We start from the raw sequence: 72,089 nt of genomic DNA, 5'->3' as shown, positions 1-72,089 counted from the left end.
TATCTCCTGATTATTTTTCTCAGGTTTCAGCCTCAGCCCCAGAAATCATTGCTTTCGTTGAGGAGAAGTCTGCCGAAGACCCCCTGGTCAAGGGCGTCCCTGAGGACAAGAACCCATTCAAGGAGAAGGGAGGCTGCATTATCACGTAGCAGCGGCCCCGGGGTCACCAGGGACCGCTTTAACATCTGCTTTTGTATGAAAGTTTATTTGTACTTTCTGAATTGTTTAACATCCACTAGTTTATTTTAGTACATTTAAGAGGACCCCCTCATGTCATTCAATACCTTTTATGATATGATGTTTTCTGTCTGTTTTTAAAATAAATTCATTAGCAATCTAGGCAAGTGTCTTACTGGTTCCAATTTCCGTATCCTCAGTCTATAAATGGACTTTAAAGGGATCGTTCACCCCAAAATGAAAATTCTGTCATCATTTACTCATTATCAGGTCTTGTTAAACCAGTATGACTTATGTTTTGTCTTTTTGTGCAACGGTAACTTCCTCCTGAGTGATTTGCATCTGAAGAAGGTATTTAAAAAAGCGTGTGTTGTCTTGCATTAGCGCTCTCTGTATGCGTAAAGCTCTGCAGGAAGATTGAATCAGTTGCTGGTGTGTGTCATTGGCTGCTGTGATAATGGGATTTGGGTGTCAGGTCTCTCTGTCCCGCTGAAGAGCAGCTGCTTCCAGAACCTTAAGCTCATTCTCTGATCCTCATCTTGAGCTTTTCATCCTGTAAGCTCCTTTTCCACTGCCCCTCTCTCTCTCTCTCTTTCTCTCTCTCCTATTTAAATACTGAGCTGGTAATTTGGATGAACTGTAGCTCTTGTGTGTGAGCAAAAACACAACAACAAGGTACTTTATTTTGATTTTGAATGGGTTTCACTGGGTTTAGACGGCACATCTGAAGCTCTTCTATAATGAGAGGTAATGGTACCTTAGATTTTGAAGCCCAAAAGAGCACATCATAAAAGTACTCTAAACGTCTCCAGGGGGTTAAAGGAGTAGTTCACTTTTTAAAAAAAAAAACTTTTGCTGATAATTGACTCACCCCCATGTCATCTAAGATGTCCACGTCTTTCTTTCTTCAGTCGAAAAGAAATTAAGGTTTTTGATGAAAACATTCCAGGATTTTTCTCCATATAATGGACTTCAATGGGAACCAAACAGTTCAAGGTCCAAAGGTCAGTTTCAGTGAAAACTGTTCAAAGGGCTTTAAATGATTCCAGACGATGAATAAGGGTCTTATCAAGCGAAATGATCACTCATTTAAAAAAAAAAAAAAAAAGTTTAAGTTTTATAAGCACAAATGCTCGCCTTGCCTTGCTATGTTCTGTGTGACTCTCCTGTTCGAACTCGTTCATCAAAATGAACGAGTCAATTCATTCATTTCGTTCGTTGAATGAACCAAATGACTCGAAAAAAGATTAGTTCATTTTGATGAATGAGTTCGAACAGGAGAGTCATGAACCCGCATCACAGAACAGAGCAAGGTGAACATTGAGCTTATAAAACTTAAACTTTGGGGTTTTCTTTGTTGTTTTTTTGTTTTTTAAATGAGCGAACGTTTGGCTTGATAAGACCCTTATTCATTGTCTGTTGTCGTTTAAAGCCTTTTGAAGCTGCACTGAAACTGTCTTTTGGACCTTGAACTGTTTGGTTCCCATTGAAGTCCATTATATGGAGCTTGTTTTGTTTTGGGAACCAAACAAAACAAGAATTTTTAAAGCTTTTTTTTTTTTTTTACAAAAATGCATGGCTTTGCTTCAGAAGGCCTTTATTAACCCCCTGGATGGATGCACTTTAAAATCCGTGTTGCCATTCACTCCCATTATAAAGCTTGGAAGAGCCAGGATATGTTTTAATATAACTCTGATTGTGGTTGAGGGTGAATACATTTTGGGATACTTTTTCATTTTTTGGTCAACTAACCCTTTCAGTGGATTGCATGTGCACTTTTACTTCAACTCTTCAAAGCATAATTTAAAAAAACTTTGATTGCGTATAATATTAATGCCATAAAAGTGACATCTTTCATTTAAAAAAAAGTGCAACAATGTCAAATTAAGTTTTATTTTAAAGTACATTTTAATTGGTTTGTCTGCTTTAAAGAATTGCACTGTTTTGATGTGTCTATTTTCATACATATTAAGTAAATATATTTTAAATATACTGAATTATTATTAACATCATTATAAATTAGTACATATTTAAAATACACAACGTACAAGTTTAGCATACTCACCGGATATGTAACCCATTGAGCAAGATTTTGACAGATTTGTGAACAATATTTGAGAGAAATACCCCAGTTTTTTCCACTACATTCATTATGTCATAGACTACGGAAGCCCTGAAAAAAAAGTCGAAATGTTTCGAAATTTAAGTCTCTGTTATGATAACGTAAAACGCTTTGAGTGTAGACCTAGTAGACATATGAAAGCACTTTAGAAAGGCCTCTTTCATTCATTGATAAAGCTGGATATCTCCATCCTCTCCGTCTGAAAAGTGTTTTCCAGGTTGGTTTTCTTATAGGCTAAAGTCTATTCCGGCGCAGTATATTTTATAACGTCCTATAATGGTAGGCTAATGCTGGTAGATTGGCACCTGTTGAATTTCCTTTTGTTGAAACAAAACACAAATGCACATACACATACACACAGTGTGAAACACTCGCTATGCCACATGAATGCCTGTGTGTGCGGCAATTTGAAACAATGGCAAGCACACACCGCAGCTTCTACGGAAGACTGTAATCTTTGTAATCTGGTACTCTCGAAATGTTTCGACTTTAATCTCGAAATGTTCCGACTTTATTCTCGAAATGTTTCGACTTTAATCTCGAAATGTTCCGACTTTAATCTCGAAATGTTCTGACTTTAATCTCGAAATGTTTCGACTTTAATCTCGAAATGTTTCGACTTTAATCTCGAAATGTTTCGACTTTAATCTCGAAATGTTTCGACTTTAATCTCGAAATGTTTCGACTTTAATCTCGAAATGTTTCGACTTTAATCTCGAAATGTTTCGACTTTATTCTCGAAATGTTCCGACTTTAATCTCGAAATGTTTCGACTTTATTCTCGAAATGTTTCGACTTTAATCTCGAAATGTTCCGACTTTAATCTCGAAATGTTCCGACTTTAATCTCGAAATGTTTCGACTTTAATCTCGAAATGTTTCGACTTTAATCTCGAAATGTTTCGACTTTAATCTCGAAATGTTTCGACTTTAATCTCGTAATGTTTCGACTTTAATCTCGTAATGTTTCGACTTTATTCTCGAAATGTTTCGACTTTATTCTCGAAATGTTTCGACTTTATTCTCGAAATGTTTCGACTTTATTCTCGAAATGTTTCGACTTTATTCTCGAAATGTTTCGACTTTATTCTCGAAATGTTTCGACTTTATTCTCGAAATGTTTCGACTTTAATCTCGAAATGTTTCGACTTTAATCTCGAAATGTTTCGACTTTAATCTCGAAATGTTTCGACTGTAATCTCGAAATGTTTCGACTGTAATCTCGAAATGTTTCGACTGTAATCTCGAAATGTTTCGACTGTAATCTCGAAATGTTTCGACTTTAATCTCGAAATGTTTCGACTTTATTCTCGAAATGTTTCGACTTTATTCTCGAAATGTTTCGACTTTAATCTCGAAATGTTCCGACTTTAATCTCGAAATGTTCCGACTTTAATCTCGAAATGTTCCGACTTTAATCTCGAAATGTTCCGACTTTAATCTCGAAATGTTTCGACTTTAATCTCGAAATGTTTCAACTTTAATCTCGAAATGCAAGATTTTTTATTTAATTTTTCCAGATTTTTTCAAACTTTTTCTATTCTTTTACATTGCGGTTCAGGGCTTCCGTAGTAGACAGTTGTCTACAATTTAACACAAATTAGCTCTGTGATAGGTTCTAGCTTATTTTTTTATTCATTTATTCTGGTTGCGATCCACACTTTTATTATGTCTCTGCAGTATTACTGGAACTCCCTCTCAAATTTTCACCATAAGTGAATCAAAATGCACCGTGAGAATCCTGAAGGGATGTAAAAAAAGAAAGAAAAGCTCCTCATGTAAAACTCCTTCGGAAATCCTTACACTGGAATACTGTTCATTGCATAATTGAGTTCGAAATTCTCATGCTTATTTATAATTGAACACTGTGTGACCTAATTACTTCATCCCCATAATCCCTTGAGGAGCCTAAAATCTGAGGATAATATTTTACTCCAAATTCCTAAAACTGGTTTAAAGAGTCGTGGGAAAAGAGCTTTTGCACATTATAGCCAAATTACATAAGTGTACAGTATAACTTTTACCTTGTCTTAAAAGATAATTCAAAAAATAAAGTCGTAATATATATATATATATATATCTTTAAAACAGTCTTTAAAAGGGGGGGGGGGGGAATGAATACTTTTGCAAAGCTCAACAGTGTGCTAAAATGTACTGCTTTTTCAGAAGGGACTTTACCATAAAAAAAAATATATACAAATATTTAATATTAATATATTTATATTAAAATATTCAATGATTCATTAAGATTTTTTATTTTAAAAAAGTGCCAAGAAAGGAATACTTAGGGAAAGGCAGATATAGATGTCTATTAGTTATTTTACAATAATATTAATATTTACGCTGTTGCATTCATGTAAAAATCAAGCAGTCTGACTTGCAATTTAATTAGGGCTGGCAAATCTTATCGACAAATGCCTGTCATAAAGTCATATAGATAAACACGGCGCAGGTACAAAGATGTTTTTTTCACAATTTAGTCTTATCTTAATTACCTTATATGGTCACGATACGCAAAGAATCCATTTCCACACTGTTGCTTAATTTAACAAGATGAAAACTCAAAGACATAAAGATAAAGCATGTGCTGAAGTTTTCTATATCATAAAGTTAATGAATCACCTGTGCTGATTTAAGGTGCTTATAGTGATCGATTTTTCAGGCAACAATAATGTTGTTTTAGTGTTTATAGGCATAGAAACATTTAATATTCAGCGGTTTGATCTGTATGACGCAGGCGCACGACTTCTCACAAATCCATTTTTGTAGTTTACACATAAGATAACGGTCATGTTTTCAAAAACTTGCACTTTGAAACCCTTTTTTAAAAGTTTGTGTTTTCAGACTGCCAAAACACTGTTGACGTGTAAATAAATCCCCAAAACACATAAAAGATCTTCCGTTTTTAAACGGCCCCTCAGTTAGATTTCATTGTTCTCAGTTCAGTTTCCTGCATTCTGAAAAAAAATGCTGGGTTGTTTCAACCCAAATTTGGGTCAAATATGGACAAACCCAAATGTTGGGTTAAAAATTGTGTTTATAAAATGTAACCCAATGGCTGGATTCATCCATATATGACCCAAATTTGGGTTGAAACAACCCAGCATTTTATAGAGTGTGTTTTCTTCTGTTGCCATGGTTTTTGATTTGCTCTTAATTATCTTGTTTAGCCTCTAGTGATTCCATGCTGGGTTGTTTCTGTAAACCAATTGTTGGGTTGATTGTGCTGGGTCAAAATGCTGGGTTGTTTGGGGCACTGTAAACACATTATTGGGTTTCTCATGCTGGGTCACATGATTTGTAAGGGGGTATTTCACAAATAAACAGCTGGTTGGGTTATTTTGACCCAGCAACTGGTTTAGTCTCTGCGGAACTTTCTAGATTCTTCACTTCTGACTCAAAGAGGACGTCACTCGGAGCTGGCAGTGTTTTATGGTAAGTTAATATGAATGTTTACCAATATTTTAATAATTTCATTGTTTGATATGGAAGTGTGATGGGTAACATTTGTATTCTGTAAAACATTGAATTGTAACTAGCCGGTTCGGTGTTTTTTTGTTTTGTTTTTTTTTTTTGGACAAAATGCTGCATTAGTTTTAAACCCACTATATCAGGAGCCTTAATGAAATATGCAGTTTAATATGGTCATATATGGTCAATTTTGCCCACTGGTTGGGTAAAATGAATGACACAACAACATGGGTTAAATGGAAAGACCCAGCACTTGGGTCAAACCAACCCAGAGCGTGTTCGGTCCTATAGTGACCCACACTGTAAAAAAAAATATTGATGCTTTAACTTAAAGTAAGTAACCTGGTTACCTTAAAATTTTAAGTTCATTGAACTTGAAAAAGTGAGTTAATACAATGAAGGAGAATGATTTAATCATCAGAAACTCAAAAATTATATGTTATCTGAACTAAATAAATTATTTAAGTTCATTTGACAAAAGAAAAAATGTTGTGATTACTACACTGTACAAATATTGTTGGTTTAACCTAAAAAAGTAAGTAACCTGGGTTGCCTTAATTTTAAGTTGATTGAACTGGAAAAAGTGAGTTAATACAATGAAGGAGATTGATTTAATCATCAGAAACTCAAAATACTAACTTATCTCAACTAAATAAATTATTATAAAGTTGATTTGACGAAAGAAAATATGTTGTGATAACAAATCTTGAAAATATTTTTTACAGTGCAGCGGCGTGGTTAAGGTTGGGTTATTTTTTAACCCTGCATTTTTTTAGAGTGTGTATACAGAGATTGTATATATTTGTTTGAAACCAGAGCGTGACGATTTAACTGTACTGACACTATTGGACGACAACTGAAGTGAGCTGGACGATGACCACATTTTTCTACAGAGGTGCCACTTTAATTGGGCATAACACTTTTTATTCACAAATTTGCTCCCAATTATTATTTTTGAGTAGGCTATAGTGAGGAATGATTTCAAAAGAAAACCAACTTTCATGATATCTTTTTCCTCAGATGTAGGATGTATATGTTTTCATCATGTGTATTCAAAACTATTTAATATGTAATATTTCAAGTCATACAATAAACCCACTATTATTGCACTTTTCTGAGCCATTTTTTTTTAAATGACAACTACACATTAAAACACTGATGACATCATTACTGGTATATATGGACAAAAGCAGAACTGATATATTTCTGAAACTATGTTTTTAATGTTATTTGAAATACATTATGATAAATACTTTTCTTGTTACTTATAAGTGCAACATTTCAGCTGTAAATAAATGAAAAATGTTATAGCTCGATTATGTTCATTACCTATAAATCTGATTGAGACTTAACTGTAAAAAAATATTTTCAAGATTTGTTATCACAACATATTTTCTTTTGTCAAAGCAACTTTATTATAATTTATTTAGTTGAGAACTTATTATTTTGAGTTTCTGATGATTAAATCAATCTCCTTCATTGTATTAACTCACTTTTTCCAGTTCTATCAACTTAAAATTTTAAGGCAACCAGGTTACTTACTTTTTTTTAAGTTAAACCAACAACATTTTTTTACAGTGTAGTAATCACAACATTTTTTCTTTTGTCAAATCAACTTAAATAATTTATTTAGTTCAGATAACATATACCATATAATTTTGAGTTTCTTATGATTAAATCATTCTTTTTCCAGTTCAATGAACTTAAAATTTTAAGGTAAACAGGTTACTTACTTTTTTAAGTTAAACCATCAATATTTTTTTACAGTGTGTGACATAACAGCAATTCCTTTTCATCTATTCATCTGTAACATTTTCTTTTGTTTTTGAGTGTGCCTGCGTAATAGAAGAAAACATGTGCTTAATAATAATTGGTGCAAATACTTAATGGGATCATTGATTCTGAAACAAAGTGAACATTCATTGTCACTAACATAAATGTAAAGAGGATTGCTTTGGATCTGTATGTGGACTAAAGCTTGTTATTTAATATTACCACTCTTGGTAATATTATCACTTGTGAATCGTGGTCCGTTTTGTATGATGGCCTACTTAAATGTTGCATCATAACCTAAATAGCTGAGACCTTTGCTCCTGGCTCGCATATAAAAGAACACTTTCAGCGAATGTCCTTGAGGAAGACTATATTCTCATGTTCTTTCCTTCTCACTCTGAGCTCCTTTAGCCTTCCTGTTGGCAATAGTTTAAGGCAAACTCAAGATTTCAGTAGATCTCTTTACATCTAAGGCTTTTTTCAGTTTTTCAGGATGTGGCTGCTGGTTTTCTTGGTGTGCGTCCTGATTTGGGCTGGTGGGGCGTACTGGTACCTGTTCATCAAGCCCGGTGCGTTCTCAGTGGAGTCCGTGAGGCCTCCGGGACCTATGGAGCTGGACCAGAGAAAGAGAGACAAAGTGCTGAAACAAGGTGAATAACCAGACATGCTAAAGGCTTCTCTGCCCTGAGAACGACCTCGCTGTTCTGATAATACGCTGCATTTTAAAAGCGATTCGCAAGCTCATTTAGCCTAAGGTAATCTTCAAATGTAACATATGAGCACTGAATGCATTTAAGCTTCTAAACATCATAAGCATCCAGTTATCTCAGGAATATAGAAACAAAGTGAAGTGTTAATAGTTTATCTTATCTTTTAATCTGTTTGTATTATTCCAAGCAAAATGGCTTAGTTAGATATTTTTTTAAAGCACATCATCAGAAATGTACGGAGCTTCAAAGGGACCTTTGCAAAAGTAAAAACAAACAAACAGACTTGTCTTTCTCGTGTGCACGCGATAGTCTTTATGGGCTCTAAGTTGCCAGATGAAGGGGAAGTTAATGTTTTTGATGAAAGATTACGAGGGCATGATGAACTCTAAATTGTATATCATATGAATCCAAATCTGAATAACTTTTAAATAACTGTAAGAGTGCTTATTATGGAATATACTTAAGTGTGAGCTGAATGTAACGTTTTTGAACACTGCATGTCATTTATTTACATATGTTTGCAATAACACATGAAGATCCAGTTTATATAAATGAACACACTACAAGTGTGCCTCGGCTGTCTGTTTGTTAACACATCAAAATAAGTGCACTTTTTTGACTAAAGCATGAAAAAAAAAAACTACTTTAATTGGACCTTAAAGGGATAGATCACTTTGAAATTGAATTGTTGGTATATGTTTTATCTTCGAGGGCATCCAAGAATTAGGGGTCTTTGTTTCCGCAGTAGTTTCAGTTTTGATGTTTTTAGGTCAAACCGTTCTTGTCTGTCAGTCATATAACGGAGGTCTATGGTCACCACCTCAAAGAGCAAGTCCAGATTATATGTGATTTAATGACTCGTAAATGTCATTTACGAGTCATTAACTCATGTTTAATTTGGACTTCTCTGTGCATGCTCTTTGAGGTGGTGACCATAGACCTCCATTATATGACTGACAGAGAAGAACGGTTTGACCTAAAAATATCAAAATTGAAACTACTGCGGAAACAAAGACACCTACGTCTTGGATACCCTTGAGGTAAGCTAAAACATACCAAAAATTAATTGTGCTTTTGTTTGTGCCAAAGAAGTGTTTGAGTTAGTAAATTATGACATATTTCCTTTTGACAAATAAAAGGTCTCTTTAATACATATGACATGTGTGATATCCTGTTTTACCTTAAAAAAGTATTATCAGATAATATAAACTGACACAGAATGTAAAGACTGTTTAAGATAATCTAATTATGTAACATTGATAATGCTATTATAAAACAATTAACATGCATGTGTGTCGATGGCTTTACCCTTATCTTAATTTGATTATCCAATTGTGATAACACTTGTAGTTCTCAGACAAACTCTTATTTTAAGTGTTTAGGGCTTATAAAGATAATACTGTATTCGGTCATGTTAACCCCTTATCGGGCCTCTTCACCCACTGGGAGATGAGAGTTAAGCCAGATCAGGATTGGACTATTAATTTCCTGTATCAGTCACTGTGGTTCATGTTCTTGGTGCAGTAAAGTGTTACATAAGATATGAACACTGTTGCTTTCAAGTTTCTTTTTGTTGTTGGTGTGACGAGTGAGTACAGTAGTCTAAATGTGCTGGGCTCTGTAGTACATGAATAGAAGGACAGATAATGAATAACAAACTTGAAATGCATCAGCGAATTATAAAATGCAAGTTTATATTAAATAATTTGGTCACATATTGACAAAGAAAATAATTGATGTTTTAACATTCTCAATGTCACTTTAATGTGTAGGCTAATAACTTACATAACTTACTGGCTAGTGCAGTTAAGTAAGTATACATTTATTTGATAAATTAGTCAAAATTAAATGTTATAATGGTATATTGTTGTTTATTGTTGTTATTAACAGTAATTTATTTCATTATTTTTGGAGATGGGTAGGATTAGGGGTGGGGTTAGGGATCAGGGGGTGGTGATGAGTAGGATTAGGGGTGGGGTTAGGGATCAGGGGGCGGAGATTGGTAGTATTAGGGGTGGGGTTAGGGATCAGTGGGCGGAGATGGGTGGGGTTAGGGATCAAGGGGCGGAGATGAGTAGGATTAGGGGTGGGGTTAGGGATCAGTGGGCGGAGATGAGTAGGATTAGGGGTGGGGTTAGGGATCAGTGGGCGGAGATGGGTGGGGTTAGGGATCAAGGGGCGGAGATGAGTAGGATTAGGGGTGGGGTTTGGGATCAGGGCCGGAGATGGGTAGGATTAGGGGTGGGGTTAGGGATCAGGGCCGGAGATGGGTAGGATTAGGGGTGGGGTAAGGGATCAGGGGGCGGAGATGAGTAGGATTAGGGGTGGGGTTAAGGATCAGGTGTGGAGATGGGTAGGATTAGGGGTGGGGTTAAGGATCAGGAGTGGGGATGGGTAGGATTAGGGGTGGGGTTAGGGATCAGTGGGCGGAGATCGGTGGGGTTAGGGATCAAGGGGCGGAGATGAGTAGGATTGGGGTGGGGTTAGGGAAAAGGGGGCGGAAATGTGTAGGATTAGGGGTGGGGTTAGGGAACAAGGGGCGGAGATGGGAAGGATTAGGGGTCTGGTTAGGGATCAGGGGGCGGAGATGGGAAGGATTAGGGGTCTGGTTAGGGATCAGGGGGCGGAGATGGGAAGGATTAGGGGTCTGGTTAGGGATCGGGGGCGAAGATGGGTAGGATTAGGTATATGTAAGGTGGGAGGGATTGTATCTGGATCCAACTCCTCCCCCTGGATTTCGTTTTCTGCAGTGAGGACCATCTCGGGTTAAGAGGCATTTTTGGTTGACTACATACTGTACATGTATGTTTACTTACTGCATGTATTTTTAGGATTCACCAAGGAGAAGATTCCAAAGGATCTTGATGCAATCATAATCGGCAGTGGGATCGGAGGAATGACGGCTGCAGCCACAATGGCCAAATCAGGGAAGAAAGTCCTGGTTCTGGAGCAGCACGACGTGGCGGGAGGCTGCTGTCACACTTTCACTGAGAAGGGCTTTGAGTTTGATGTTGGTATGGACCATCCCTTACTTCCATAGTGATTTTTAAAAAGATACTTTAATAAAGATTTTAGGTTCTGAACCAACACAACCAGCTTCGACCTCAATCACAACATAGTGATGTATATATAATTAAATAAATGTCTTTTATTATTAAGTATCACACATCACATAGTGTAGTGATGGTTTTCTCCCTTTGGGGATTATGTGCAACAAACTTCCGCATTCTGTAAAACGGGTTGCATCGCCTCCGGTTCAGGTCTTTTGAATGGATTGTGTTCTATGGTTTTATTAAAGCCACACTAAGTATGATTTTTTTTACCTTAAAATAATGTTTCCAAAATCGTTTCAGTGGTTCATTAAGTCATAACAGGGTAAAATGCACTTATCTGCTATAACCACGCTATGTAAGATTGCAGGACCAGGTCGCGTTTCTGTAGTTCTAATGAGACGTAAGTAAACTACAAATTTAACTTGCTTTACGTCAAGCGTTATAATAGGCATTATTTATTTTTTGTCGCAATACATCATACTTTCATGAAATCATGCAACATACTCTAGCTTGTCTGTGGACATCGTTCACTCTAAAGCCGGAGCTGGATAAACAGCGAGCGTGCGTGCGACAGTCGGCAGCGGTAGGATAAATTATTTTCGACAGCGGTAATGAACAATTCCGCTTCCAACCTGTAGGGGGACTGCCGAGGAAAAGTTACTTGGTGTTGCTTTAAGTGAAAAGCTGTTTTACTCTAGATCTAGATGCCTTCATAGAAGCTACCAAATTGAGCATTAAGCGATGTCCATCGCAGAGTGATCATTAAAAGGTTTTACTTTCTCATCACCAACATTTTTACATCCAGGATTGTGTTGGTTATGTGAAAGCAATGTTTTGTGAATAATATCATAAGATGTTTCAAGAACTTTTTTTTTTCCATGTAAAAGGACTTCACTACTTCGGTCAGCTGCATGAAAACGCGATGCTTAAGGTCGCTTTCGATCAAATCACTGAGGGTCAGATGGAGTTTGTGGAGCTAAAGCAGCATTTCGACAGTATTGTGATTGAAGACGGAGAGAAGCAGAGAGAATACTCCATCTTGAGTGGCAAGACTGAGATGGAGCGCAACCTGAAGAAGCAGTTTCCAGACGATGTCAAAGCTATTGAGGAGTTCTTTAAGGTCATGAAGGTAAAGCGTCCATCATCTCACGTTTCTAAAGGCAAGCTCACACTTTTAAAAAAACTTTTGCTGATAATTTACTCACCCCCATGTCATCCAAGATATCCATATTTTTCTTTCTTCAGTTGAAAAGAAATTAAGGTCTTAGATGAAAACAAACATTCCAGGATTTTTCTCCATATAATGGACTTCAATGGGCACCAAACGGTTCAAGGTCCAAAAGACAGTTTTTAGTGCAGCTTCAAATGGCTTTAAATGACACCAGACGATGAATAAGGGTCTTATCTAGCGAAACGATCGCTCATTTAAAAAAATGAGTCGAAAAAAGATTTTTTTGATGAAAAAGTTCAAACAGGAGAGTCACGAACGTGCATCACAGAACAGAGCAAGCAAGGCGAGCAATTGTGCTTATAAAACTTAAACTTTTTTATTAATTTTTTTAAAGGACCGATGGTTTCGCTTGATAAGACCCTTATTCATCGTCTGGTGTCGTTTAAAGCCCTTTTTTAAGCTGCACTGAAACTCTCATTTGGACCTTGAACCGTTTGGTTCCCAATGAAGTCCATTATGGAGAAAAATCCTGGAATGATTTCATCAAAAACCTTAATTTCTTTTCGACTGAAGAAAGAAAGACATGGACATCTTGGATGACATGGGGGTGAGTAAATTATCAGCAAAAGTTTTTTTTTTTAAAAGTGAACTACTCCTTTAAGAGGCAGTCCCAACCAGCAGCAAAAAAAAACAACAACAACTATTTCTCATAAATTCATGTGAGAATTACATTAGAGATTTCTGCTGCGGTCACGCCATGTTGTAATTACCATAATGACATTCTACTCTGAGCTTTTTGGAATTATATGTTTCAATCACAACACAATCAACGCCACTAAATCTGCTGTGGTCATGTGGTATAAATCGGAGCTCTCCGAAAATTCCCAATTTACAAGTTGGCATTCCGTGAGGTCGTGAACATTTTTACAAGTTGTAATCTCGTAATCCTGGTTGTTACAACATGGCGTAAGCGTGCCTTTTGATTACGAATTTGTTTTCGTTTATACCGTCTCACTGTGATTGAATCCACCTTATCGTTGCATCACACACACTATAAGATCACATGGGAATAATGTCAAACAGTTTTAAAATATTGCAGCATCTGTGATTGCTTGAGACTGGCACTGGAAATTCCAAAAAAAAAAGAAGAAAAATGAGAAAAAAAGTCGTAATTTTATTCCGTGGCAGAAGCAAGCTTCAATATTTTTGGGAATTGAAACTCGATTCCATTTCTGGAATGGGACATTTGTTATATAAAAAAGAAAAAATTCGATTCCTCTTTGATTCCTGTGTGTGCAGACTTTAAACCATTCAAGCACAAGAAGAACCGCGCGCTGTTTTCTGCGATGCACACTCGCAGAAAGCCGCCTCTCATTCTGATGAAGAGTTCTTTATCGCTTCTTTTTGTTCTTGAATGTACAAATACACACAAAAATGTCAAAATATCCTGTTATATATAAGTGAACGTAAACAGTTGACAAAGAAACTGAAAAAACACAGTATACTGGATCTGTGCAGTTATTAAAGTGACGGCGGCATAATTTTCCGCCTATCATCTCTATAATATTGTTAATCAATAAAGTGTATTAACATATTAGGAAGTAGAATTATATAATTAGGAAGCAGAATTGGAGTAGCTAAAATTCAAACGATCCTGTATGTCTCAGACCAGCGATTTGGCCGCGATCCAGGGGTTTTAGACCTCGGAAATCTGTCTGTGAATTGCCTCAAGCCAAGCCTGGGCCTCTGCCAGCTTTTGCAATGACCGGATGAATTGAAAATCCTACAATGTGCTTACATCCCAGTTGGACAATAGTTACGTCACCTTATTCCAATTCCTGATAATAGGGTTTATTATGCACCATGTACTAAGTTGATCTTTTTTTTTTTTCTTTGTTCTTGTCTGAACCTGTCTAGAGTGATCCATCTACATTCTCCATCATAAAAGAAAAAAGTCAAATAAAACAAAGAGTAGTTCACTTTAAAAAAAAAAAAACTTTTGTTGATAATTTACTCACCCCCATGTCATTCGAGAAATCCATGTCTTTCTTTCTTCAGTCGAAAAGAAATTAAGGTTTTTGATTAAAACATTCCAGGATTTTCTCCATATAATGGACTTCAATGGGAACCAAACCGTTTAAGTTCCAAAAGACAGTTTCAGTGCAAACTGCAAACTGATCAAAGGGCTTTAAACGATTCCAGACGATGAATAAGGGTCTAATCAAGCGAAACGATCGCTCATTTTGAAAATAAATAAAATAGTTTAAGTTTTATAAGCACAAATGCTCGCCTTGCTCTGTTCTGTGATGCGTGTTCATGACTCTCCTGTTCATCAAAATTAACAAATCTTTTTTCGAGTCATTTGGTTCATTCAACGAACGAAATGAACAAATTGATTTTGAAAAAAGATTGGTTCATTTTGATGAACGAGTTCAAAAAAAGAGTCACGAACGTGCATCACAGAGAACAAAGCTAAAACTTAAACTTTTTTATTTTTTTTTTAAATGAGTGATCGTTTCGCTTGATAAGACCCTTATTCATTGTCTGGTGTCATTTAAAGCCCTTTGAACAGTTTGTACTGAAAGTGTCTTTTGGACCTTGAACCGTTTGGTTCCCATTGAAGTCCATTATATGGAGAAAAATCCTGGAATGTTTTCATCAAAAACCTTAATTTCTTTTCGACTGAAGAAAGAAAGAAATGGACATCTTGGATGACATGGGGGTGAGTAAATTATCAGCAATAGTTTTTTTAAAGTGAACTACTCCTTTAAGTTAATTGTTCCTGTCTTCTCCTCTGTATTGTCCAGATCACAGCGAGGCAGGTTCCTCTTCTAGGCATCATAAAGCTGATTCCACAGTGGCTGGCTCTCTTTCTGATCAAAAGTGGCATCGCTGACTTCTGCTCGTCCATCTTCCGCCTCTCAGAATCCAGCGCCACAGAGTTCAACAACAGACTGACAACAAACAAGGACTTGCAAATGGTCTTCTCATATTACTTCTATGGTGAGGATTTCTGCACATTAATTATTGTTGTGCACTAAACACAACGATACGCAATTAACTGTTTTGCCAGCAGTAATAGTGTTTTAGCCCTTGTATCAGGTTTAAAGTCTGGGAATGATGTAACTGGCCGTTTGGTTCCCATTGAAGTCCATTATATGGAGAAAAATCCTGGAATGTTTTAATCAAAAACCTTAATTTCTTTTCGACTGAAGAAAGAAAGATGGTTCTTACCACTTGTTCTTGCTGTTCGATGGCGCGCGTTTGTCCCATCCATCTCACTGTCAACGTCAGCTGATAACAAACGTCTACTATTATATCTAGCTTTACGAGCTTTCTGAATACGCTTTGGATGCTCGTCTCTTTTCTGCCGTTTTGTTAATTACCTCGTTAGTAAACCAATCGCACACAAAAGCAGCACAGCTTGAATCTCCTCCATATACAAAACTCAAAACAAACACGCAGACTGGAGAGCAATCGCACGCAGTTCAACATCACTACATGATCTTCCCGCTCCGGACCGGCACTTTAGTCCGTGGTGTAAACGCATTAAGCAAGCGGTCTGGGGCAAAAAAATGTTCCTATGAAAAAAGTTCCTGGCACAAATAGGAACTTTTACCCACAATACCCATAATGCACTGTGAGGGTCCCACTGAATGAATTCCCACATCTGACCAGAAATTAATCTGCCCTTTTTAAAAATCACTGGTCCAATGTGGCAGCAGTGTAATATCATAAAAAATGTTTTAGTTGATTATTAAATTGTTTTATTAAAGGGGTCATGAACTGGCTTTTTAAATTGTATTATGTTGTTTTCTGAGGTCAACTTATGACGTTCACTTGGTTTTTATATTCAAAAACATCAAAATGAACAAGTAATAGGCTATTTTGTACCCTAGTTTTGAGATTAGCTGAAAAACGCTCGGTTTTTATGGGCGTCTCGCACTGAAGACTTGGAAGTAAATGTCCACTGTTCAGTTTTGCATATTATAATGAGTTTCGACTCACTTGTCGATGCACGTGGGGGAAATTGGTTTGAAAACGTCCAATGTTATAAAATGGCAACCGGAATGATTCGCCCATACATGTTCGACCCAGAGTCCGTGTGTTGCACCATTCCTGTCAGATCCAATATAGACGGCACAGCACCGTTCTTTACTCTTAATCGGTCTGCAAATCCAGTCTTGTTGACAAAACAATCCTCAGTGAAATGAAGCGAACAGACGGACGATGTTTTACCTCATCAGCTGGAACGTCATTAAAAATAAAGTTTATCTATGTAGTCCTATTGGAATCCAGAGGAAGCTCATGCAGCGACTGTCTTCTTCCACAACCAGGCGCTGCACAATATTCTGTATCGCTCGGTAGCTCGATCCGGTTTGTCATCACGAGTTAGGCATCTATGTTATTTAGCTATGTGTGTAATGCGTGAATCGGTGGGCAGGGCTAACGGCCGTGTTAAAGTCAAGCGTGCCTCACAAGCCCTCAAAAGTGAAGCCAAAACGTCTCGATCGCCCCCCAGTGACCGGACCTAGTATAGCTCATAACCCCCGCCTCCCTGTGTTATTCAATGGGACGCGAGACCAACTAAACAATTAAATTACATTTCACATATCCTTTTTCCAAAGATCGTTTCTGTCATTTACTGTAGTGTCTATCACGTTGATGTAATTTCAAGTGTTCGTTTTTTAAATAAGTTTGTTTTTAGTTAGTTATGTGATGATAAAATAACGGTGCTCTGACATCATGATTGACAGGTTCTCTGTGCGAGGTAGTCACTGAAAGCACCAGCGGACTTTTTTTAATAATGTTGATTATATGGTTAGTAGTTGTTATTTACCTTATTTTAACGAGGTTCTGCAATCAGCGGACATCATTTGAGAAGAACGAAGCAGACCGATGACACTTAATGAAAGTGCGGGGCGTGAGCTTGCGTTTGATTCAGCGAGAATGAGGGCGCGGCCTTCATTTCGCGGCTTTACTTCCTGCTCATGACTGGTCCCGAAACACGCAAGTGCGCAGACTCAAGTCCAAGATGTCAGCGTCACATCGAGACACTGGCGGCTTCAGTTCACTCTGATGGAAAAGAGAGAAGGCGCGTTGTCCATCTTTTTTTTACAGTCTATGGTTGAAGTAGGCGTTGATCTTCTCCTGCGGGGGTGGTATGAAAAACGAGTCTTTTGCTGAGCCTGACATTTTCAGTTCTGAAACTTACAGGATATTCTTATAATATGATGACCTCTTAGATGTCAAAAGCTCAAGGAAACTTTGATTTCTCAGTTCATCACCCCTTTATTAGGAGATAAATGCTTTCATTACTACTGGTGCAGCCAAACGGCAAGCACAAAAGCGGCAGCCCTTGCGGCGCACTCAGTGTTTTCATTCACTCCTTCAAGTGGGCTATATTTGTGGACTAATGTAAGGAATAGTGAATGAGTGTAAAGGAAGAAGTGTTTCTTGTATCTCTGCTCCAGGTGTGGCTCCTAAGGACTCCAGCTGTATGATCAATGCTCTGATGCTGCACCACTTCAAGCGTGGCGCGTACTACCCTAAAGGGGGCGCCAGTGAGATCCCGTTCCACATCACTAAGGTCATCGAGAAATACAATGGCCGTGTGCTGGTCCGCGCCCCTGTCAGCCGAATCCTGGTGGATAAGAAGGGAGCTGCATATGGTGAGAACACATAAATAACTTCAGGTTCTTCTAATTTAGCATTTATGTAGAGTATGTATTTAATGCGGTTTGATTGACAGGAGTGACGGTGAGGAAAGGTGATGAGCATGTGGAAGTGCGGGCTCCTATTATCATTTCCAACTGTGGGATTTTCAACACTTTCCAGAAGCTCTTACCTCCGGAAATACAAGTCAAACCAGGTGAATAATATTCTGTGTGCGTTAATGCAACATCACCTGGTGTAAAACTGCTCTTGATTAACTTGATGCGTTGTTTTCTTATATTTCAGAGATTCAGAGTCGTCTGAACATGTTGAGGCCCGGTAAAGCCTCGTTCCTCCTCTTCTCAGGGTTTGATGCGACCGAGGAAGAGTTAGACATCGTGTCCACCAGCATCTGGCTCTTCAAATCCAATGACATGGATGGCATGTCAGTATATTAAAAAACATACTATTCAGCTACTTTAGCTGTAGCATATATATATATATATATATATATATATACTCTAAAAAATGCTGGGTTGTTTCAACCCAAATTTGGGTCAAATATGGACAAACTCAAATGTTGGGTTAAAAATGTAATTAAAAAATGTACAATTGAAAGTTGAAGTTGGGTTCAAATTTTAAATTGCATTTTTCACCCAACACTTGGTCCATATTTGAGCCATATTTGTCCATATTTTTAATTATTATTTTTAATTATTAATTATTTATTTTTTAAGTCAAAAAGCAAAAAATACAACCTGTTTATCTTAATATAAAAATATTTGAATGCATTTGGTAATCACTATTCCTAACTAAAACAATCACTTTTTTTGCTCTAAACCAAAATCATGGGTGAATGGTTTAAATTAAATTAAAAAAAAAAAAATTAATGAAAGTCAAGTAAACCCCTGAAGCACTTAAAAAGAGTATTTTGGAAGTTATATACTTTAAAAGAATATACTTAAATATGAACAGAATGTAATGTTTTCAGACACTATAATTAAATGAAAATGTATTGTAGTTTAAAATTATATTAAATGTAGTTAGTTGAACTTAAGAGTGCTGTTTTGATGCTTTTTAGTACATATTTTTATGTAATTTCATAATTTAACTTTGAAATATGGTTAGTGTAGGCCTATTGCAGTGACACACATTTATGGTAAACTAATATGTGACCCTGGACCACAAAACCAGTCACAAGTCAATAGCCAACAATACATTCATTTTATGGGTCAAAATTATCGATTTCTCTTTTATGCCGAAAATCATTAGGATATTAAGTAAACATCAAGTTCCATGAAGATATTTTGTACATATCCAACCGTACATATATACAAAATATTTTTGTGAGTGGATAAAGCAAAATCGTGAACAAAAATGGACAAACTTTAAAGGCGATTTTCTTAATGTTTCGATTTTTTTGCACCCTCATATTCCAGATATTTTTAGTCCAAATATTGTCCTATCCTAACAAACCACACATTAATGGAAAGATAATTTATTCAAGTTTCAGATCATGTATAAATTTCAATTTAAAAAAGTAAACCTTGTGACTGGTTTTGGTTTTTTGTGGTCCAGCGTCACATGTCTATTTCATTTATATGAAACTTGTATGTCATATATTTAAATAAAATATACACGGTACTCAAATAGTTACACATTTTTAGCAGTGAAGTCGCAATTTAGTGTATTTAAAATATATTTAGCCTACAATTACTGATATCAATAATTTGACATTATTACAAAGTGCACTTTTAAGCGTTTTAAGAAAGTGTGCTCTCTTTAAAGGATTAGTTCACTTAAAAAAAAAACAAAAAAACAAAAAAAAAACATGAAACATTGCTGATAATTTACTCACCCCCGTCACCCAAGATGTCCACGTCTTTCTTTCTTCAGTAGAAAAGAAATTAATTGGGCGCCAAACAGTTCAAGGTCCTAATAAGAGTTTCAGTACAGCTTCAAAGGGCTTTAAACGACACCAGACAATGAATAAGGGTCTTATCTAGCGAAACGATCGCTCATTAAAAAAAAAGTTAAGTTAATAGTTAAAATAAATAAGTTTTATAAGCACACATGCTCGCCTGCTCTGCTCTGTGATGCGCGTTCGTGACTCTCCTGTTCGAACTCGTCTCGTTCATCAAAATGAACGAATCATTTGGTTCTGACTCGAAAAAAGATTTGTTCATTTTGATGAACGAGACGAGTTCGAACAGGAGAGTCAAGAACGCACATCACAGAACAGAGCAAGGCGAGCATTTGAGCTTATAAAACTTACACTTTTTTTTAAATGAGCGGTCGTTTTGCTAGATAAGACCTTTATTCATCGTCTGGTGTCGTTTAAAGCCCTTTGAAGCTGCACTTTGGACCTTGAACCGTTTGGACCCCATTGAAGTCCATATGGAGAAAATCCTGGAATGTTTTCATCAAAAACCTTAATTTCTTTTCGACTGAAGAAAGAAAGACATTGACATCTTGGATGACATGGGGGTGAGTAAATTATCAGCAAAACCTTTAAAGTGAACTAATCCTTTAAGTTCACTTAGGTGGCCTTTTTTTCATTCTTATATTATCTACAAATACAGTTTTAAAAAAAATACACTTTTAAGATTTGAAGTACACCACAAGTTCACATTCAATACATTTAAGTGCACATTTTCAAAAGCAAATGAAGCATTGATTTGCAATACATGAATCGCTTGCAGCTCCAACTATCAAACACTAGGTGGTGCTGTTGACTAAACCATTTCCGGACACGTCCCATCTGTCCAGGCCTGCTGCCACACTTCTGTCTGGACAGGTTTCCTGCTTTCAGTCCAACAAGCAATTCTTATCTTCCTGCCTGTGGGAAAACATCATTCCAGTCCTTTCCAAACTTTCCTGTACTCTCATGTTGTTTTCTGATAGAGCCGTATGTCTATTAGCACATAAAGTGAGACTGCAGTAAATTGAGAGTCAACTTTCACCTGCAGGATGGATGAGTTCTTCGGTATGAGTAAAGACGAGGCGCCAGAGAACATTCCCATGATGCTCCTCACTTTCCCCTCAGCCAAAGACCCCACATCACAGATCCGTCACCCAGGTAACATCACTTATCAAGGCCAAGGATTTTTTTAGACCGTAATTAGTAAATATTATTACAATCTAAAGTCACTGTTTTCCTTGTGGATATATGTTAAAATGTAATTTATTCCTGTGATCAATGCTGATTTTCAGCATCATTACTCCAGTCTTCAGTGTCACATGATCCTTCAGAAATCACTCTAATATGATGATTTGATGATCAAGAAACATTTATGATTATTATTGAAAACAGTTCATATTTTCTGTGGAATCCGCGATCAATTTTGTTCATGATTCTTTGATGAATGGAAAGTTAAAAAAAAACAGCATTTATTTTAAATAGAAATTCCTTGTGATAAATGTAATGCATCAGTACTGAATAAATGTATTAATTTCTATATGTAATTAAAAATATTAACTTTTATACTTAAAACAAATCTGTCTATAAAATAGTCACTTAATTTTGATTTGAAAATATTTAATATTTGATGTTCATATTTCTCATGATTTAGAGATATTTAAACATTTGACTGAAAAACAAGAAAACAATAATTTTTTAGAAAATGCCTTTTTTTCCAGTGTATTGCTGCTTAATAATTTTTGGAAACCATGATACTTTTTTTTCAGGATTTTTTGATGAATAGAAAGTTCAAAACCACATTTATTTGTTGATTTTTTACTGTCAATTTTGACCAATTTACTGCATCCTTAGAAAATCAAAATATTCATTTCTTCTTTAAAAAAAATCATACTGCCTCAGACTTTTGAACAGTTGTGTATAGTGCCTGTTTGAGTCAGATATTAAAATAAAGAAAAAACACTTCATTATTCAGACAGCTAATGTTCACTGAAAATGTTCATTTTTTGCATTTATAAATGATGTGTTTGTCATTTGTATAAAATCATGATTCTGTTGTGCTGTTAATAATGTCATGCCATATTCTAACAACATACACATTTTCCAGGCAAGTCATGTATGACCATCCTGACCATGGTCAACTATGAATGGTTTGAAGAGTGGAAAGACACTCGAGTGAGGAAGAGAGGCGACGATTACTTCGACTATAAGATGAGATTTGCCAACCATCTCTTTGACTGGGCCTGCAAACACTTCCCGAAACTCAGAGATAAGGTACTTCGAAATCTGTTATTTTAACATGGAAAATGAGTGAAAAGGGAGAAGTCTGTAATCTTTTCAGTGTTAAAATACTTTTGTCCTTTCCTGTATAATGTGCAGTCACGTAAGTCAAGTTAGTCATTCATAGGTTGACTGAAGAGTCTAAATAAGGACAGCAGCACCTCATTGCAGTACACAAGATCCAGGGGGCGGAGTTACATCCAGATCTAAGGGGTGGAGATGGGTAGGATTAGGGGTGGGGTTAGGGATCAGGGGGTGGAGATGGGTAAGATTGGGGTGGGGTTAGGGATCAGGGGGTGGAGATGGTTAGGATTAGGGGTGGAGTTAGGGATCAGGGGGTGGAGATGGGCGGGATTAGAGGGTGGAGATGGGTAGGTTTAGGGATCAGGGGCGGAGATGGGTAAGATTGGGGTGGGGTTAGGGATCAGGGGGCGGAGATGTGTAGGATTAGGGGTGGAGTTAGGGATCAGGGGGTGGAGATTGGTAGGATTAGGGGTGGAGTTAGGGATCAGGGGCGGAGATGGGTAGGATTAGGGGGCGGAGATGGGTAGGTGTAGGGGTGGTTAGGGATAAGGGGTGGAAATGGGTAGTCTCATTACTCACCTATAGCCTGTTTATTGACTTGCCAAAGAGTAGGAATGATTTTCATTATTACCTGGAGAAAGTCATTCCCATTCATCTCAACGGCAGTTAGAGCTAGCAGAGGACACACACTCAGGCCACTCACTCATATAGTCACAGCAAAGATCTTTTTATTCTTCATTTAAGGGCAAAAATAATGATAAAAAATGATAAAAGGTCATTCAAAATGTCAAAATAGAACAGTGAACCTTGTTAGCGCTTAGTATTAAAGTTTATTATGTGAACTTTAGTCAAAAAATGTATGTTGGCCTGGAAAATGTTTGAATTTTTTTAATCTATTAAAGATTATAAGGGCACGTGAATTTAAAACAAAATAATTATTTGCACAGAGAAATAATTTATAATAACCACTGAAATATTCCATTAAAAAAAGATTTTTAATGTTTTTGAAAGAAGTGCCGTATCTAATGCTCATCAATGCTGCATTTATTTGATCAGAAATACAGTAAAACAGCAATATTGTAAATATTCTTTGCCTATTTTAATGTATTTCAAATGTATGATGACTTGAGCTTTGTTTTCTGTGTATGCAAAATAATCAGTATTATTTATAGATGTATGCAGATGTCAGTCAGAAAGTGAGCGTGATTGAGTGTTCAGAAGGATCACTGTCTCTCTCTCTCTCTCTGTGTGTGTGTGTGTGACTCAGCTGGTGTATCAGGAGGCAGCAACTCCTCTCACAAACACACACTACCTCGGCTGTAACCTAGGGGCCATATACTCCGCTGACCACAACCTGGACCGCTACTACTCAGAGGCCATGGCTCGAAATCGCTGTGATACCCCCGTCAAAAACCTTTATTTGTCAGGTACAGTGCTCCTCCGGCTCTTCATTGTTTTCTGCAAGGGTTAAAGAGGGGCTGCAAAGAACACTTTATAAAGTTCCTACCTACACTAGTTAACACGAATCAACAATGAGAAATACTCCTTAAATAAGCATTTATTTATTTTGGTTGCACTTTATTTTACAGTATATGCACTTTCAATGTACTAACAGTGTATTTACCAAAAAAGTATGATTAATATAAGGTAACTGCATGGGTAAAGGTCAGGTTTAGGGGTGAGTTCAGGACTAGTTCCTAGTTATTACCCAGTTATTGTAATTAATAAGTATATAGTATGCACATGTGAAACAGGACTGTAAATGAAAGTGCTACCTTAATCTTTACATTTTTCAAATCAAAAGTTGAATCTGTTAATATTATTTAATGCATCGGTTCCCAACGGGGGGATCGCGGCCCACAAGGGGGCCTCAGCGAGCTCTGTTGGAGTCGCGTCATATTTTTAAAAGTTTTGAGCAATGAGCATTAAATAAGAGTCCTTAACTTTTTTTCTGTTCAAAAATTATATAATGGGTGAGTTCCTCGTGAATCCATCAATCCGTGTTTTAGTCTGATCCTGAACCACTATGGTACACCTATAATACGTGTTTACATTGGGACTATTTTACACTGTTTCGGTTCGTTGTCGCTGCGGAGTAGCCCAGTACCTGCGTGACTCGTCATAGACGTACACAGAGAGAAGTAGTTCCGGCTACTATGTTTATCATCGCTCGCATTTCGCAAGATGTAAACAACACTGGTCAAGAAACACTTCCTGTTTCAGTTTGTAACTGTTTTCTTTATTTCACATGTAAAGAAAACATCTTAAAGATGTTTGTTTAACTTTTTGATTCAGTTTTATATGTTCTGTTGGTTGTATTTTATCCCAGCTTTTATGTAGTGTTAAAAAACTGAGACAGGAAGTGCTTCTGTACTAGTGTTGTTTACATCTTGCAAAATGGTCTATAGCGCCAAAAGCGTCAAAGATAAAGTCTCATGAATAACTTACAAGTATTGAGACCCATGACATCAGTCATTTAGTAATAGCCTATATTCTTTTCTTTCATTTTTTTTTACCTACAAACCAGTGTGAATTTTTTTTTTTTTCATTTCAAATAGGACCAAGGCTATAGACTTCTCCCAGGCTTACGTTCATAAATTACAAATGGCCCACTGATGTTTTTGTTATTGTATTTTCAATATAATAGGCTATTATTTATGCATAAACATATCTGGTTATAGCCTAGTAAACATAGTGATAATATAATTAAATGTGAAGCCCTAAAATATTTTCTTGGGAAAAGGGGGGGTCTCAGATAAAAAAAAGGTTGGGAACCACTGATTTAATAGACCTGAGCTAACAATGAATAGTTGTATGTTATTATAACTAACTTTAACAAAGATTAATAAATAATCAACAAATGTATTGCTCATTGTTAGTTTTAGTCTCAAGGTAGTCTCAATTTTTAGATCATATTGATATTGGTTAATACAATTTGTATTATTATACACACACAGATTTATATATATATATATATATATATATATATATATATATATATATATATATATATAATGTGCTTAGCTATAGTACCTAATATGCAATATTTAGCAACAAATATTTCTGCCACTTCACTCCATTTAAAGATCAGAGCATTTGAACTGGTTTTCTGGTTTTCCATTACAGGCCAGGACATGTTCAGCTGTGGTATCGCTGGTGCATTGCATGGTGGTCTTCTCTGTGCCGCCACCGTCCTAAACTACCGTGTGTACATCGACCTCATGCTTATCAAGAAACAGCTGAAGTGGAAGAAAGCAAAGGAGGCAGCGAGACTGGCTAAGCTGAAGAAGCAGTGATGAAGCGGTGCTGCCTCTGCAGTTTAACAGGAGAACTGAACAGGTAATGTCATGTGACACGGACTGAGCCAGTGTGACATCAGCACCAGGTCCTCCAGCTCCACCACTCGTTCACAATCACAGCAACATGAACCCGTCACACCCTCATTCAAGGACTCACCTTCATCATCTGTGTGCTCGTCTAACCATCCTGAATAGAAACTAAAAATCCTCAGTTATTGGAATGTAACTAACGATAAAGTTTAGAGTGGCTTCAGAAATTAATGAAAAACATACAGTTAATGAAGAACATTGCTATATTTTTGTGTAGTTAATTAAGAGAAGGAGGACTTGAACGCACCATAAGCACTGAAATAAAAAACAAATACGTATTTTTACAGAAATAGAAGAAATATTTCTAAAAATGGAAGAGCAGCTCTTAATTGCTTTGGGGTTAGTCGTATACTTTAACCTATTATCAGTTAAAGATTTTAATGTTATGTATAAACCTATAATATTGCCTTTTGACATAATCTATGATTAGAGAAAATGTGTATTTTTTTTTTAATTTCACCTAAAATGCTACAATATAGAGCGTATTTTTGTAGAAAATTGCATCTTGCTGGTTCGCTCAACAAAAAGCCAATAGGTGAAATATTGCCTGACAAAAAAAAAAAAAAAAAGCTCTGTGACCAACTAAATTTTTTGTTTTTATGATATTCCTCATGATAGACTTGAATTTTTGGGCCTAAATACAGTCGTCTGATGTAAAGGCTATACATGACCTACTTCAGTGTCACCCGCTTTCAACTCTTTCAGTCTTTAAGACATTTTCCCTGAACGTTTGAGTTATAACAGCAATAGAGCATGATTATAAACACAGTGAGGCTGATGAGTTTAACCTGTTCACTGTGATGATGTTTAATGTTTATACACTTGTTAGCAAACTCCTTATCAGGACAAAAGCTTTAAAAACATCATGAGGTACTGATATTTTTTTTATGTTGTGAAATAAAAGGTGAAAATGTGTTTTTGTCTTTTGTTTCAGGCTTTTAACTAAAACCCCCTGGGGCGTGCTAAACTGATTATCGAGTTTTAGCGTACAAAAAACAAGTAATTCCCGTAGCATTCTAGTTCAATCAAGGTTAAAAGCTCAATGCAATAAAAAAAAAATCAGGCTTAAAGGTTCACTCAAAAATATAAATAATGTCAGTAATGACTCTCCTTCATGTTGTTCCAACCCCGTAAGACTTTCATTCATCTTCTGAACACAAATTAAGATATTTTTGATTAAATCTGAGAGCTGGATCACTCCTCCATAGGCTTCTTAAGGGATCAAAACTTGCCTGCACAGAAAAGTTATGAAAGACATCGTTATAATAGTCCAAGTGACTACAGTGGCTCAACCTGAAGGTTATCAAGCGACGGGAATGCTTTCTGTGCGCAAAAAAACCCCCCCCGAAAATAACGACTTTATTTAACTATTCATTCTCGAGATTTCACGTAGTGTAACAGCGCACCGCTTCTGTGTTGCACAAAAAGTATTCTCGTCGCTTGATAACCTTAAGGTTGGGCCACTGTAATCACTCAGACTATTTTAACGATGTCTTTACTAACTTTTCTGGGCTGGCAAGTTTCAATTCCTTAAGCCCCGTTCACAGCGCCAGCGACTTTGTCTCTGTACTGTGAAGTCGCTTGTGGGCGTTTGTAGTGCTGCTGCTCTAATGTTATGACCATATCTATACAACATACCATCACAAGTGATATATACAACTATATAATTTGAATTTGACTTGGAATAAATGACATGTAAAGGGATAGTTCACTTTAAAATTAATTTTTGATATGTTTTAGCTTACCTCAAGGGCATCCAAGATGTAGGTGTCTTTGTTTCCACAGTATTTTCAATTTTGATATTTTTAGGTCAAACCGTTCTTGTCTGTCAGTCATATAATGGAGGTCTATGGTCACCACCTCAAAGAGAAGTCCAAATTAAACATGATTTAATGACTCGTAAATGTAAGTACACATTGATGGCCTAAGACACGAAACGAGTGGTTTGTGTGAGAAAACGAACAGTATTTATATCGTTTTTGTAACCACAGCCACAAAGCACCCGTACCTTCAGATCACTTGGACGTGGCTGTGGTTACAAGAGGTAAAACGATATAAATACTGTTGGTTTTCTCACACAAACCACTCGTTTCGTGTCTTAGGCCATCAATGTGTACTTACATTTATGAGTCATTAAATCATGTTTAATTTGGACTTCTCTGTGCATGCTCTTTGAGGTGGTGACCATAGACCTCAATTATATGACTGACAAGAACGGTTTGACCTAAAAATATCAAAACTGAAAATACTGCGGAAACAAAGACACCTACATCTTGGATGCCCTTGAGGTAAGCTAAAACATACCAAAAATTAATTTCAAAGTGAACTATCCCTTTAAGGCTAAAAAGAAAACGTATGCTGTTGGGAGAGTGTTTTTATATTACAGTGGTGTTCAGTGGATTAAATAATTTACTAGATTAACGATCGATCAATCAACAAATTAAACTTACTCATACTGTCATAAATTATTAAAACGTCATTTGAATTTGACAAATAATTAATTTTCTTGTCTCTAAAAGTCAACGTAATGCAGGGGAAATTGTCAAATGAACTGCAGCAGTGGTACCAATTAGGTGGTACCATTAAGGTACCAATATGCACCCTTTAGGTACAAAAGTGTACCTTTTGAAAAGGTACCGCCCCAGTGACAGCTTTTGTACCTTTTTTTCTGAGAGTGTATGGAGGAGTGATCCAGCGCTCAGATTTAATCCGAAATATCTTAATTTGTGTTCTGAAGATTAACGAAAGTCTTACGGGGTTGAAACAACATGAGGGGCAGTAATTACTGACAGAAGAATACATTTTTGGGTGAACTATCCCTTTAAACTGTCAAAGGAGCTTTTGAGAAGCATTAGTATAAATTAGATCTGTAGAACTAAGTACCATAACAACATCCACGACACATTACTGGTTTTCAAGCAGACCTCACACCTTTATGCTCTTCTGACCCAGGCTTGATCCCCGTGGATATTGGTGCACTAGCAGGAATCAAAGGAATTGTGGGAAACCTCAGACTTCCTGATTTAAGTGGACATTTCCCCTGGGATTCCCTTACAGATTGGTTGGCATAACACTGCCCCTGACAGACGTGTGTGTGTGTGGGACGGGGAGAAGGATATGAATGGCTTCACTGTGATTCAGAGTCCGAGTCTAAATACGGCTCTACTCCTGTACGCATGGCTTGGTACGCATGGCTTGATATTCCCGTGAAATAAATCTATAAAATGAGTTTTAGGCAAGTCAGGTTCATAAAAAATTTAAATAAAAACAAAGCTAAAAAAAAATGTTTTCCAACTTAGAATTATGAAAATGTTTCAGTGCTTGGATTACACATTTTTAAAGAGTCATAGACGCAAATGAACTTGTTTAAAATTTAGTTTGAACTGCAACCAAAAACACTCAAGAGAACCAAAATACACAGGAGTTAGATACCAGATGAGTGAAATGGACCCGCATTTCATGGATCATTTCATCGCAGCCCATGGGAATGCCGTCGTGTACAGTGAAACGTATACAATGATAACACGAATGGGAGCAAAATTAGGCAAAAACTTGACTATGAAAAGAAAAATAGAAAATTGAATGGTTAATCTTCCTAAGCCATATTATTGGCAGATATAGTGATGAGTAGTAATACGATGACTGGTTTTTATACAGTACAGTATAATGTAAGTAGTCTATTATGCTGTTATAATCCTATCAGAACTTCATTTAACTTTCTGGCTATATTAAAATCAAATATTTCACTGAATTTTGCTCAGTTTGGCCCACTAAAATGAATGGGAAAACACATATGCAAACTAAAGATCATTTAATCAAATTGGTAACACTTTACTTGAGGGGGTGTGCATAAGACTGACATGACACCTTCATAACCATGACATGACATATGTCTTGAATATGAAATGCATGTTTATGACAACTGTCATTAAGTGTCTTTCGCATAATAAAGATATTTTGAATGCAAATATGACATTGTTTAAGATGTCTTAGTTATGACATGTTGACATAAACCAATACATCATAACCGGTCAGTGTCTTTGTTATGACAACTTGACATAAATGAAGTTAAACTGTCGTGTGGTTGGCTTTGATATTGGCTGTCATGAGGCATTAGAACTGTGTCATGAATATTGTTACAGTGGTACTAATTGAATTTGTTATTAAAAAGTTATAATGGCTTCATGACAGCCAATGTCAAAACCAACCACCTGACAGTTTAATGTAATGTTAACCAATAAAGCTAGGTGCTTTCTTAAGTTATGATGTATTGGTTTATGTCAAGTTGTCATAACAAAGACATCTCAAACAATGTCATATTTGCATTAAAAATGTCATAACTGAGTGAATGACACTTAAAAAAAACTTCCTTCATATTCATGACAAATGTCATGATTATGAAGGAGTCTTATGCACGCCCCTTCAAGTAAAGTTTTACCAAAAAGTTTCTATATAATTTGTCTAAAGGTTCAATGAACTGTTCCATAAAAAATAAAAAAGATTTTCTCACTGATTTCAAATGCAGGCTTGACTAAGATGTCTAAATGTTAATATTTCTTGCAAAAGAGAGACCATGCACGAGTAGCTGAAGCTCAAATGATACAGCTGTTCACAATTGTGCTAGTATTTGGCTAATGATGGATGATGAACTCACTGGTGCTTGAGTCTCCGCCCCTGCAGTATAAGCTCCTCCCATGGGCGGGGCTTAACGCCCATCTGAGCTGTGCTGCTGTGTGCAGGCCAGAAGATCCAGCTGTTTCTAATCTGAGTGGGCTGTTCAGAAACACAAAGAGAGATCTCTGAGGAGAGAGAGAGAGAGAGAGAGAGAGAGAGAGAGAGAGAGAGAGAGAGAGGGGGAAGGCAGGAAACGTGTTTTTAGCTGAAGAGAGAGAAAAAAAACCAACACTAAAAACTGCCACATTAATTAACAAAAGTTTATGAACTGTGCTATAATGTGTCCTCATCACATAACATAAAAGTTCCAATAAATATTAGTTTGAACATTGTGGACTGACTGAAGCTGTATGGATCTGATTAATTCTACATGCATAAAAGGCAATGTTATTTTATTATCTTTGCGATACAAATTTTTATATTCCATCAACGTGAAAATAATAATTTTACGACATTTCCATTAACCCTAAAACACAACACAATGCAATGCGTAATTCAAAATGAAGGTGAACCACCTGTAAAAACACACAATACGGAAAATTCAATTAAATTGATGCATTTATTTTATTTCAAGTAACACATTTTGTTATGGTTTTAGTTTAAGTTTACTATAATAACCCTGATCAAGGGAAAACATTAAAGTGAGCACTGTAAAAAAAATAATTGTTGGTTTAACTTAAAAAATTAAGTAACCTTAAGTTCATTGAAATTGAAAAATTGAGTTAATACAATGAAGGAGATTGATTTAATAATCAGAAACTCAAAATATTATGTTAACTGAACCACATTAATTATCTAAGTTGATTTGACAGAAGAAAAAAACGTTATGATGACAAATCTTGTTTTTTTGTTGTTGTTTTTTTTACAGAATACAAATATGGTTGTCTTTCGCAGCTGTTTTTAATATTTTCTGCTCTATATCTAAATCATTTAGTGTGTTCGAGAGCGAGAGAGAGCATTGTTGGCGTATTCGGCACTTCGGGACAATCCAGCAAAGATTTTTCCATGTCTGTGGAAAACAGGCTAGACTCAAACACACAACAGTGAAACGGCGCGACTGAAAAAACGAAAGTATCGCACACAACATTCAACTGAACAGGAGTGACCTGTTTTAACAAAATAGTCACTATTCAGAAACCTCAAAATAAGATGAAGAAAGTGTCTGTAATCTGTGATGTCAGATTGGTGTGATTGGTGGAGTGTGTGTTGGGCAAAAAGTCTTGTTCTGTCTGTCGCTTCTTCTGCCTCTGACTCACAGCACTGGAATTCTCTTTGGCAGCTTCTCTCCTCTCCGTTTTCAGCTGTTGGATATATTGCCTGGGGTAAATTTTGTTATATGCAGGACCGAACGAGAAGGAGTGAGAGGAGGAGGAGGCCTTGTAAAGGGGAAAAGTCCAGGGGCTCGTTCTTCGTACGTCGCTAACTCAGTTAGCTGGATTTGATTGTTGGCGATTTGGCATGATCTTGGATCGTTTGGTTTTTCGACGCTCATCCTGGACTTGCTGTCATAGCAACAAGTCCGTCAGCTTGAACCTGCTCGCGAGCAGGCTTATTTCATGTAAACAGGATTAGATCGCGGCTGATACGGGATCCTTCAGCGCAGCGCGATAGTGTAGCCTAATTTCTGAGATTTATTTTTGTTTTCTCGTGAAACGATCGTCGTGAGGGTGTCGTTTAAATACATTATTATTTTGTTGGAAATGCACATTAATGTTTGATTCGATGTCGGGCTTCAACAACAAAATGTTTGCATTGCCCTAAAATTATTTGCGAGTGGCTTCCTTTACACTATTGGAGATGCGGAGAACTTGATAAGCTTTCTGTTGTGCCATTCACAAAGTAGTGCTCTTAGTTGTTTTTTTTTTTTTGTTTTTTTTTTGCCACAATGACATGAGCTTTGGCCAACTAAAGGGAAGATTTCAGGGTCTAAAAAGCCTGAGGGTTGCACCTGACAGGGCCTGTGACATTGCATGTATTACACAACACTGCCAACATCAGAAAAAGGAAAAAAAAAGTTTAATTAAGCCTAAAATAAAAGACAAGACAAATTTGCAAAACTCTATTTGCTTAGAGTTTTATTTCAATTGTTCTTTGTAAAGAAAAGCCAGTTATTCAGTCATCTTTTTAAAAGATATTATGCAAGGTCAGCAATAGTACTCTGTGTGATTTTACTCTGAAGTTTATTTTGAAGCAACTCTATTTCTAGTGCAATTTTTTCTTAGTCAAGTTCTGTTTCTCCCCCTGATTTTTGTTTTTTCAAAAAATACTCTATTTTCTGTTGAAGACTCATATAGGGAACGAATTTAACCCTGTGTCGTTTGTGTCACACATGCCTCATGCAACAAATAAAAAGCTAAAGTTGTCTCTACACTGCCCACCCCTATATCACTGCTGTGTGCAGACTCTTCTGTAGGCCTTTCTGTACATGTGGACTCCTGTCAGAAATAATAGGCATAGGCACAATTAAAATTAAAGTACTTCCTCCAAAGGACAGTCATCTGAGAAGTTTTCTTCACTCTCCAGTGCAATGTGATTGATAACTCATGGCAAAATATTTTTACATTAACATAAGTTTATCAGTTTTTACTTTAAAAGACAAAGCAATTTATCATTACTCAAGATTTAACAGTTGAAATGACTAAACCAGCCAATTTGGATTATAGGTCTAATGCAGCAACAAATTATTTCATAGTGTACAAAGATAATTTAAATCTTATTTCCCAGTAATGAAGGTGTTGCTGCTACTGGTCCCTGATGTGGGTCTGGAAGAGCTGAACCCAGGGATGCCCTTCACAACAGGGCAATTCACATTCAACCCAAGGGTCAGCTGTTCTGCCAGGGTCAGGAGCATCATTATTATTTTTTTCTCAGCCTTTTTCCTGGTTGCTTTTATAAACAGACAATCATTTATTTAACAGTGCCTTTTTAAAAGAGACTAGTAGGCCTATAAGGCCTAAAATTACCATTAAGTAGAATATTTTTGTACTTCACTTCGACCATGTCCATTATTATAGTGCGGTGACTCGACATTACAATGAACAAAGTAATTATGAAAATAAAAATAAAATAATAATAAGTTATTAAAACATCTAACATGGTCACCACAAACGCATTTAATTTGTCTTCTAGTTTTGCCAGCACTCTCTCCTGGCTTTTGCACACTTTCAGGTGTTCCCTGGCGTTTTAATTAAAGACTGAATTTCGCGCATAACCTTGCATTAAAAGCGCTTGCTCTGCTTGGGAGAAAAACTGGGCGTGTTCTTTGGCCATGCTGAACAGCCAATAGCAGCGCTGCTGATCACTGGTTCTGCTATCGATACATGTCCCATTTTAAACCAACGCGAGAACGCGCAGTTAACTCAGATAACTCAATCCAGCGATCCTAATCATAAACAACAGGTGTGTTCGAAGAACCCAATTAGCCGGATCATGATTAGCACGATGATCTCATCTTAGATCTCTCATTTGATCTCGGATGTTTTAAGCAACGTACGAAGAACGAGCCCCAGGACTCGGGTTTATATACACTGAGAAACAAACAAAGGAAGTGAAGTCACATTGCTGAGCAACGTCTAAATGGGACCAAACACGAATCCTAGGAGTCACCTGGACAAACCTAAACCTATTATTTTTTATATGAGTTTGATTTTAGAGTTTTTTGTTGTTTTTTTCTATTTATCTGAGTTCTAGTTAATTTCCATTAGAATCTAATCGAGATGTTAGGGTTATGGTTAATAAGTTGACCAAAAGTATCTGTTGCGGAGCATCAAAACAAAGAGTTAGGAGATATTAAAGGAGTAGTTCACTTTTGAAAAATCTTTTGCTGATAATTTACTCACCCCCATGTCATCCAAGATGTCCATGTCATTCTTTCTTCAGTCGAAAAGAAATTAAGGTTTTTGATGAAAACATTCCAGGATTTTTCTCCATATAATGGACTTCAATGGGAACCAAACGGTTCAAGGTCCAAAAGACTGTTTCAGTGCAAACTGGTCAAAGGGCTTTAAACGATTCCAGACGATGAATAAGGGTCTTATCAAGCAAAACGAGCGGTCATTTAAAAAAAAAAAGTTTACGTTTTTTGAGCTCAAATGGTCGCGTTGCTCTGTTCTGTGATGCACGTTCGTGACTCTCCAGTTCATCAAAATGAACGAATCTTTTTCCGAGTCAATTTGTTTGTTTCGTTCGTTGAATGAACTAAATGACTCGGAAAAGATTCGTTCATATTTTTTAAATGAGCGATCGTTTCGCTTGATAAGACCCTTATTCATCGTCTGAATCGTTTAAAGCCCTTTGAACAGTTTGCACTGAAACTGTCTTTTGGACCTTGAACCGTTTGGTTCCCATTGAAGTCCATTATATGGAGAAAATCCTGGAATGTTTTCATCAAAAACCTTAATTTCTTTTCGACTGAAGAAAGAATGACATGGACATCTTGGATGACATGGGGGTGAGTGAATTATCAGCAAATGTTTTTTTTTTTTTTTTAAGTGAACCACTGTGTAACACACAGTGAATTAATTTTTTATATTTTAAAATCGGGATGTGGAAAATTTTATAGGCCTACAGTACCCACAAACAGTGTAGTTATTAGTCTATGCATGCTTTAAATGTTACAAGGTGAAGACAGTAGCTTGAGGCAGCACACACACCCCTGCTGTCACACACTAATCTGCTGCAGACAACAATCACACTAAATACCCCCTCTCTAAACAGACACAGCCTTCACTTCAACTAAATAACCCCCCGCTGACAGCAAGCCTCACTTAAGCCATCCCTGCAGGATCACATAATTGTATTGAAATGGTTTGGGTGGGAACCGCAATTACTGTACATACATTCTATGGTATTAAATTAAGGGATAATAAAGAGTATTTGATAAAACTATAACATATAACGCCCTGCATTGTTTGTGATGCCAAAATATCAGAAACATGGACATCTTGGATGACATGGTCAGTAAATTATCACCAAAAGTTTTTTTCAAAAGTGAACTACTCCTTTAAGTAGGTTAACTTTTTATTATTTTAGGTATAATGTAATCCAAATGAAGCCACAGCGGTATAGTGTGGTGTTTCGTTCTTTAATGAATCAGTGTTTTTGAACGAATCGCTGAGTGAATGATTCACCAACTCACTCATCATAAATTAGGTCACTTGGCGGCGCCATTTTCTGGCGGAAGGATTTGCAGTGTTTAGTGTTTGTTGACAATGGAAAGGGGAGCATTTGAGTCGCTTGAAAACCACAAAACTGAGGACAACAGCTCAAGTGGAAGACATGAGTGGATGTAAAACGTTCAGGTGGCACACAGCTCCATTATATCTCCATCTCTGTAAGTTAACGTTACTGAAATCAATCACACATGAAAACTCCGTTAACTGCCTCACGTGAAGCACTGCAAATGAGAGTTTGCTATGCTCTAAAACTACTAGGCTACATATTTGTATGTATATTTTGCTGACAACTTAAAATATGTGCTTTATACACACAATCATCTTTAAATCAATAGTTTTAACGTTACATTTGTCCATCGTTTTTCATTCGCAGTGCTTGATTGTTTCCTCAGTTAACTAACGTTACACTAGCTAGGCTACTTAGCTTTGATTTTTTTCTGTTATTTTCATATACTTTGTTTGCTTTAAATCAAGGTTTATACAGTGTAAGTATAAAACAAATACTTTTAAAAAAATCCCTATGGAAAAAAGTAATGGGGGAAAAGCCATTTAATAAGTGTGTGGCACGTTTGCACTAAGTTATATTGAATTATTCCGCGGTGTGTAATTCGCTTTAGAAGAGCAGACTGCTGTGTGTTTGGAAGATGTGGAAGGAAACTGTCAGTGCATTTATTCATCATTTGAGAATAATGAGAATGTAATCAATCAACTAAGTTTATCTAAGTAATATCTTCACATTTCACAGGGAAATCCATTATTGTTAGTGTATCAAGTCTCGTTTATTTAGTCAGTGGGGGTTGCATGTACGAGTGTGTGTCTGCATCCGCTCTCTCTCGACTCTGAGCGTGTCGTCCCAGTAGGAAAGGGATGGGAGTGTGTTTGTGTGTGGTGTGTGAACTGTTTTCTCTGGACACACTTCAGTGCCTTCTTGGGCTGCAATGGAGGAGGTCTTACAGCTTGCAGTCGGACAGGGGTCTTGGCTAAAAATGTTTATATTAAAGCAAGGTCCAAAAACTGTGTTTGTGTGAGGGATAAAAATCCAGTGGCACATTTTTATTCTTTAGCAAAAATGTTGCCACCCGAATGTATTAGCAAAAACAGAGCTATTCTACTAGTAATAAGTGTATTACCTTGCAAACAACAACATTTCACTGAAGCATACTAACAGAGTTTACCGGAAAGGATCTCTTTTATGGCTTGCAGAAGACTTTTTAAAGGGAGAGGATTATGGTTGAGCTGTGTTTAACCTGTACTTATTTTATGAGTCATGATTCACTCTTTCCCTTGGAAAATCCTCAGTCTCTCTGTCATTTGCCTTCCTGCGTCCTTTAAGATAGTATCTGAGTGTATTTTTTCCATCTCTAGTATTTTTTCTCTCTCTCACAGTGTAATAAATATTGCCTGTATTATGTTAAACAACTATTTAAGTATATTGTCTGGTCTTGTTGAATATATTAGTGGTTCACTGTAAATTATATACTTGAATTCATACCTTTTTACTGCCAGTGACCCCACCTTTCAAGTTTAGAAGTTTTTTTTATATATATTTAAGAATTTAATACTCTTCTTTTTTTCAGAAAGGATGCTTTAAATTGATCAAAAAAGATACTTTTACAAAAGATTTCTATTGAATAGAAATGCCTCACTTTTGAACCTTCTATTCAAAGAATCCTAAAAAAAGGATCATGGTTTCCAGAAAAATATGAAGCAGCACAACTGTTTAGCATTGATAATAATCAGAAATGTTTCTTGTGCAACAAATCATCATATTAGAATGGTTTCTGAAGGATCATGTGACACTGAAGACTGGAGTAATTATGCTGACAAAGTCTTACCCCAAACTTTTGAAAGGTATATGTCCTGTTAATTCAAATATAAATTGATATTTTTACTTTGTATACTTGATAATTGATTAAAATAATGTACACTTTGCTTTGCATGAAGTGCTTTAGTGTCTGTTTGTAGGGAGTATTTCAGTTTAGAAAGTACAGGCATTGAAAGTAGTTCAGTTTTTAGCAGGTTCTGTCTGTGGTTCACATCTCAAGACATGACCAACGCCAGACCACCTTAAATCACGCAACAGCCTCTCGTAAATAACTGAACACAATGTTGAGTTTCCACAAACCCAGTAAATCATTGTCAAACTGTCGACCAGACGGTCTGAAAATCTTTCTTTGCTGTCTGAAAGGGCTAAAGTGGCTGTCGCTCCTATTGTATCTTCTGTTAGTAGTATTCTTCATAATCTTTATTATTATTCCTCTCTCATTGGAGTCTATGGGGACATAGGACACTGGTCTGTTCAACTCAAGATCTGTTCAACTCTATAGCGCCACCACCAGTTAAGAAATCACTTTTTAAATGGTTAAAACTTTTGAACCCTTTGTCCTATAAAAATGAAACCTTGTACACCTGGTTCCTCTCATCATGCTCATCACATTCAACATCTTACATGAAGACTCCAGCTATTACAGTGGCCATTTTAAAAAGTACAGAATTAGGTATTTTTCACTACTCTATCTTTAAATCTCAATCTTTGGAGCGAGCTGCACAGAATTGACTGAACAGTATTTAGTTCTACATTTTTGTTCGAAAGTTATGATGTGAAGTAAACAATGGCGACACAAAAATTAGATTAGATGCTATATATCTCGGGCAAACTTTGATCAATGAAACCAAACTCGGTACGCTTCATTAGAGCCGTGATCTGAGGGTCCGTGCAGCGCCATGAGATCGGCTATTTTTGCTCATCACAATTCGAACAGTTTGTCAGAAAATCATTCCTTGTTTAAAGGTGCATTGCGCAACATTTCATGTTACAAATACCCTTTTCTCTAACCCATACATGCTTAAACGATTGCCTGAAGGGCTGAATGAGCCCTTTTCTGATCACTGCGATCGCCAGTCTATAATCACGTAAAATAAATAAGAGGGATTCGGGACGGAGTTTGAGAACGTCATGCACGTTCACGCTCACATGGATATGACTGGCAGGTAGGGTTGGGTATCGTTTGAATTTGAACGATTCTGATTCCGATTTCGATTCCGGTTCCTAACGATTCTCGATTTCGATTCTTCTAAGAGGCAGGGTTAAAAAAGTTTAGCTTACCTTGCTAACCAACGGCCTTTCTGAAGGAAATAATCATTTTTGAAGGAAATACTCCTTCTGTAAAAATACTCCTTTTGTCACAAATTTTGCATTTTGCCGAGATTTTGTTATTTTTAGAAAAGTGAAGCCACACTTTGGATCGCCGACGTAAGGTACTCATGTTCGACTCGCGTGGTTATACCAACATTTCCGGTAGACGCTTCTTCGTTGGTGTTGTTCAGCGGTTTCTTCTTCCGCTCGGCGGACTGTGAATATCGAAACTAGGAATCGAAATTTTAACTTTTGAACGATTCCGGGAAAAACGAAAAGTTAGTCTCGGTTCCAATCGATACTCGATTCTCGATACCCAACCCTACTGGCAGGTTTGTGTATTCGCCACCATTAATTTCTCCGTATCAGCGAAGACAACTCGAGCGACAGCATCTAAGGATATGCTATAAGGATTTTTGCAAAAACATTTTCCAAATTATGTTTTCTCAGACTGTCATCATATTCATTTGCTTATGTCGATTCTGAATATGTAATTTTTTCATTTTCCACAATTGTGTCTGTCTGCCAGTTTTGAAGTAAATGAGCAATTATTTTGCTACTCCTAAACTTGTCCAATTTTGTCCAAAATCGGATCAGATGATTTTTGGACTGAGAAATGACAGAACGGTAAATAACTATAATATGCAGTCTATTTATATACAAAATTATTAAAAACAACTATAACAGGCAGTCTATTTATATACAAAATTTTCATTTTGAGTTCATTCCCACCTGAACTCCGGTGTTTTCTGAGTGGCGTATGGTGATGAGTGACAAGCACCTGAACTAAGATCGTGGGCTCCACTCCTGCATGGTGCAACTTTATTAAGTGTATGTATTGTCAATTCGATCCCTTTGTTATCTGGGTAAGCATTGGACTCATCTTTCTTCCTCTTGGATTGTTCATTTTGAGTTCATTCTCACTTGTACTTCTGAATCTGTTGTACATGTACAATCTCTTTCTTCTCGTTGTGTTCTTCTGGCTCTGCACTGCTTGCTGTGCCATCTATATTCTCTCATCCTAAATATTTTGTTGAAAATCAGTCCAGAGTGCCATTGTCACAGGAATGTTGTCTTGATGCACAGCACCAAAGCATGTGTAGGGAAGTTGTCTACTTCTTAATAAACTGGACGCTGATATTAAGTGTCTTGCGCACAAATGTTTGACCTGATACGTGTCTGTGCTTGTGCTATTCTGAGACTGCACTTTCAAGGATTATGTGCACATGCAAACTAGTGAAACTAGTACATTTCTGTGGACATACTGTGAAGTTCACTGACATTTCACTGTTATTTTCGAGGAAAAAGATCACACATGTTGACCTCCTGTGACTAAGTGCATATACTGTAAAGTGAGAACATGTATCATGTATAAAATGCCAAAAATGGTGATCATTGACACTGATTTGATCGCAGGGGTGCGCATAACTTTTCTAGGGAACACCTGGAGACTTTACGCCGCACACTTAACATACAAGGCGTCATCATTTTCATCCTGACTGATTTCCTCACTATCTTCTTTTCTCTCAAAGATGATATTTTATTAACATTAATGACACAAAAACAACAGCAGGAATATTAGGCTGCTGTCACTTTAAGACTGAATGCAGAAACCGAATATACTGACGTATCAGATTTTTATTTTTCGTTCTCAAAGGTTCACTTACTCATAACCGAGACGGGTAATTCGACATAATTTTATGTGTCTGTTCAAGCCATAGACTGTAAAAAAGATTGACGACGCCCCTTCGCTCTCTTCCGTTGGTCAGAACTGAAGCCGCCAGTGTCCCGATATGGCGCTGACATCTTGGAACTTGAGTCTGCGCGGAAGCGATCTCGCAACCAGACATGCGCAGTCGTGAGCTGGAAGTAAAGTTACGAAATCAAGGCCCCGCCCTCACTCTCGCAGAATCAATCTGAAGCACACGCTCCTGCACTTTTTTAAAATTAATTATAGAAATTTAGATATTACATTTAAAACTCCAATCTCCTCAGTCCTCGGAAATTCCCCTAAAAATGTCTGTTGGTGCTTCAGTGACTACTTCGCTCAGAGAACATGTCAATCATGACGTCACACCACCACATCAAATAACTAACTAAAAACAAGCTTATTTTAAAAACAAACACTTGAAATTACATCAGGGTGATAAAAACTACAGTAAGTGACCGAAACCAAACTATATTTGAAGTTGTTTTAATTGTTTAGTTGAGTAGTATGAAGCTGCAGACTCGGAGACCTGCATCTACAGTCCCCCTGCACCCAGAGTCCCGCATTCTCAGACCCCTCGTTTTTCGAGACAGCGCCTCCTATCAAATTGTATCGGATAAACATAAACGTGAGTAGGCTATCTTCAATTTTATTTAGCGAATCGTAGTAGCCTACTCGTTTGATTCATTTTTTTAATAAAACTAATTTAGCTCATCGATACAACATATGAATAGTCCATTGAATATTTGTAAAGTTAGTTTGTAACAAGATTTGAGCCGTTAATGTAGGCTATGTTTTTTCGCCCTTTTCCCCCGAAAATATTTAGATAGCTAACGTTTATAATTTAGCTTTGAAACATCATAAGACATGTGCTATCGTCCTATGTTGTAGGCAGGGTACACCATACATCGATGGAGTTGCCCCTGCCTAACCCAGCAACATCATTTTAGGATTATGCAAAGCGACTTATAAATGAGTTTTTTAATGCAATTGAAGACGAAAAGTAAAGTCACGAACACATTTTTTCCTTCCTTTTTTCTTTACAGCAAGATGATGTTTAGGTGATCATTATCTTAAATAAAGTAGGAATTGTTTATTTTATTGGTGTTTTGTCTATTCTGATTTGTTTTGCTTCGCATTCAAAATATCAAAAAACAGATTTTGTAATCTTAGCATCGTAATGTTAATTAGACCATTATAGGTTGAACTGAAAGAAAAATTGGAATTTGAATAAAAAATATAAAAAAAAACCAATATAATATCACATACTATTTTTCTGAAGATAGTTCAATCTGTAATTGTATCACTTCCATCAGTAACAATTAGTTTTTTTCTGCACATAGGGAACGCAAATATTTATTGGATAATTTATTTGGAGACCGTAATATTGCATCCTATTGTTTTTAATTGCATTTGGATAATCGTACGCTGTACTCTGTGTGTGGGTGTTATTCGACCTTTTGAACAGCAGGAGGCGCTGTGTTCGAAAAACGAGGGGTCTGAGAATGCGGGACTCTCGGTGGGGGACTGTAGATGCAGGCTCCGAGTCTGCAGCTTCATAATATTGGTTTAGTTGGTCTCACGTGCCGTTGAATAACGTGGGGAGGCGGGGTTTATGACCTATACTAGGACCGGCCTCCAGGGGGGGCGATCGAGACGTTTTGGCTTCACTTTTCAGGGCTTGTGCGGCACACTTGGTTCATGCGCAAGTAAATGCGAAAGATGAATCAATTTTGTGTTGGTACTCAAAAGCGCTTCCCTCTAGGTTTTCTGGCGCACGTTGTTTATTTTTTTCCACGGCATGCGCACCAGTTATGTGCACCCCTGATTATTAATGCAAAATTTTAACCATAAAGGCCTGTTCACATCATAAACGATAACTATAAAGATCAGATCACTATATCGAAAACTATATTAGTGTCCACACCAACGGAGAATATTGTTCTGTTTATTCCAAACATAACACTTCCAACGAGCTCTTGAAAGCAGGATGGATTCTGATTGGCTGTCAGTGTTTTTATCGTTCATCAGCTGGAAAAAGCTTTCTGAAATTGATAAAGATATCGTTTTTATGTGGTGTTTGCGTTATAGTTGTGGTGTGGATTCTGCTATTCTTTTATACATTATTTTATACAATTTTTGAACTACATCGTTATCGTCCTTGGTGTGAGACAATTATAAAACAAAGCAATTCATGAAACGGCACAAGCAAAAACTTTGACATTTTATTTCAGCTTGCACTTTATAATGAATTATCTAAAATTGCAATTCTAATAATTGGGGAAAAGTGTGTAAAATGAGTTTAGTTTGTAGCAGAGCTGTTTTTGTGTTCGTCCTGAAACTGGCACTTCTAGTCAACAGAGGGCGATAGAGAGGCAGGGCGGTTTTGCTCTGTCTGGTTCTGCTACTGAAAACATCTGGAGCTGTCATTTGCAACCCTTCTCTGGAGATGGAAAATTTTAGGTGTGCACACATTGGAAACATGTTGAAGCATAGTGAATCCCACCATTAGCAGCGATAAGCATTAGCAATGCTTCTGAAACGTTTGAGATTGAAATCAGGTTTCTTGTTTCTATCCGTTCTTGTTCACCTGCACATCCACACATCTTGCTGTTGAACCACATCCCTTTTACAGGGTTTTCTTTGCCATGGATCTGAACTTTAATGACATGGCTCTGGATGATGAAGACCCAACATCTGTTGGTTAGTTTTCAGTCATTTCTTACATTCATTATTCTCTTTTAAAGTGTTCTTTTGACTCAGAACCAGTGCAACCACTCCAGTCTACAGGCTCCAGGAGATATCCGCTGATCATGAGCCATTTATGTCCATTTTAATGCATTCATTTAATATAATAACGATTTTTTTTTTTAAATGGAAAAACGTGACAAAAGTCTGAGAAGTTACAATCAAAATGACTTTCAAGAACAAAATTGAATATGAACTCAAACAAAATTCTCTCACGACCAAATTGTCTGAGTTGTGCGATCCATGTTAGTGTTACAGCACTTTCTGTTGTATGTGTATCTTTTAGCACATAAAACATAACTTTATTAAGTATTGAGTAATAAAAGAAATACCTAAATGAAAGAAAAAAAACTGAATTTCCTGAAGGATATCCCAGCTAAAAGGGAACATTCTGGCAAAGTTCCCTCAAAATGATGAATAAACATTCTTCCAGTAAAGTTAGCGGCACATTCTTTCACGGCTATCTTGTGTTTAATTTTTTGTGCTAATGTTTTGAGAACATTAATTATACACTGTTAATGGAAGTTTTTTTCCCCCTAAAAGTTTCTCGTTGAACATATATTTAATTTAATGGTTTTTTAAAATGTTTTTGTTACTTTTGAATGTTCTCTGACGAAATGAAGGATCTATTCCTGTAATGTTTGCAAAATGATGAAATGGAAACGTCACTTAACATTTGCATAACCAAGAAAACATTATATATATATATATATATATTTATTTAAAATCAATTTAGAAAATTCAAAGCATTCTTATATTTTTGTTAGCTGGAATGAAAGACTAAATTCCCATCTTTGCTTTATCTACACTAGAGGACAGTTCTCTCGAGTGAAAAAGTCTTTGTGTGTCAGAAGCAGGGCGGAGAATGAAACAAAGACGTGGTGATGACCTGTCCACGTTCACTAGTTGTGGTTCTTCGACTTTGAACCAGACAATTACCTCTCAAAGCAAGAAACACCAGCAGGCATAACATGTCTTTCCTCATAGCTTCATCATTTATATAATAATGAGCTCCTGCATTAAGCTGTTCAATGAGCATCTTTCACCACGAAATGACATCAGTGGTTCGAGGTCTGGAGTGCATGCTATCTATGTGGCCGTTTCAGTCTCGTTTTGCTCATGCGCCAAAACAAAGCGTTTTAAAGCGCATTGTAGATGTTGTATAGCAGCCATCTTGCCTCAGTTTTTAGTCACAGTGAGTGTCCTGCTGTAAATGTTTTGTTATCAAACCGTGTTTGACACAGCGGTCCAGCTCCATCTGCTTAAGCACTTCAAGATGTTTCTGAAGCTTAAATGCTTGTGCGAGGAAATTGTTCCCTATCCCAGTTCTCCACGTTTTTGAAAACAGTCAAATTGTTGCAATCAACCAAATGATCATTACTAAGGATAATTAATCCTTTTAAAAGCAAAAAAAAAAAAAAAAACTGAGTTCAAGCATAGATTGTGTAGGTCTCAGACCAGTGTTTCAGCAAGTCGACCTCTTTGCAGGAGAAAGACAAGGGAAAGGAAAGGGATCGGGTTTCGCATGAGGGGATGGAAAAAGTAAGACTTGCTTTGGCTAGTCTTAGAAAAGAGACATGAAACACATTTCATTTACTGAGAAATTGTGACAATTAGAAAATATACAGGTATTTTTTTTTATTCTTTCTTTTTTTACGGGGCAGGAGTGATGTGGGGGTCTGGTGTTTAGATCATTGTTAATTTTACCTGCTGTTTTACTCACAGCAAATGTAGAACACTTTCCCACATCAGCTCAAGATGTTATAAATGTCTGTCCCCATTCTGTTCAAAAAAAGTCTGCACATTCAATTTTCTGTTAACTCTTTTGTCCTTAAGGAGACTTGAGTTTTTCATTGTTTTTTTTTTTATTTTTATATTACATTGCCTTTGTTAATGTCAACTGCACACATTTTGGCAGAAGTGTGTATTTTAATTGGAATTTTAATATTTCACCCTTAGTTCCTTTCATAAATATATTTACCAGGAGCACAAAATAATTAGACTCAGGACCTTAAGGTCAAAATTGTCCCAAATTTCCCCCTATTTTCAATCCCACGGCTATTTAACTATAAACTGATGCAGTCTGTTAATAGGCAAACATTGGTTGTTTTATTTTTTTTACCAGTTGCCACAATTTTTTCACCCATATATTACGAGTTTCTTTCTTCAGGACACAAAAAGAGATGTTTGGCAGAAAATCCATGCTGCTCTTTTCCATGCAATGAATGTGAATAATACAGATTAGTGCCGTCAAGATCCAAAAATCACAAAACCATCATAAAAAAGGATCATAAAATTGGTCCTCTATATGAATTTCATCCCTAAATTTTGTGTTGCTCATTTAAATCTTTCTGGGTTCATTTTTATTAGATTTTAATAAGCAAGTATATATAATCTATCGAAGTCATAAAACGAAGTCATAAAAAGTGTGTATATATATAATATTATATATTCTTTTTTTTTACAGTAATAGAGCCAAATAAATGATATTTTTTCAGATCTTTCTGGATTCAGTGTTTTATGATTTAATACAAATGTATTATCAAAAACTTGGATGGAAACGTGGATGGAAAAATTGTGTGATTGTGATTTTAAAAAAGAATGTTTTAATAAGCTGCAGACCACATACATCACAAGAAGACCAAACTGAGAAACGCACAACATGCGCACTTTACATTTAAACGGAGCCGGACAGTAACTGACTAGCTACATTTACTTGCGTACAGTACTTAAGTACAATTTTGAGGGATCTGTACTTTTATTTACTCGAGTATCATTTGAGCACTCATGACTTTACTCAAAAGTACATTTGAAAGGGAAATATTGTACTCTTTACTCTACATTTCTATCCGTAACCATGAGTACCCGTTACTACTTCTAAAAAAAAAAATGGAAAAAAAGAAAAATCTCGGAAACCCTCAATTTGTTGTTTCCCTCTCAAACGTGATTGGATTGTGCAGGAGCCACTGATTGGGTCAGCCTATCAGCAATCACCTTCAGCTTTCCGCTGAAGTCAACTCCATGTTCAGATTTAGATAAGAGACGAAACCATTGACGAAACAATGGATGAAGCATGATCCCGGGAATGTGCCAACCCGTGGCCCCACCTCGCCACACTATTTCAATTTTCTTAAATGTTAAATAAAGCAACAGGGTAAAAAGATGCAAATTACTTGATTTTACGTTCAATTCCTTTTACAGTACATTCTCCAAGGTATTAACTTTAACATTTTTCATAACTCCATGTAGGACGTTTCTGTACATAAATGTAAGCGCTGTGGCAGTATTAATGCAATATTTAGAAAATGTACTGGTAACACATTATTTGAAAGAGTGTGCATAAGGCTGACATGACACTGTCATAAACATGACATAACACCTGTCGTGAACATGAAGGAGTCTTTATGAATGTTTATGACTGTTGTCATTAAGTGTCATTCGGTAAATTATGACGCCTTTAATCCAAAGTTGACAACTTTGTTATGACAACTTGACATTAACCAAGAAAACCAAGATTAACCCCTTCAAATAATGTGTTACCAAGGTGGGCTTGATACTCAAATACTTTTAAAAACAAGCACTTCAGTACTTAAGTAGACATCTGACTGTAGTGCTTTTACTTGTACTGGAGTAAAATTTAGCAAGGGGTATCTGTACTTTTACTCATGTAATAAAGGTGTGTATTCTGTCGGCCTCTGCATTTAAATAAGTCTTTAATATTCACAGACACTAGTCCAAAAGTACTGTACACTAAATCATATTGCAATGTGATTTATTCATCCGAATGCCGTGACGTTCCGTGTTATACAGTAAAATTCCATTTTTATGACTTGATTGTGATTCCGTCCAAGTTTTCCACATCGCAGATGTCATGTGGTCCATATTACTCGTGTTAGGGCCTGTTCACATATCGCGTCTTTTGCACGCTCAAGTTCGTTATTTCAAATGTACTGTAGACGCGCGGTATGCACGCTCATAATGTAAGCGACGCGGTCGCGGTGCGACACGCTTGTTTTTTTCAAGCGCGTCCGTGCCGCATCGAGATAAAAACATCTCAACTTTTCAGAATGCCGCAAGCGCAACATAAGGGCACAGTAGGTCACGTGACAAGAACCAACCGGAGCGCAGCCTCCCTAGCACTTTGGAAAAAGGAGAATGTGTTTTCTACGCGTTTTAGGCGCTATACTGTATGTTAATCCGGCCTTAGTCTTCTGAAATCATATGATAGCTTTGTGTGAGCCACTTGGCTAATATTGTCAGCCACTTTTCAAATCATACATTATATGGTGGCAGAGCCAGACCGATATATCAGCAGGCCGATGTTATCGGCCGATATTTGGCATTTTCCAAACTATCGGTATCGGCAGTTATAATGGCCGATAAATTAATATTTCAAAAATAAAATAAAAACGGACGAAACACGCTTGAACCATGTCATGAGTGTTGGAGTTGTGTAGTCTGTCCATGTTGAGTTGGTCACGAGACATACATTGCTTGAATAACAATTAAAAGAACATCCCCATCTGTTCTCTTAACTCAAATAAGCGACACAATTTGTGACTATCATGTCCAGTTTTGGTGCTGTTAAATTAGCCGAGTGTTTAGCTAGTAATAGTTACGTTGTTACAGTGTAGTTGACTGATTGTCCTTTTGACAATGTGACTGAAGTATTTCTTTAATAGCGCGTGACAGTTATAGCAATGAGACGCATCATCTCTCCTTGGTCTGTTACTGTATATTGAAAATGTATGTTTTACAATTTGCAGTATGACGTAATCCTAAATTATGGCTCATCATAGACTAGCTAACCACAAAGCTAGCTAATGCTACTATCATCAGTCTGTTCTGTTGTGACAAGAAAAGAAACAAGTATTTTTTAAATGCATTATCATAATATTTTAGTTAAAACTCATAAATAACTACAAATAACTAATGTTAGGGAAATCTGTTAATGTTTTGTTGCACGTTTAAAAAATAAAAAAATAAAAAATATCGGCCGATATATCGGATTTTAAAACCAAATATTGAAGTAAATAAATATTGTAAAGAAACAAATATTTGTATCGGTATCGGCCTTCAAAATCCTTTATCGGTCGGGCTTTAGATTTAAATGGCTTTTGAATGAAATTGGGATGAACTGTCCCTTTAAGAAGCGCCGTTAGATGTGAGGTCTGCTGTGCTGGAGCTCTGGGTGTGGCTGGACGAGACGCTCCTCCAGGGATTCAAACCTTTTCTCTTTTTTTTCACTGACGGGGAGGTGAATGGGGTTGAGATAAGTGATGGGGGTTCAAAGGGGAGCACGCTTAAACCAGACAGGATTGAGGACTCCAGTAATGTGCAGGCAGGTGGAGACAGGCAAAAAAACAAAACTCTGTGTTGGTGGGAGAGGGATGGATGGACTGGTTTCTTTCAGTTTGCCTTTCCAAATTGAGTTTTTGAGGATGTGGCAGTGTGGTGCCACGTTCTGTGTTTTGTTTATATTATATCACAACCAAACCAAACGCATATACTGAATACGACATAAAGAAGCATGAATAAAAAAGATTATTGGAGTATGTTTTACTGTTTCAGAAGCAAAGGTACAAAAGCTGTCACTCAGGTGGTAACCTTTTGATTTTCTACCTTTTATTCAATGCGTTATTTGCAGTTTCTTGTGAAACAACTACTAGGAATTTATGAGTGAAAATTGCTTCTGCTATAAAGTCTCTCACGAAACTAAATGCACACTGATCATCATTTGCTTTCACTTAGGTCTTCTGGATTAGTTGATGTCAGTTTTCCTGTGTGTCGTGATGAATGAATAGTGTGATGCAGGAATGCTGCCTGCTCAGTGTCTCAACATGTTCACTGTGAGCAGAGGAGGGACAGACTCTCGGTGTCGAATGTCTTACCTCAATGTCTTCTCATTGCTGGGGTCAAGACGATGTAAACAGTCATGATGTCAGCCTAAAAATAGACGGAGAGAGCTCTTATAAGCGGTGAGATTTGTGTAGCGCCATTGAGCTTTTGTTGACATTCAAGAGGTGGGCATGATGATTATGCTTTCCTCACAAGCCTGTGTCTCATCCTAATTTAAGGGTTTCTTCTTTTATAACCCTTTATTAGGATGCTTTAATGTTCCCTTATACCACTGTCTTTTATACCGATAGCAATTCAGACCACCAAGCAATTCTCTGTTTTCTTGAGTAGGCTACACTTCTCTTGTACTCACCATGTACATATGGATTTTATATATTACAATGTAATTTATTCCTGTGATCAAAGCTGAATTTTCAGCATCGTAATTCCAGTCATCAGTGTCACATGATCCTTCAGAAATCATTCTAATTAGGGCTATCAAACGATTAATCGCATCCAAATTAAAAGTTTGTGTTTACATAATATATGTGGATGCACTGTGTATAATTATTTTATATATATAAATTTATACACACACACATGCTTGAATATATTTAAGAAATGTTTTCATGTATATAATGTGTATAGATTTATATATAATTTATATTATATATAAATATAAATATTTTATGTATAATTAGTATATTTGTCTTAAATATATGCATGTGTGTGTTATATATATATATATATATATATATATATATATATAAAATAATTATACACAGTGCACCCACATATATTATGTAAACACAAACTTTTAATTTGGATGCGATTAATCACAATTAATCGTTTTGATCGCTTGATGCTCAAGAAACATTGCTTATTATTAATATTGAAAACAGTCGTGCTGCTTCATATTTTTGTGCAAGCTGCTGTACTTTTTTTTTGTTACATAGAAAGTTTTTTGGTTACATAATAAATTTCCACTTCCAGTTACGTTTGACCAATCCAATGTGGGTTTGCCACCACAAATGAACAAACTTACTAAATTAGCCAGACTGAACTCATGAAGTAGCGTGTGTATGACGTGCCAATTCGTATTTCCATTTTTGGCGTGCCATCAAGACGCATAATCGCTTTTCAGCGTGTTTATGGACGCCGTTGACTTAACGTTATTACTGTATATATAAATATATGACTTACCTCAACCCCGTCCCTAAACCTAACCGTCACTGGAGTTAATCGCATTTATGACTGTTCCCTCACCATCCTAGGAAAAAAAAAAGATCGCTCCCCAGATGTAGATCTACATTTTGCTTCGTTTCGCGTGGACATTTGACGGCGTGTACAGACACGCGGAATCACTCGGACGTTAATGCCGTAGACATACACGCGGATACACGCGGATAGCTAAAAATGCGTAGAGATAACACGCCACTTGACTCGAAAGTGGCGTGTATGTTTACGCAAAAGTCATGATGTCATGTTGAAATTAACATATATGAATTTCATTTGCAATATAGTATTTGACACATTTGAATATTTCATAGAGCAATGGATAAACATAAGCACACTGGCTAAATGTACTGATATAATACCAACATTAAAAAAAAATGCTGTTGTTTTAACCCAATTTTGGGTCAAATATGGACAAACCCAGCCATTGGGTTACATTTTTTAAATTACATTTTTAACCCATATTTGACCCAAAATTGGGTTAAGACAACACAGCATTTTTTAGAGTGAATAGTTGATGCAGTGTCAAAGTGTTGATCAAATCAGTTATAAGAGTTTAAAAATATTGGGTAAAACGCACTCTTTCACTGCATGACGTATTTGCTCACTATATGGAAAACGTTCCAAATCAGTCACTTATGAGCTTCTCTTACATTTAGTATGGCAGTGACAGCGAGGCATGAGGTTTGGGAAGAGAGACGTTGTGTGTTGCTGGATGTTTTGTCCTCCCAGTGATGATGATGATGATGATGTGGCAGGCACGACAAATGATGTTGCATGGTTTTTGTGTCTGCAAACTGAGGACAGAGGCATTGCAGTCCATCCCTTTTTTCCTCTTCATCCAACATTTGATGCATCCAGCATCATCCACATCCAGCATTTTTTTAACCTAAATGAAAGTCACCGTAATCGTCAAACACCATCAACTCTGCGTGTTTCTAGAGAGATCTGAGAAGTCTATGAGTTTGGCTTTGTAGAGAAATGGGAAAATGTGAGAAACTAATGAGAATCAGATACTGAAACATTACGTTTCATGATTCGGAAACAATCTTCTGTATACTTTCCAGCTCACTTTCAGATTGAATTAATATAACGTTAATTAATATAATATATATAAACGATCGCTCATTAAAAAAAAAAAGTTTACGTTTTATAAGCACAAATGCTCGCCTTGCTCTGTTCTGTGATGCACGTTCGTGACTCTCCTGTTCGAGCTTGTTCATCAAAATGAACGAATCGTTTTTCGAGTCATTTGGTTCATTCAACGATCGAAACGAACAAATTGACTCTGAAAAAGATTCATTCATTTTGATGAACGAGTTCGAACAGGAGAGTCACAAACGCGCATCACAGAACAGAGCAAGGCGAGAATTTGAGCTTATAAAACTTAACTAAGACCCTTATTCATCATCTGGAATCGTTTAAAGCCCTTTGAACAGTTTGTAGTTTGCATTGAAAGTGTCTTTTGGACCTTGAACCGTTTGGTTCCAATTGAAGTCCATTATATGGAGAAAAATCCTGGAATGTTTTCATCAAAAACCTTAATTTCTTTTCGACTGAAGAAAGAAAGAAAGACATGGACATCTTGGATGACATGGGGGTGTGTAAATTATCAGCAAAAGTTTTTTTCAAAAGTGTACTACTCTTTTAATCAAACAACAATAAAGATGTAGATATAACGTCAAGATGTAAAGTAACGTCTAAAGCAAAAGCTGTAGAAAATCAGTTTACTCTATATTATAAGTATTGGTTTTTAACAGTATTTTACAGTATTTAACAGCTCCACTGTTCTGTGAGATACACTCTCTCTGATTTTAGACCCTTATGTGGTGTGAAACGGTGGAAAACAGCAGAGCCAGTAACAGAGGAGGGGCCTGAGTACTTGGCCAGACTTTCCATGCTGTGACAAAGGGAAGAAAAAGACCAAAAACACAACCATGCTGCGGTCTGAGAAACCACTCAACTTAATATGGCCATCTGCACTTGGCCAATCAGAGCGCTTTTGCATAAGCTCCGCCTTCCTATATTAGAACACTTTGAGCTTATTTTTACACCATGTCTTTGTCTTATTTTTCTGGGCAAATGTGATGATGTAGAGAAAATGAAGTGTAAGCTGAGCGCATTGTGTTACTGTGACCATGTGACCTTCACCAAAATGTTATCTGCACCTTAACATGTATTGAAACACTGTCTTGTTTAAAGTATTTTTTTATAGAAAGCATGTTCTCTGAACACTGACATGTTCCCACATTATCTTGTTCAGTGTTTAGTCCTGGACCCTTCTGTGTGTCTGGTATTTCCTGCGAGATATTTGACGGCACAGATTTCTGCTTCCCATCTGTACGTGCTGAGTTCAGGGCTGTAAATCACCGGAGGCGTGTCAGCCGAACGCTTTAACCTGCTGGCTAATTTCGAGGTCTTTCACACTCTTAAACGGTTGTCTCGTGTTTATGTCCCTAAATAGTGCAGATGCAGGAGGTTTTTTTTAGTGTAGAGCACCTGTCTGTGACAAACATAGCCTGAAGATATGGCTGAATATAGATATGGGAGAATATATTATGAAGTTATTAAATAAATTTATATATTATGCATTAGGTGTTCTTATTTGATTTACATTTAATTTAGCAGACGCTTTTATCCAAAGCGACTTACATTGCATTTCAAGGTACACATTAACATTCTTATCAGCTCCATAAATCTAGAAAAACTGTTTAGTTTAAAACTTAATTCAATATATATTATGTGAAAACAAACACACACCACCATTCAAACGTCTCTTATTCTCACCAAGGCTGTATTTATTTAATAAAAAAATACAGTAAAAGCACTAAAATACTGAAATATTATTAGAAATTCTAATGATATGTTAAACTGCAATTTATTCCTGTGACCAAAGCTGAATTTTCAGCATCATTACACCCGTCTTCAATGTCACATGATCCTACAGAAATCACTCTAATATGATTTTATCCTCAAGAAACATTTCTGATTGTTATCAATGTTGAAAACAGTTTTTATTTGAAACTTGACAGTCTTTTTTGATCAATTTAATACATCAAAAAACTTAATTTTTTAAGACTATAATAATAAATTATTTATTAAAAAAGTAATTAAATTCCCTCTGACACACATTTGTGTCCTCAGTCATGTTCTGCTCCTCCTCCTCTCTTCTGAAGGCTGTGTTTCTTCTTCTGGCCAACAGAAGGCGTCTCACAGGGATGGGGATCGTTCACTCTTGGTTAGCAGTTCTGGCAAGTCTTCTGGTCGAATGCCAGACTCAATTTACCACCCGAGGCCCAGGTTTATTTTGTGTCTCCAAATGTTTCCCCACAAATGTTTTGGTATGGGACTGCAGTGTTGATTATCCACAATATACTGTATAAAGCACCGCTGTCAATCACAGCTTCTGAGGATACTTTGTAGACAGTGCAGGAACAGTGCAGTGACAATTTGAACATTGAATTCAAATCAGAAGTTGGAATTAGTGAAATGTTTGCTAGTATAAAGTATTTAGTATATTAATAATATATGCTGAAATGTGTGGTCCCAATTACTGGCTCATTGAGCAGGCGTCTTTATAGACTATTGGCCCACAGGGAACTACTGCAAACCCGCTGGGAAAGACTTTATACGACCTACAGACATAGTTTATTGAAAACACTGTGTTTGGACCAGTCTTGATTTAACTGGATGATATTTTTAACATGTATGAACATTGTTACCATAACATGAATGTAACACTGGTAAAAAATAACCGAGCAGAGAATACTTTTTCCCAATTAAATGTATTAAATAAAAGATCCCTTTTTTTCTGCTCACACTCCATGAAGACAATAATTAGTATGTAATTCTTATTAAAGGGATAGTTCACTTTGAAATTCATTTCTGATATGTTTTAGCTTCCCTCAAGGGCATCCAAGATGTAGGTGTCTTTGTTTCCGCAGTAAAAATTTTGATATTTTTAGGTCAAACCGTTCGTGTCTGTCAGTCATATAATGGAGGTCTATGGTCACCACCTCAAAGAGCATGCACAGAGAAGTCCAAATTAAACATGATTTAATGACTCGTAAACGGCCTAAGACACGAAATAAGCGATTTGTGTGAGAAAACGAACAGTGTTTATGTCGTTTTTACCTCTTGTAGCCACAGCCACGTCCAAGTGATCTGAGGGCGCTTTCGATCTCTGGAAGTGATCTCTTGTGCGGTTACAAAAAAAATTAAATATATCGAAATCGTCTTCCATTGCAATTTCCTGTATATCTAAATATGTTTAGATCTTCACAGTGAAGGGTAAAACTTCCGAAATCTGTGTGTAAACAACGAGAGACGTACACACGCAATCTATCCCTTTAAAATCGACACTAATTTTTGTTTTACAAGAAAATATTTCTGGTTTTTTTTTTACTTAAAAATTGCATGTTAAATTAAGTGTTACTTTGAGTTTCTTTGTAATTGTTTGTAAAATGTACTAACTTGTAAATCAATCTACTATCAATCGTCAAAGTAAATCTTAAACCAGTGACATAGTAAAGTTCCACTAAAATGTCATTGGATAAAGGAAAAAATGAGCCTGTTCCACTTTTTTCAGCAAGTCTGTCGGTTCACTCAGGTAAAGCTGCACGTCTTGATGCGATCCCAAAAGAAACTGGGATGTTTTTCCACTGGCAATGTTCACGCTCAGCCTGAAACCATCTGGAGTTATCACTGCGTTTTCAAACCTCTCCTCTCGCGAGAAGCTCGCCTGCAAAAAGCATCAACCTGGCTGATGTTTGAAAAAAACTCAATCTTTCTAATATGTAAGTTTGGACCGTATCGCTAGTTTGAGAGGAATCCATTCCTCAGACAAGGTTTTGTGTCAATGAAATTAGGTTATTTTAGAGTTCAAAGGTTCACATGTGATTTACACCACCCAGATTTGTCTGTCTCACCAGAGACTCCTCGAGACTCCTCCTCTCCTAGTCTTTCTTCTTTTTTTGTTTACTTCCTCCATGAATTTGTCATAGTTCACATACAATTTCTAGTTTTAATCTCCAAAAGTTCACAGATGAAGAGCATAAAATGCACAAGTGTGAATATTAATAACTAATAACAATAATAATAAAATGTTACAAGATATTATTAACTCTGAATAATCAGATCCAATACTTCCCTACTATGTATTATGCGAAAACATGGCGGATGTATCCGAATTTCTTTCATACTACCCATATTCATAATACACGTTTTAATGGTCGCGAACTAAATTCAAATCAAATAGTTCCTGTTCAGACAGTATACATTTTCAGACGGACCACATGTTTAAGATGTGATGCTCAAGATCAGATCAAATTACTTAACCTGACAGACAAAAGGAGAAGAAATGGACCGCTCTCTCACTGGATCGACTGGATGGCTCCCAGAAACAAAACCTCTGAGATTCTTTCCCGCCCGTGGGTGTGTGGGACAGACACATCCCTCTAAACATTTTTAAAGAGCTGCTTTGCCACTTTTTTCCTTGTTTGGTTTAACAGTCTCTCATTTTGGTCGTATATTTTAGGCAGTTTACTGAGCCTTAACCAAGTGCCCAGTGAGTCCACAATGAGATTTTCTGTGCCCTGTCACTTTCCCTGTGGCTGTGTGTGTGTGTGACCTCTGCTGACCATGACTGGCCTATAATTTAAACCATCACAGCTTCATTGTATTATAGTGTGTTCATGCGTCTGTCCCGTGAAAAACACCGTCAGTTCTCATGTGTTTATGTGGGAGCATTCAGTGCACTGTTTAAGCATTCAGATCAAATGCATGTGCCCTTCAAAAGTGTCCCGTTCCCGCTTTAGAGTAAAAAAAAGGCTATTGAAAAGGTCATTGCAACTTTAAATCTGCGTTCAGCCTTTCCGCTTGCAAATGCCGTCATGTAAATAGCGAATCCGTCATGGCGCAAGCGCAACTAGCTTTTAAAGGGAATGGGAGATGAGACTCTGATTGGTTTATTGAACGTTATGCCCAAAACACACCCATTACTCATTAAGAGAATAGGGACAACCCTTTTATGCCTGGTTCAGATTACATGATTTTTTTTTTGTCTGTTACTATAGTCACTGTGTCAGATTACGCGATTTTGACTCCTAAAATCTTGTCGTGTCGTGGACAAGACACATGTCAGACCACACGTTGCTTGCTGCCATATTTAACGGCGCACGTCATGTCATCGAGAAGGCGAAACTAGTAGCGAATGACTTCCGGAAACGAATGTAAACAAACAATGGATGTAGCGGGGAATGTTGTATTGGCTGTCCTGTGTTTAGAAAAAAGTAAAAAAAGAAAGAAAACCCGACTATGGACACGTTCCTGGATTGCTCGAAGACAACAGTATGGGCTGTTTACTTGAGGTAAAATATTGTTTTCTTAGAAATTTTTACTTTTAGTTTTAACGTTAGCACCATCGTCTCTCTTTCGTTTCGCCATTTTTGAAACTTTTGTACGGAAAAGCTTCTGTCCTCCTATTGGTCAACCTTATACATGTGACGGAACCGTCGCAGACGACCGTTAAAAAAATTAAACATGCTAGTCTTTTTGTCGTGATATCGTGAAGCATCGCAGACGCGACGTAGGTTGTCGCCCACTATGACACACTATACGAGATGATACGATCCAATCTTGCGTCCCGACGCCCGTTGTCGTTTACGAATCCCCACGACACCCTACGTCAAACGGATCGGGCTAAAATCGTGCAATCTGAACCAGGCATTAGACCATGCGCTGGGTGTACCGACCATTTTTTCCCGTCGTTAAACTAGCAAAAGTGTATTCGGACACGCACTAACTGCACTTGCACCCTACGCTTTAGACCATACGCTTAGATCGTTAAAGGTGGAATACCTGCATTACAATATCCCAAAATCACAAGATGATAACTTACAATATTCCAAATGTTTCAAACAATGTTTAAATCGCGAGAAAATTGAGATTTTAACCAAGGAAACGGGCCGTGTGAGCTGGGAGTCGCGAGTCAATCGCGTCATATCCGCGTTACCTCGGTTTCCGCTCGTACTGCGTGTAGTCCTGGACAAATGCGGAAGTTGTAGTTGTGCGTTAGCGTCTATCAAGCAACAAACGTCAGCTTGTTTCACGCATTTGTTATGGAATGGAGCACAATTATTCTTTAGCGATTGCACCTGGTTCTGTCGACGGGTCAACCAAACGACCCAAGAAGAATTTGGGACAAGAAAAATAAAACCAGCTCAACATCGGTGTGGCATTTCCTAAATGGAGAGAACTTTGTGAAAAACTCGAACTAGAAAGAGACGCCGATCTTGCATGTGTTTTACTTGACAGGTGAGTAACACCGTGTTCTGTATTCAAATTTCATGTCAGTAAACGATGCAAAACAATTCGTATTATTGTTAGAATGTCTTGTTGTCTATGCATATGATGTGAAAAATCGTACGGTCATATTCACCGCGAATACTTCTCGAAATGTGAACTGTTGGCTGTATCTTAAAAAAACAACGTTTATCTGAAAAGTGTTTCAACCATCCCGGCTCTCCCCTAACATCTGTGATAACTAATTTACTTTTAAACCTTACTTTTCTTGAGGTTATTTCAGTTTAATGAAAAACAAGCATGTCATTAAACGCAACCGTTATAGAAATCAAACTTTACCTCATCCATGACAACTAATTTTTGATTCCCGTCTGACTGATTTACCCACTGTTGAGTTGAAAACAACATTTCCCATCATTCCATGTTCCTCCACGGCGTCATCAAGCAAAGCCGTCATTGTTGTTTTGAATGTAGCGCCCTCTAGCGGCATAAAATCTTAGGTATTGTAGCTTTAAGATAGGGCCCTCATAAACCCCTCCTTCCTGAAAGACTCTGATTGGTCAGATGGCCCAATCTGTTGTGATTGGTCGGCCACTTACTGCGCGTGACTGAATTTCAGCTCCGGAGGCTACCTCAGCGCTTGTGATACAAACTGTAATGATGCTGTCAGTTTTTCAGTTCATTGATCATCCTTTAGGAGTGCATGCAAAGTGGATTTGCTGTTGTAACGGAGAAAACTGCGTCGTCTTAACATGTCGATGACACAAACTAAACTCTTCTTGTCTCAGCTACAACGACACTGTTTGAGGGCGGGGCAAAGGAGACGTTGTTCATAAGCAGCCAATGAAGACCATAGTCTGGCATTATGCAAATGTGTTAAATTATTACGTACGTATGTAACAGGAAGTGAGACTGGAAGTGCTGCCAACTCATTTAAGCTGTTCAGAATGGAGAGAATAACTTTATTTTTGTGCACTTTCTTTAAAACCTTTTACATTCACAAACAGCTATACACACTGCATGAAAGGTAATACTCAAAAAAGCATAATAGTTTGAATTAAAACTATAATAGTATCTCAATGGCACTAAAATAACATTGCTGCACTCTGTGGACATCTGAAAATGGTTATTATGGTTTCCCTGGTGATGAAAATAAATCATCTTTCTAGTTCCACATCAGAACATATGGTGTACACCAGTGTCTCTCTCTCTCTCTCCCTCCCTTGTTCTCTCGCTCTGAATTTAAACTCAATAGCTGAAATAGTGAATATGGTAAATGTGTCTAAAAAAAAAAAAGAAAACATTTTATAATAATTAATTTTCACTGTGATGGGGAGCTACGAAAACATCATTAGTGTTTCTTCCTTTACTAAAGACTCCAAACTGGAGGAAGACTCTTCTTTTTTCATTTAAAGACTGTATCTTTTCTCCGGGTCAACAAACGTAACCCGTCACTTACAGTGCATCAGACGTGGCAACACTAAAAAAGCGAGTGAGAGGAAAAGTTAAGGGAAGACTGTGGTCATCACTGCACATTACAGTCCTTCCTATTCACCACAAAACTGTGGGTTTGTGAAAGTAAGAGAGAAAGAGAACATATTGCCTGAGTTTGGGGAGGGTGAAGAGAGCGCTGTACATTCTTTTCCATTGAAGTCACTGTTTCTGCTCTATTCTCAAGTGCTCTGGGAGGCCGGAGCAGAAGCAGGAGTCCCGCGTTCAGATCTGGATGTAGTGGATCGAAAAACTGATTTAGATCTTGTGAAATACAGTAGATTATGATTGTTGTTGTTGACTTGGACAGGTTTAGAGGAAAGATTGACAGAAATATTTCGATTTAAAAAAGTGCTCACATACTTTACTACCCATCATGCCTTTAGTTGTGTAGTTTTTCCCTTGACCGGATTATCAGCCAATCAGTCGTCTCGTTTCTCTTATTTCCTTCTCTCTTTGTAACATGAGCTGTAATCTCTACAGGACAGGGGTGGACAGCATGTGTTCATTATGCTAGGACTCTAGTAGGACATGATTTATCAAGCTTATTCTTTTGAACAGATCGAATTTTTAAGCTTTATTTCCTGGTTTTACAGACAGGGTTTAGATTAAGCCTGGATTAGGCCTTAGTTCAATTGACCAACGGCTAAGCCACGCCCCCTCCACTTGCTCGGACAAACAGTAAACATTCGGGGACAGGCGCTATAGACCCCTTTTGACATCACAGTTGCGTCACGGCGCTAGCTGGAGGCAAAACAAAGTGAAAACTGGAGGCGGCCAATACAAACCAGCACAGATTCGGCTACATAATAAGGAGCTTAAATTATTGTTACTATTATTAAATGTCATCATGTTGTGTTGTTTGGTGCAAGAATTGATGAAAAATGAATATGCTGTAATTGGAATTTTTATTTCTATAAAATGTCGGAGCTGCATGTACCCCATACACACCGTTTGACTATTTTAAACTTAAAATGACAAAACACGAATGAAAACTGATTAACTGCAATGCATTTCAATGGACGTGGAAGCAGAGAAGATCCTAGTCTATTGGGTTAGCTGCGCACTGCGATTGGCTCATCGCGTTTGAGGCCGTGGCTTAACCAAATGTCTATTAGGACATTTAAGTAGCTTTTATGAACGTGCCTTAGAAAAAAACATTACTGGTGTGAATATTGTGCAATACAAAGGAAGTTATTTGGAAGAATGTTGGTAACCAAACAGATCTCGGCCCCCATTGGTCCCACCAGACTCTCATACAGTTCATTTGTACAGAGAGTCTGGCCTCGCTTCATTGACGAGCGTTAACTTCCTTGTAGGCGGGTTCTCTGTTGAAGTTTAAAACTATTGGATCTGCCCAGAGTCACTCTGGATCTGCCATAACCAATCGCTGATGTTTGGACGTGACGTATAACGACTCAAACTAGCGACATCAACGTCATCGCATTCATCCACTCCCTCTGTTCGCTGATTGTTGGACCAGTAAAAATTGAAAACCAAAGAATACACCACAATCCCAGACATAGTACTGAAGGAAAATGAAAATTGAGCGGAAGTACGTAGGAGGGCGGATCCAAGCTACCATTGACTGCCGTGGTAGGGAAAAAAATACTATGGCAGTCAATGGGGCCTGAGATCTGCTTTGTCACAAACACTCTTCCAAATATTTTCCTTTGTGTTTAGCAGAACAAAGTCATTTATACAGGTTTGGAACAATTTGAGAGTGATTATAAAACGGTTAGTTCGAATCCTTGCTTATGATTGGTCAATAGCTGTGCTTTATTCACGATAAAACACGGCTATGACCGCTTCACCCAACGGTTTTATTAATCGCTGCGCAACACTGCGGTTCTATGTTGTTTTTATTTGAGCTTTCATGCATTTTACACATTGGAGCATTGTTGCTGTTCACGCTCAGGGACTATTTTTTCTAGCGGAAGGAAGGCTTTCAGTGATTTTACTTCAAGAAAGTTGCACAAATACATTGTTTGTTAGCCTACTTTAATATTGTGTGGCAACCGTTTTATAAAAGCAATAAGGTACTCGAGGCAAGTGCTGTATCGTGAATAAGTAACGGCTGAAGGGGTTACTCCGCTTCGCGTCGTGCCCAACAACGCCCTTCAGCTGTTACTTATTCACAATACAGCACCGCTTCTTGTACCTTATTGCTTACGTAATCTATAACAGAGTTTTATTTATTTATTTATTTATTTATTTTGGGGGGTTGGGTGGGGTGAACAACCCTTTAAGCCTTGTCTGTGAAACCAGGGTATGCTAATCAAGTCAGTATCACTCCCCTCTCAGATTAGTTGAATATTTTCATGCATAATTTGCAATAAACATAGAACGCTGTTCTAACTTCAATTGGTTTTTTTTGCTTTACATTTTTTTCATTAAACTTTTAACCCCAAAATTTTGGGGTTTGTCCATACTTGACTCAAAAAATGGGTTGAAACAACCCAGTACTTTTTGTCCAATTTTTTTGTTGTTGCTTGAAATCAAAAAGTTGTGTTTCTCCTTGTAGCCGGTTGGTTAGCTTCATGGTTAATAACTGAAGACTTTTTTCAAATCCGTGTGGGAAAAAATACTAGGAAAACGATATTTCCTCACACAAATGTAGAGTATACATATATTTTATGTATTCCTTCATCAATCATTATTTTCAAAAACTTTTAAACATATTGTTCACAAAGTATTTTTACGTTTAATTATTTCAGGATGTTTTTTTCAGATCCGCCTGCTTGTTATTTTCCTTGTTTGTTTCACTGTTTGATTATGTTTTCTGTTGTCTGTTACTCATTGCTTTGGTTTACTTATAATGAGCTTGCTTTCTGTCTGTCTTTGTTCGTACAGTATTCGTTGGGTTAAGTTTGTAAATAAAAGACTGCTGCACTTAAATCAAGCTTTATTTTTCTCCCTATACTCTTCAGCCACCTGTGACCAATATATGAAGTATCAACTATTAAATGCATTGAAATATTATGAAATCTACTGTTTTATCTGCTATAAATTCCTCTCATAAAGTCTATAACAGTTTCCTGCATCGGCTCTCATGGATTAATGGATTCTTCTTCATACTGTCAGAATAATATAGTGGTTCAAAGCCGTGCGAGTCAACCTGCTGTTGCTCTGCTTTGATTGGCCGGTTCTTCATGGCGGCGGGGTTAACCTCTGATATGTTAGTGGCTGATATGGAAAGCTGCAGTGAAGGACAGATGGATTTACCTTATGTGTTCAAGTGAACAGAGAAGATCCATCAGGAACAGAGACAGCAACTGGGAACTGGGAACCGGGATGGAGAGGAGGAAGCATAGATTATTTTAGTGGTGCTCTCTGGCAGGTTGTGTGTTTGAGGAATGAAGAGGTGCTGGCTCGTCTTTCACAGCAACAGGACTTGGCTGTGTTCAGGGAATATCTCTCTTGTACGGTTTTACTTACAAAGTTACACAAAATAACTGCCAAATCAAATCATCCCTTAAGAGTCTCCAGTTCCTGTTGGAGACACCTGTCTCAGTTATTGGGAACATCTCAGACCACCTGTTTTAGGTGAAGGGATATTTTGTAGACACTTTTAAGTCTTTTAAATGATTTATTACATCATATTGTATAATGTAAGCTATGAGTATATCACACTGTAAAAAATGAGTAAAAGACTGTAAAAATGCTACAGTGAAAAAATATTAATTGGTTAATAGAACCTTTCCTTACTATATGCGGTAAATAACTGTGATAGATCTTATGGCAAATTTCATGTAATTTTACTGTAAAATACTGTTAAATTTACAGTTTTTAAAGTGAAAATGAACAACTCATCGTATAATTTACAGTGAAAAACGTGAATTGACATTCCCACAATTCTTTGCGTGACACTCCACACTTGATGCATTTTTGCTGAAATAATTTGTTCCATAGTTTGCTTAGTCTTTTTCTAATCAGTTAGGTACATTAGGGTTTTATGTGACATTTAATGTTGTTAAATTAACGAGACTTCCATACGATTTCCATGACGCATGCGCGAGAACTGAACTGAAGTAGTGTAAGGAGATCGCAATTCTCGCGCATGCGTCGTGGAAATCTAAGGAAGTCTCGTTTCTGGCCTACAAGGAAGAAAAGGAATAGTCGAATAAAGTCGTTATTTTTGTTTGTTTTTTCGCACAAAAAGTATTCTCGTCGCTTGATAAACTTATAGTTGAGCCACGGTAGTCACATGGAATATTTAAACATTTTCTTCATTGACTTTCTGGGCCATCAAGAGCCAGTCCCAGGAGCCTATGTGGTAGTTATACAGCTCTCAAATTTAATCAAAAATATCTTTATTTGTGTTCTGAAGATGAACGAAGGTCTTACGGGGTTGGTACAGCATGGGGGTGAGTAATTAATGACTTAATTTTCATTTTTGGGTGAACTAACCCTTTAAGCAGCACAACTGTTTCCAACATTGATAGCCAATAATCATATTAGTATGATTTCTGAAGGATCATGTGACACTGAAGACTGGCGTAATGGTGCTGAATTTTTTTAAGTATTAAAATAAAAAAACATTCATTTAAATTTTAGTAATATTTCACAATATAACTTTTTCACAATATAATATTTAATCACAATATAACAGTTACTGGGATTTTCACGCACAACCATTTCTAGGGTTTACAAAGAATGGTGTGAAAAGGGAAAAACATCCAGTATGCGGCAGTCCTGTGGGCGAAAATGCCTTGTTGATGCGAGAGGTCAGAGGAGAATGGGCCGACTGATTCAAGCTGATAGAAGAGCAACTTTGACTGAAATAACCACTCGTTACAACCGAGGTATTCAGTGAAGACATAACACGCACAACCTTGAGGCGGATGGGCTACAACAGCAGAAGACCCCACCGGGTACCACTCATCTCCACTACAAATAGGAGAAAGAGGCGACAATTTGCAAGAGCTCACCAAAATTGGACAGTTGAAGACTGGAAAAATGTTGCCTGGTCTGATGAGTCTCGATTTCAGATGGTAGAGTCAGAATTTGGCGTAAACAGAATGAGAACATGATTTATCATGCCTTGTTACCACTGTGCAGGCTGGTGGTGGTGGTGTAATGGTGTGTTGGATGTTTTCTTGGCACACTTTAGGCCCCTTAGTGCCAATTGGGCATCGTTTAAATGCCACGGCCTACCTGAGCATTGTTTCTGACCATGTCCATCCCTTTATGGCCACCATGTCCCCATCCTCTGATGGCTACTTTCAGCAGAATAATGCACCATATGGTGCATTATCCTGCTGGAAGTAGCCATATATATCAGTAGCCAGTATATATATCAATCATTAAACCTATAAAGTTCAGTCTTGTATGTTTGTCATTTTATTCAATTTTCAAACATTTGTTTTTGCTTCAAATCAATGTTTGTAATGTTGTGATTCTCCTAGCTCGTTGGTTTGATTTATAGCTTATAACTCTTTAACAAGGAGTTTTTAAAAATCCTAATGAGAAAAATGAATGGCAAACAAGCTAAAAAAAAACACATGGGTTGGCACCGTTGCACTCTTTTTAAACGGTACAGTAGCAGACCACAATGCAAACCATCTACTACAGTATGCAGAATAAGATGCAAACACGGGTCATTTAGAAATCATAACCATTTTTTCGTCACATTTCCATGTCCATTTCAACAATTTGGTCCACAGTGAGTAACTGCGAATGACTGCAATTGGGGAGGTAGCCGGTAATTTTAGAGGATACTTAATTATACAAGTCTTAAAGAAACAGTAACAGACTCTTTCGAAAGGAACACTGACAAATCTTCTAATCCTATATAAAACTGTACAGTAAGTGAGTCCTTTAAGGTTGTCATTGTCAGTGAACATAAAACACACCGAAAGCCGTACATCTGTTTAACACGTTAGACAGATAGTTTGGATTCCACCATTCAGAGACATGTTGCCCTGTTTCTTACTGTGCAGGGTTTGAGATCTGTGGGTGATGGGCTGCAGTTTGCGAGGTCTGACTCAGACTCATTCTGCTTTTCTTCCTGTTCAGGATTTTCCAGATGCTTCATGAGACAGTCTCCCGCATCTGTGTGCCAGGCAAGCCTCTTTATTCTGTGCTCATACAAACTTACACATTCTCCCACCAATCCCTCTCTCAGCTGTGGTCTTTGTCATACCTTCTCATTTGGCTTTTCTCATTCTGTTCCTGACTCCATTTTTCCTTCTCACATTTCTCTATCTGCATGTGCTTCGTCCTGCAGCAGTATTTATGAGTGTTTGTGCGGTGGCGTCAGGGGATGATGATGTTTCCAGACACAGCGCTGAGCTAATTCCCCATGCTTTGCTCACACACTGCTCTCTCAACTCCTCTCTTACTCAATTTACATTTACACCTTATGCATTAGCAGATGGATTTGGATTTTATCCAAAGTGACTTGCAGTGCAACATGGCATCATGACTTTTGCGTAAACATACACGCCACTTTCAAGTCAAGTGGTGTGTTATCTATACGCATTTTGAGCTAGCCGCGTGAATGGCTACGCCGTTAAATGTCCGCGTGTATGTACCAGGTATGTACACGCCATTAAATGTCCGAACGAAACGAAGTGTAAAATGTGTTTTTTTTTTTATTCTCATAAGACTCATAAATCGGATTAACCCCAGTGACGGGTAGGTTTAGTATGGAAGCTTGTTTCCGCCACAGAATGAAAAATAAAAAAGGTAATTGCGACTTTTTATCTCACAATTCTGACTTTTTTTCTCACAATTGCGAGTTTACATCTCGCAATTCTGACTTTATTTCTCAGAATTGCGAGATATGAAGTCAGAATTGCGAGATAGGCCTATAAAGTCGTGATTGTGTGTTAAAAAGTCAGAAATGCATGATTATAAAGTCAGAATTGTGAGATATAAACTATTCTGAGGGGAACAAAGTTAAGTTTTTTCCCCTTAGAATTGGCCGGATAACTCGTAATTGCAAGTTTATATCTCACAATTCTGAGAAAAGATGTCAGAATTTAGACATATAAACTCGCAATTATTTGTTAAAGTCAGAATTGTGAGATGTAAACTCGCAATTATGAGAAAAAAAGTCCGAATTGTGAGATAAAAAGTCGCAATTCTGTCTTTTTTTTCTCAGAATTGCGACTTTAAATCTCGCAATTCTGACTATATCTCGCAATTCTGACTTTATCACGCAATTCTGACTTCATATCTCGCAATTGTGAGATAAAAAGTCGCAATTATTATTATTTTTTTTTATTCAGTGGCGGAAACAAGCTTCCATAGTTTAGGGACGGGGTTGGGGTAGGTCATCTATTTATATATACAGTAATGTAATCTTGAGTCAGCGGCGTTCATAAACGCGCTGAAAAGCGAAAAAATGGAAATACGAAGTGGCGTGTCACACATACGCCATTTCATGAGATCAGTCTGTGCAGTGCATTAATGCATTCAAGGTTTGATCAGTTCATGCATTACTTGTGAATCGAACCCATGATTTCTAGTGTTGGTATTTCCAGCCCGATCTCATGAAAGTTCGTATCTATGGCACGAATGTCATTTCTCGTGGCATTTATACGCCAAAAACAGTTTTTGCGTGTATATGGCACGCGATTTTCGCGTACATATGATACGCACTTTTTTGCGTATAATACGCACAAACTCCCCACCCCCCTCCCCCCTAAACCTAACCCAGGGTTTTTTAGTGCGTACCATATACACGAAAAAAACACTTTTGGCGTATAAATGCCACGAGAAATGACACTCGTGGTATAGATACGCATCTTCATGAGACTGTGTTGGAATTTCTGTTAAATGCATAAATGAAATCTGGCAATTTCCATGAAAAATGAAGGGGAAAAAAGTTAAGATGCCACTGAAATGAAAAGGCTTTTAAAGAAACAAAATTGTCCTTATGTGGAAAAATCATCAAAATAATTATAAAATGATATATTTAAATCTGGTGCATCTCAACATGTTTCAACAATGTGTCATGTGCTCATGCTGACGTCCTATAGCTTGAATTGTTCTTCCCCATTTTAAGCAGGGAGGGATTTGATTTTGAACAGGGACCTCCTCAAAGGACATGAAAGAACTATTGGTTTTATACCTCTAAATGTTTAAACGCGTGGCCCAGTGTATAAAAACAAAAGAGAGAGAGACATTACCCCATGTACCTTCAGATACCTTCTCCTCTGACTTTCATTCATCCATTTGGTAGATGCTTTTATCCAAAGCAACATTTATCAGTGTATTTTCCGAGAAAATGATCTTAGCGTTGAAAACATTCTGCACTACAAGTTAAGTAACAAAGAACAGACACAAAAGAGAAAATATTGTGTAGCCTCCAGCTGTTTACTACTGACAGTAATGTAAAGCGGGCAACAAACACCCTACGAGGCTTCTCAGCCAGAGAGCGAGGAACAATGTATTCGAGAGGCAGTGGGAAAGCTGTTTTTCAGATATTCCTCTGGACAGAGGTTTCTGATGTCTGCCAGAGCGGCTGTAACTCGTGTCTGGAACAAGAGACTGAAGAATAAGCTTGAAAAAACACATTTGCCATGTGTTGAGCCTTATGTAGTGTATCATACAGCCTGAAGCTTTTCCAAACATTACGTTTTACATCTAAAAATCACTCAATATATAGTATACTAATAATAAGTTATAAATTATAAACTTGATTTCGAGTCTGTTGAAGTTTCACATTTTTCAGCAGTTTGAAATGTTTTTATTTCCAATGTCTTCAGTTCCTCGGTGTGTTTTCCGTTGTGTCGTGAGTTCCAGCTTCACATTATCTGTAGTCTGGGTCGAATTCGGTCATATTTTCCATTCAGTTTCTTTCTGGTCTTGTCTCTCTCTGACTGCGGATGAAGGTGTGTCTATAGAAGTGGGCGGGTCTACTGAGCTCAGAGACTAATGAGAATAAGATGGACTGTGAGAGAGAAACTGGTCTTATACTCTAACTTTCCAATGTTTGGGGTCTGTAAGGTTTTTAAAATGAAATTAATACTTTTATTCAGCAAGGATGCATCAAAAGTGACAATAAAGGCATTTATAATACAATTATATGCTTCATTATATATGCTTATTTATAGGTATGTACGCAAATGCTTGTGTATATGTGGGTGTGTGCGTGCATGTGTCTCTATGTACATATATTTGTACTCTATTTCTGTGGCCTGTACATACCTGTATGTATTGCCCTCTAAAAGGAAAAATAAATAAACATTTGATCACAGAAAAAGACATTTATAATACTACAAATAAATGTTGTTCTTATGAACTCTCTATCAATCAAAGGGTATACCCTAAATTAATACATGATTAACTAACTGCATTTTTTCTATGTACATTTCTGAAATGCATTTTCTGTTAAGCTGCTTTGAAACGATATGTATTGTGAAAAGCGCTATACAAATAAATTTGAATTGAATTGATCTATCACTTTCCGCAAAAAAAAAAAAAAAAATCATTTTCAACATTGATAATAATCAGAAATGCTTCTCGAGCTGCAAATTATGAAGAGATGCACCGATTACAATTTTCTAGGCCGATTCTGATTTTCATTGAGTTTGACCTGCTGATACCGATTTTAGCCGGTTCCGATTTTTTTATTTTTTTATTCAATAACACAAATATTTATTTTTTTTCTCTCTCTCTCTCTCTCTCTCTCTATATATATATATATATATATATATATATATATATATATATATATAAAACACCATATAGGGGAGAGCGGGGCACAAGGTAACGCTTTTTGACTTTGTTAATTTGTGTAAATCTACTTAGGGTTTAGAGAAATTTTTTTCCCCCACATTAATTTCCCACATGTCTAGTACAATTATGTGGTTTTGTTTTATTAATACAGTGGATACTTTTTTCTTGATTTAACCTGAAAGAATGGATGTGAAATGTGACAACATGCCCCATAGGTGGGGTACATTATAACATGTGAGGGGCACATTGTAACATCACCATACTGAATGACAGCTTAAAATGCTATCTGATCTAATCAAAAAAATTATACAAGTCAAACCAAAATATTTTCTTAATAAAATACAATTATTAACTTTTTCATATAAAATAATGGCATTTTTTAATAATTAAAAATATACTAATTATTTGAGTTTAAAAACAAACACACCGGAAAATTCAGATTGTTCAAAACAAAATAATAATTAATAATTTCTGAACATTGATTCTCAGTCTTTATTTATATGTTTCTCATGCTTTCTCAATAGAGTTCATAAAAGTATAGACTATAATATCATATTTTTAATCGGGGCACATTGTAACGCAGTGTGACAACATGCCCCAACTGCACAACTGGGGTTTAAACCCTGCTAGTGTCTTCTGCTAGTTAGCGAAGCATTAAAGAACTAAATCAACTCTTAAACAACAGATTGGAGATTAAAATAATATCAAATCTGTCTAATTTTAAATAAACACAAAAAATAGAGATGAAAAATTAACTTTTTTCATGTAAGAAATGTACTTTTGCTATATGGTTAAATAGCTAAATGTGATATTTTACAAAGATTTCGGAATTTTGGCACAAGTTTTTCTCTAAAATTATCATATTAGAATGTGTTTTTGATCAAATAAATGCAGCCTTTCAAATAGTGCACAGTCATATCTAACGTCAGAGATTCATCAAGGTTCTGGAAACATTCCTCAGAGATTTTTCTCCATATTTACTGCAGATTTGTCGGCTGTACATCCATGATGTGAATCTCCCATTCCTCCACGTCACAGAGATGCGCTATTGGATTGAGATCGGGTGACCGTCACTCATCGTCATGTTCAGGTAACCAGTTTGAGATGTTTTGATATACTGTATGTGTATGTATTAAAGAAACATTATTTAAAGGGGACATATCATGCAAAATCCACTTTTGTAACCCTTAAATACATTTTGTTGTATATTTGGAGTGTTTATAAGTACAGAAAAGATGAAATTATTATCTTCAGGTGATTCGTTTATATCTTTATATTCTGTTTTGGTCATATTTTTCAACCTGTTCAAAATTTTCTGTTTTCTATGACGTTTTTTGAACTACAACGTCACCGTATTTGCAGCGGAACTGACAAATAAGGACATTGACTACCAGCCCAACACTTCGAGCAATCCGCCATTATTATTTCTCGCTCCGATTTTGTAGTCCAAACTCAATGATGCAGAAGTTACGAGAGGGCAAGTCAAAATGTTCGGTTGTTGGATGTACGTCAAGGATTCCCACTTCAACAACCTCCGCCAGTATAAAGAAGGGTTTGCTGATCGACTTCGTCTGAATGAGAGGTAAATTCCTTCTATCTTTGGAGACAAAGAACAGAGCATTTCGATTAGCTGTAAATATCGTTAATAAAAATAAAGTACTTTACTTTCTTAAAATACATGGTGGTCATGGTTTAGCAGTACCTTTGTCTTTCTTTGTTTTTGTTTTGAAGTAGCGTTACGCGTCTGCAGTATTATTGTTCTTGAATTTCATCAATGCTCATTTAGATGCTTTTCTGATGCTTTTCTAAACATATCATATTATCAATACAGATTGTTTTGTGGTAAGATTAGACCGTAGTCATTTATCTTGTCAGTGTGCTTGTTTTAACAAGAGAAATAGTCGACTTTCACTAATAACACAAAACAGTTAACTCGCATACCAATACATCCATATGGTTCGGCAGGTTCATATTCAGGTTCGTCGTCGTCTTTATCAACTCGCTCGCTCTGGCTCGAATATGTAAGGCTTGAAGGACAAGTCTTCTGTTGTTGACATTTTATGAAAGTGTGAATAAAAATGTTCTTTGACGGTATCGTATGTAATCGTATATATCAAACTACAATAATGGCCGAACGTGGGGAGTTGAACCGACCGTGAATTCATCGACCTCATCGACCCTCCTTTTTATTTAAAGGGGCCGCTTTGAAACAGGTCGCTCAAAGACGCACATCAGAAAAGGGGCCTGTGGAGCTATAATAATGAGGAATTCAGACCCAAGCATTGCAGTTATGTTTTATATAGACCAAAACGGTATGATTTATATGTAAAAATGAATGATTTAAAAGCATGATATGTACCCTTTAAAATGCCTTTGTGCAATCATACATTGCTGGATGTCTGAACAAAACGATAAAACGTTTTTACAACCTTTACTGGGGTGGTCCAAGATCGGGTGGGGTTGGAGGAGGGCCACGCAACAAGATCCATGAGCTTGGTTTTCTCCTCCTCCTCACATTTTTTTTTCTTCACAATTGTGCTGGTGACGTGGTTTGAGAAAAGAGCAGAGTGACCTGTGACGAGTTCAAAGCTGATCTGGGTTGTCGTAGGCCGGTTCTGAATTTAATTTCATACAGCTTTTCATTAAACCTCAGCTTCCTGACAGTTTCGCAAAAATAGAAACGATTCTCAAATGCAGAAAAAAACAACAACCATTTGACAGAGCAAGAGATGCTTTTGTCCGTAACTGCGTCACTAAACGTCCACGCTGAGACGGTAAAATACTGGGCTTTGAGATTAAATGAAGGGGCTTTTTTTCTCTTTAAAGACAGAGGGAGTGAAAGCCATATGATTACAAAATGACTACACATCACAATGATTCCAGCTTTCCAAAGCGCTAGACTGCCAAGCAATCGGAAGAAGCCTTGCACCCTGTAATCGACTTCATTTGATTCAATGCTCAGCTTCTGCTCGATTGCATTTGCAAGGAATTCGTTAAAGCAACTGTGCATTGAACTCAAGGTGGCAGCATGAAGACACTTGTTGAAAGAGATATTTGCACCAGGTAGAGTTTGACCTCAGGGCTTTGTCTATGATTCATTTCTCTTTATCAGTCTTTGGAGTGGGAAGGAGATTCAAAATTGGCCCTAGATTTCTGTAAAATCAGTCAACTTTCAATACTAAGAGTGTTTAAATGCTTCAGCTTAAAATGAAGACTTGTTGGAATCCGATCTGCGTAACCTTTAGCCTGTCGATCTGGCCTGAGGATACGAGTCACTTCTTAAGTGTGAGTGGATGGGTGGAGAGCAGGAGGAGAAGAGAGAGAGAGTGGGCGGATCAGGGTAAATCACC

General features: G+C 37.0%; 2 protein-coding genes and 1 long non-coding RNA gene across 4 annotated transcripts in view; all 3 read left to right on the top strand.

Moving 5' to 3' along the window:
- Positions 1–339, top strand: part of gngt2b (guanine nucleotide binding protein (G protein), gamma transducing activity polypeptide 2b) — an 8,308-nt gene extending 7,969 nt beyond the window's left edge. For both annotated transcript variants that reach the window (XM_089121780.1, XM_089121779.1), the window contains exon 5: positions 24–339. In XM_089121780.1, coding sequence (XP_088977906.1) covers positions 24–149 — 126 coding nt within the window. In that variant the 3' untranslated portion in view covers positions 150–339. The remainder of the gene's footprint in view (positions 1–23) is intronic.
- The window catches only part of LOC120469002 (inactive all-trans-retinol 13,14-reductase), a 34,625-nt gene extending 7,969 nt beyond the window's left edge, over positions 1–26,656 (top strand). The window contains exons 2-12 of the mRNA XM_039657687.2: positions 8,027–8,192; positions 11,084–11,266; positions 12,193–12,434; positions 15,284–15,479; positions 17,951–18,148; positions 18,229–18,348; positions 18,438–18,576; positions 21,101–21,210; positions 22,157–22,323; positions 23,621–23,780; positions 25,480–26,656. Coding sequence (XP_039513621.1) covers positions 8,036–8,192; positions 11,084–11,266; positions 12,193–12,434; positions 15,284–15,479; positions 17,951–18,148; positions 18,229–18,348; positions 18,438–18,576; positions 21,101–21,210; positions 22,157–22,323; positions 23,621–23,780; positions 25,480–25,649 — 1,842 coding nt within the window. The 5' untranslated portion in view covers positions 8,027–8,035 and the 3' untranslated portion in view covers positions 25,650–26,656. The remainder of the gene's footprint in view (positions 1–8,026; positions 8,193–11,083; positions 11,267–12,192; positions 12,435–15,283; positions 15,480–17,950; positions 18,149–18,228; positions 18,349–18,437; positions 18,577–21,100; positions 21,211–22,156; positions 22,324–23,620; positions 23,781–25,479) is intronic.
- Positions 26,657–35,436: 8,780 nt separating this feature from the next.
- Positions 35,437–69,823, top strand: LOC148971031 (uncharacterized). Its single transcript, XR_016146963.1, has 3 exons — positions 35,437–35,748; positions 65,068–65,114; positions 69,726–69,823. It is a non-coding gene; the product is annotated as an uncharacterized LOC148971031 (long non-coding RNA).
- Positions 69,824–72,089: the final 2,266 nt, after the last annotated feature.

This window comes from Pimephales promelas, chromosome 17 (genome assembly GCF_988280905.1).
Source record: "Pimephales promelas chromosome 17, fPimPro1.hap1.1, whole genome shotgun sequence".
NCBI lineage: Eukaryota > Metazoa > Chordata > Actinopteri > Cypriniformes > Leuciscidae > Pimephales > Pimephales promelas.
Note: the sequence above shows the minus strand (reverse complement) of the source record. Positions and strands in the feature narration are given on the sequence as shown.